The 72089-nt window shown below is 43.5% G+C and overlaps 1 protein-coding gene and 1 long non-coding RNA gene across 2 annotated transcripts; one reads left to right on the top strand and one right to left on the bottom strand.

Moving 5' to 3' along the window:
• The first annotated feature begins 13689 nt into the window (after positions 1-13689).
• LOC137374508 (uncharacterized) lies at positions 13690-42101 on the top strand. The gene is made up of 4 exons (XR_010975836.1): positions 13690-13756; positions 21390-21468; positions 27605-27697; positions 37693-42101. It is a non-coding gene; the product is annotated as an uncharacterized lncRNA (long non-coding RNA).
• Positions 26573-67112, bottom strand: dpt (dermatopontin). The gene is made up of 4 exons (XM_068040696.1): positions 66782-67112; positions 47842-47967; positions 37721-37828; positions 26573-28576 (listed from the first exon to the last, which is right to left on the bottom strand). The coding sequence occupies exons 1-4, from the start codon at positions 67069-67071 to the stop codon at positions 28510-28512; spliced, it is 591 nt and encodes a 196-aa protein (XP_067896797.1). The 5' UTR covers positions 67072-67112; the 3' UTR covers positions 26573-28509.
• Positions 67113-72089: the final 4977 nt, after the last annotated feature.

The raw sequence follows: 72089 nt of genomic DNA, 5'->3' as shown, positions 1-72089 counted from the left end.
CCATTCCTGCCTTTCTTTCAGTCATATCTCAGTAATAGCTATAATATCATATTCCCACCTGTCAATCTGTGCTGTCAGCTCATCTGCCTTATTCCCTAGACTTCTTGCATTGAAGTATATATCATGTAGCACTGCTAAACTCCCTTGTGGTCTATTTTCTAGCCTTTATTTCCTCTGCCTTCCATTTCCAACTTTTCTTCTCTCCCTTCTTCTACTCTCAGGCTTCCATCCCTCTGCCAACTCAGTTTAAATCGTTCACCAACATCACAAGCAAAACCCATTATGAGGATATTGGTCCCAGCCCTATTGAGGTGCAACCCGTCCTGCTTGTACAGGTCCAACTTCCCCCAGAGGTGGTCCCAATGCCTCAGGATTCTAAAACCGTCCCTCCTGCACCATCTCTCCAGCACATTTTCATCAGTTCTATCTTCCTATTTCTGTGCCCACCAGCATGTGGCACCCGGAGTAATATGGAGATTACAACCTTTGAAGCCCTGCTTTTCAATCTCTCTCCTAACTCCTTAAACCCTGCCTGCAGGACTTCATCCCTCTTTCTACCAATGGCATAGATGCCAGTATGGACCATGACCTCTGGCTGTTCACTGTTTCCCCTCAGAATGTGCTGCAGCCGCTCAGTGACATCCTGACACAAGAAGAGATCATGCAAACTAGGCTTGGAGAACAGAAGCCTCTCCGTGTGCTGAGGCTTCCCAATGCAACTCAGTCTTTGGCATGCTGTCAGATGGGGTGGAGTGCAATGCACCCCCTTAATGAATGCATTGCATTTTTAATCACCATCTGCACCATGGATGCCCATCTCGCCTTGCATGACTTCCTCGTGGTCCACAACCCAGGCAATGTCCATAGCTCCCTCCTCCATGATGTGATAACGTGTAGATATGGAACTATTCCTGGCCTGCTCATGGGCATTATGAGCTTGTTTCTCCAGCAAGGACAAGAGAGAGCAGGAAAAGGCACTTCTGGTCTCTATGGCCAGTGCCAGCTGCTTCTATTCTTTGGAAGCTGCATGTTTCAGTGCTGGCAGATCCTCAGCAGCACTATGGCTCTGAACCATTTTGAGGTGTCATTAGTGTTCTGGTCACACACTCTCCCATGTTCAATAACGGCATGCACACTGAGGCACCTCAGCTGGTGTGTTTGCTGGAAGGTGAATGCTCAGAGGCCTGTCCCAAGGGTTCAGCGTTGCACTCACCTTGCCAGAACGAATCAGGTCATTGAACCTTTTCCCACATAGGACCCAGTTTCTGCACACCACACTCCGTCTGCTGACTGTGTCAGCTATCTCCAGCCATGCCTGTTTAGTCTGAGTGGGTGGCCTCTTCCTGCCACCCTCTAGGAAAAGGATTTCCCTCCTCTCCCTCATGGCCTTGAGGAGGACCTCCAGACCCACAACCATGAATTGAGGAGCTGCCCTGTCCCAAGTTACAGAACTCTGCCTCTCCTGCGACATCTTCCAAACAGAAGATAAAGCAATGAAACTGCAGCGACAGTAATGGCTGCAATGGACTGCTTAAAAAAGCCCTGCACGTGCACAGGCACCCCTCCATTCCTGCCCCTGCAGCCACTAAAGCTGCCAAACCTATCTCTAAGCCAATTAAAGGGGCACCCCTGTGAAAATCGGGACTGGTGACTGACTCCCCCCAGGGACAGGTTCTGGTCCCAGAAACAATCCCAACCTCTGTTTCCCGCCCCCAGAAATAAAATCCTGACCCTGGACTCCAAAGGTTAAATTACGAAGAGAGATTACCAAACTACTACAACAACATATATTTATATAGCAACTTTACCATAATAAAATGGCAAAAGGCACTTCACAGGAGCATTATTAAGCAAAGTAAGACAATGAGCCACATAAGGTGATATTATGGCAGATGGCCAAAAGCTTGGTCAAAGATGTGGGTTTTAAGATGTGTCTTGAAGGGAGAAAGAGAGATAGAGAGCAGGAGAGGTTTAGTGGGGGAATTCCAGAGCTTAGGGCCTAGGCAGCTGAAGGCACAGCAGCAGAGTTTCGGATGACCTCAAGTTTACAGAGGGTAGAATGTGAGAGACAACACACAGTTGTGTGTTGGAATAGTCAAGTCATACAATTATATATATTACAACTAGGTTTGCATTCCCTGCAATCTGGAAGATTAAGAGTGATTTGATCAAAATTTTCAAGATATTAAGGGGAACTGACAGGGTAAATAGAGAGAAACTATTTCTACTAGTTAGAGAGTCTCAGACCAGGGGACATAGCCTAAAGATTAGAGCCAGGCCTGTCAGGAGTGAGGATAAGAAAAAACTTCGACATGCAAAGGGCAGTAGAAATTTGGAACTCTCTTCCACAAATGGCAATTAATACTAGGGAAACTATTAATTTTAAATCAGAGGTTGATAGATTTCTGTTAACCAAAAGTATTAAGGGATATGGGATAAAGGTGGGTGTATAGTGTTAGGTCACAAATCAGCCGTGATCTCATTGAATGGTGCAACAGGCTTGATGGGCTAAATGGCCTACTCCTGTTCCTTTGTTCCTGTGAAAATCCATCAGAAAAATATATTATAATGTAGATATGTAAATTCAAAATATAACAAAAGGCATGATTTTTGTTAGCTAGGTGAGTAAGGGAACCGATTTAAAATGGAAAGGACTAGACCAGCCAGAGGAAAGACATAAAGTGGAACCAAGGCAGCACCATAATTTTACAAGCTGGCATTAGTTCTCTCAATTGATGAATGAAGTCTAATTTTTGTGATAGGTGTTAAAGTAACTGGGCCCTCCTAGTAGCAGGAACAAAATTCTCAATTTGTGCCATTTTGTCTGGGTCCCTTAAAAAATAAGTGGGCTAGATTCTGTGAGGGTTCGCCCACTCATCCTCCAGTCCAGCAGATTAAATAGAGGCATTGAGCGCAAAAGCAAGGAAGTTATGATGAACCTTTATAAAACATTGATTCAGCCTCAGTTGGAGTATTGTTTCCAATTCTGGACACCACATTTTTTAGGAAGGATGTAAAGGCTTTAGAGAGGGTGCAGAAAAGATTTAGAATTAGAATTAGAATTAGAATTAGAACATTACAGCTCAGTACAGGCCCTTTGGCCCTCGATGTTGCGCCGACCTGTGAAACCATCTGACCTACACTATTCCATTTTCATCCATATGTCTATCCAATGACCACTTAAATGCCCTTAAAGTTGGCGAGTCTACTACTGTTGCAGGCAGGGCGTTCCACGCCCCTACTACTCTCTGAGTAAAGAAACTACCTCTGACATCTGTCCTAAATCTATCACCCCTCAACTTAAAGCTATGTCCCCTCGTGTTTGCCATCACCATCCGAGGAAAAAGACTCTCACTATCCACCCTATCTAACCCTCTGATTATCTTATATGTCTCTATTAAGTCACCTCTCCTCCTCCTTCTCTCCAACGAAAACAACCTCAAGTCCCTCAGCCTTTCCTCGTAAGACCTTCCCTCCATACCAGGCAACATCCTAGTAAATCTCCTCTGCACCCTTTCCAAAGCTTCCATATCCTTCCTATAATGCGGTGACCAGAACTGCACGCAATACTCCAGGTGCGGTCTCACCAGAGTTTTCTACAGCTGCAGCATGGCCTCGTGGCTCCGAAACTCGATCCCCCTACTAATAAAAGCTAACACACCATATGCCTTCTTAACAGCCCTATTAACCTGGGTAGCAACTTTCAGGGATTTATGCACCTGGACACCAAGATCTCTCTGTTCATCTACACTACCAAGAATCTTCCCATTAGCCCAGTACTCTGCATTCCTGTTACTCCTTCCAAAGTGAATCACCTCGCACTTTTCCGCATTAAACTCCATTTGCCATCTCTCAGCCCAGCTCTGCAGCCTATCTATGTCCCTCTGTACCCTACAACATCCTTCGGCACTATCCACAACTCCACCGACCTTAGTGTCATCCGCAAATTTACTAACCCACCCTTCTACACCCTCTTCCAGGTCATTTATAAAACTGACAAACAGCAGTGGCCCCAAAACAGATCCTTGCGGTACACCACTAGTAACTAAACTCCAGGATGAACATTTGCCATCAACCACCACCCTCTGTCTTCTTTCAGCTAGCCAATTTCTGATCCAAAGCTCTAAATCACCTTCAACCCCATACTTCCGTATTTTCTGCAATAGCCTACCATGGGGAACCTTATCAAACGCCTTACTGAAATCCATAAACACCACATCCACTGCTTTACCCTCATCCACCTGTTTGGTCACCTTCTCGAAAAACTCAATAAGGTTTGTGAGGCACGACCTACCGGTCACAAAACCGTGCTGACTATCGCTAATGAACTTATTCTTTTCAAGATGATTATAAATCCTGTCTCTTATAACCTTTTCCAACATTTTACCCACAACCGAAGTAAGGCTCACAGGTCTATAATTACCAGGGCTGTCTCTACTCCCCTTCTTGAACAAGGGGACAACATTTGCTATCCTCCAGTATTACGGCACTATTCCTGTCGACAATGACGACATAAAGATCAAGGACAAAGGCTCTGCAATCTCCTCCCTAGCTTCCCAGAGAATCCTAGGATAAATCCCATCTGGCCCAGGGGACTTATCTATTTTCACACTTTCCAAAATTGATAACACCTCCTCCTTGTGAACCTCAATCCCATCTAGCCTAGTAGTCTGAATCTCAGTATTCTCCTCGACAACATTTTCTTTCTCTACTGTAAATACTGACGCAAAATATTCATTTAACGCTTCCCCTATCTCCTCTGATTCCACACACAACTTCCCACTACTATCCTTGATTGGCCCTAATCTAACTCTAGTCATTCTTTTATTCCTGATATACCTATAGAAAGCCTTAGGGTTTTCCCTGATCCTATCCGCCAATGACTTCTCGTGTCCTCTCCTTGCTCTTCTTAGCTCTCCCTTTAGATCCTTCCTGGCTAGCTTGTAACTCTCAAGCGCCCTAACTGAGCCTTCACGTCTCATCCTAACATAAGCCTTCTTCTTCCTCTTGACAAGCGCTTCAACTTCTTTAGTAGACCACGGCTCCCTCGCTCGACAACTTCCTCCCTGCCTCACAGGTACATACTTATCAAGGACAGGCAGTAGCTGCTCCTTGAATAAGCTCCACATTTCGATTGTTCCCATCCCCTGCAGTTTCCTTCCCCATCCTACGCATCCTAAATCTTGCCTAATCGCATCATAATTTCCTTTCCCCCAGCTATAATTTTTGCCCTGCGGTATATACCTGTCCCTGCCCATCGCTAAGGTAAACCTAACCGAATTGTGATCACTATCACCAAAGTGCTCACCTACATCTAAATCTAACACCTGGCCAGGTTCATTACCCAGTACCAAATCCAATGTGGCATCGCCCCTGGTTGGCCTGTCTACATACTGTGTCAGAAAACCCTCCTGCACACACTGGACAAAAACTGACCCATCTAAAGTACTCGAACTATAGTATTTCCAGTCGATATTTGGAAAGTTAAAGTCCCCCATAACAACTACCCTGTTACTCTCGCCCCTGTTGAGACTCATCTTCACTATACTTTCCTCTACATCTCTGGAACTATTTGGAGGTCTATAAAAGACTCCCAACAGGGTGACCTCACCTCTCCTGTTTCTAACCTCGGCCCATACTACCTCCGTAGACGAGTCCTCAAACGTCCTTTCTGTCGCTGTTATACTCTCCTTGATTAACAATGCCACCCCCCCCCCGCCCCCTCTTTTACCATCTTCTCTGTTCTTACTGAAACATCTAAATCCCGGAACCTGCAACATCCATTCCTGCCCCTGCTCTACCCATGTCTCCGAAATGGCCACTACATCGAGATCCCAGGTACCAACCCATGCTGCAAGCTCACCCACCTTATTCCGGATGCTCCTGGCGTTGAAGTAGACACACTTTAAACCAGGTTCTTGCTTGCCAGTGCCCTCTTGCGTCCTTGTAACCTTATCCCTGACCTCACTACTCTCAACATCCTGTACACTGGCACTACAGTTTAGGTTCCCATTCCCCTGCTGAATTAGTTTAAACCCCCCCGAAGAGCACTAGCAAATCTCCCCCCCAGGATATAGGTACCCCTCTGGTTCAGGTGAAGACCATCCTGTTTGTAGAGGTCCCACCTACCCCAGAAAGAGCCCCAATTATCCAGGAAACCAAAACCCTCCCTCTTGCACCATCCCTGCAGCCACGTGTTCAACTCCTCTCTCTCCCTATTCCTCGCTTCGCTATCACGTGGCACGGGCAACAACCCAGAGATAACAACTCTGTTTGTTCTCGCTCTAAGCTTCCACCCTAGCTCCCTGAATTTCTGTCTTAAATCCCCATCTCTCTTCCTACCTATGTCGTTGGTGCCTATGTGGACCACGACTTGGGGCTGCTCCCCCTCCCCCTTAAGGATCCCAAAAACACGATCCGAGACATCATTTACAAGAATGGTTCCAGGAATGAGGGACTTCAGTTAGGTGGATAGATTGGAGAAGCTGGGGTTATTGTCCTTAGAGAAGAGAAGATTGAGAGGAGATTTGATTGAGGTGTTTAAATCATGAGGGATCTGGACAGAACAGACACTGTTCCCATTGGTGGAAGGGTTGAGAACCAGAGGGCACTAATTTAAGGTGATTGGCAAAAGAGCTAATGGCGACATGAGGAAAACTTTTTTATGCAACAAGTGGTTCGGATCTAGAATACGTTGCCTGAGAGTGTGGTGGAGGCAGATTCCATTGAGGCCTCCAACAGGGAAAAGCACCTGAAGAAAAAATAATTGCAGCGTTACAGGGAAAGGTCAGGGGAGTGGGACTAGCTGAGTTGCTCTTGGAGAGAGCTGGCATGGACACGATGGACCGAATGGCCTCCTTCTATGCTGGAACCATTCTATATTTCTAAGATCCATGGAAATGCTGAAAAATAGCTGTGAACCCCCCCTCAGAAATTCAGCCCAACATCATCGAAATCTTGAGACAAGAAAAACATAATTCCTCTAAAACAATAAGATGCAATGTCCGGAATGATTTGAAAAGACCACCAGGAAACATGTTGCCATGCATTTTCATGATTAAAGACCAGGGAAACAAAAACAAAATACCGTGGATGCTGGAAACCTGATGTTCTGTTGAAAGATCATCAACCTGAAAATTTAACTCTGTTTCTCTCTCCCAACATGCTGCCAGACCTGCTGAATATTGCCAGTATTTTCTGCTTTTACTTTATGTAAAACTAGGGGACTTTCTGCATCAATACATTTGTAATAACCAAGCTCTCCACTTTTTAATGGGGGTTTGTTACCATTTGAAGAGGTCATAAGGTCATAAGAACTAGGAGCAGGAGTAGGCAATTCAGCCCCTCGAGCCTGCTCCGCCATTCAATACGATCATGGCTGATCTCATCTCAGCCTCAACGCCACTTTCCTGCCCGTTCTCCATAACCCTTCAACCCATTTCTAATTTAAAAATCTGTCTATCTCCTTAAATTTTCTCAATGTCCCAGCATTCACCACACTCTGGGGTAGTGAATTCCACAGACTCACGACCCTTTGAGAGAAGTAATTTCTCCTCATCTCTGTTTTAAATCTACTACCCCTTATCCTAAAACTTTGATTGCCCCACCAGAGTAAACATCCTCGCTATGTCTACTTTGTCAGTCCCCTTAATCATCTTATATACCTCAATTAGATCTCCTCTCATTCTTCTAAACTCCAGAGAGTAAAGGCCTAAACTGCTCAATCTCTCTTCATAAGACAAACCCCTCATCTCTGGAATCAATCTAGTGAAAATCTGCCCTTTCATAATGTCTCTAAACTCTTTCTGATAATCCTTGATCTCACAATCTTTTTTCTATTCATTCATGGGATGTGGGCATCGCTGGCAGGACGGGTTGAGAGAGTGGATCTAAAGCATGCCACATCCAAGGCTTTATTAATCGAGTACAAAAGCAAGGAAGTTATGTTAAACATGCATAGAACACTTGTTCGGCCTCAACCGGAGTATTGCATCTACACCACACTGTAGGAAAGATGTGAAGGCATTAGAGAGAGTACAAAAAAGATTCACGAGAATGGTTCTTGGATGAGGAACTTCAGTTATGAAGATAGATTGGAGAAGTTGGGACCGTTTTCCATGAAGAAGAGAAGGTTGATAGGAGATTATTTGTGGTATTCAAAATCATGAGGAGTCTGGACAGAGTACATAGGGAAAAACTGTTCCCATTGGTGGAAGGATTGAGAACAAGAGGGCACAGATTTAAAGTAATTGGCAAAAGAAGCAATGGTGACATGAAGAAAAAAGTTTTCACGCAGCTAGTGGTTCGAATCTGGAATGCAATGTCTGAGAGTGTGGTGGAGGCAGGTTCAACTGAAGCATTGAAGAGGGAATTAGATTATTATCTGTAAAGGAAGAATGTGCAGGGCCATGGGGAGAAGGCAAGAATGGCACTAGGTAAATTGCTCCTTCAGAGAACCAGTGCAGATAGGACGGGCTGAATGGCCTCCTTCTGTGCTGTAACAAATCTGTGATTCTGAAAATTTATTGCCCATCCCTAATTGCCCTTGGGAAGGTGGTGGTGAGCTGCATTGAACTGGTGCAGTTCATCTGGTGTAGATATACCCACAGTGCTGTAAAGGAAATAGTTCCAGGGTTTTGATCCAGCAACGGTGAAGGAACGGCTATATAGCTCCAAGTCAGGATAGTGTGTAAACTGGAGGGGAACTTGCAGGTGGTGGTGTTCCCATGTGCCTGCTGCCCTTGTTCTTCTAGATGGTAGAGGTTGCGGGTTTGGAAGGTGTTGTCAAAGGAGCCTTGGTGAGTTGTGTCTTGTAGACACACTGGTGCCATTGTGCCCAGTGGTGGAGGGAGTGAATGTTTAAAGTGGTGGATGGGGTGCCAATCAAATAGGCTGCTTTGTCCTGGATGCTGTTGAACTTCTTGAGTGCTGTTGTGGCTGCACTCATCCAGGTAAGTGAGGAGTATTCCATCACACTCCTGACTTGTGCCTTGTAGATTGTAGAGAGGCTTTGGGTGGTCAGGAGGTAAGTTAGTTGCTGCAGAATACCCAGCCGCTAACTTGCTTTCATAGCCATGTGAGATGGCAAGGTTGAGAGGGTAGCCTTGAATATGGTTAGGAAAGTTTATTTGATTTAGTCCAGAATAATGGTGGAGACTCTACAATAGCTCTCAACACCTTCAAACTGTTGCAGAGGAATGCTTTTTGCAGCAATGTCACTGCAAAAATAACTCCTCCAATTAAAAACTAAAACCAAACAGGGATAATGGGGTAGTCTGGTATGCAGAAGCTGAAATTTTACCCCAGGATATTTTAGATTTTTGCCAAGAATTTGGTAGTTTCAATAATTTGTTTAGGCTCTCAGGTGATAAGAGTCTTAGTGAAAATAAATATTTTCCCTTGAATTAAAAAACAGGTATTAAACTGTAGTATAAGTAGTGATGCATTAGCAAATGAAATGAACAGCAATTTGCTTGTGTTTGATGCAGCACATGATGTTAATACTTGTTGTGTTTTTGGGGGGGAGGGATCTTCAGCTTCTGCCTGAAATGAATGTGAAGTCAGTGAAGCAACAGCATTGTCCACTTGCAGTGGCCATTGGGAATCCAGACCCATTTCCAGGGAGGGCGGGAAGTTAGTTGGCTCCTATGCTGAGCTGGGACTGAGAGCCAATCCCAGAGGGGCCTAAAACAGACCTAGGGTGGGCCATAATATTTTCGTGGAACCAGGAGCAGCACACACACTCCACCCGCTTATACGTTATAGGAACATATGAACAGGAGTAGACCACTTAGCCTTTTGAGTCTGTTCTACCATTCAATAAGATCATGCCTAATCTGAAACTGAACTCCATGTACCCACTTTTGCCCCAAATGCCTTAATACCTTTGGTTAACTAAAATCTATCAAACTCAGGTTTAAAATTAACGTTTGATCTGACATCAATTGTCATTTGCAGAAGGGAGTTCCTAAATTCTACCACTCTTTATATGTGGAAGTGTTTCCTAATTTCATTCCTGAAAGGCTTGGCTCTAATTTTTAGACTATGCCTCCTAGTCCGAGACTCCCCAGACAGTGGTGTATTGTTTGATTGATCTGGGTTTGATTCTATTATAGTCTGTCTACTTATCTGTGTTCACTGTTTTCGATTGCTTAAGCCTATGGGTGGAGCTTGAGAGGTAAAACTGAAACTAAAAGACAGAAGTAGAATCTTCTACAGAAAACACACAGGCTGCTCTGAGAAGACATTGTACTGAGATCTTGTAAGAACTGATATATTTTAAAGTGTTGTAAATAAACCAGTTGGTGATTTAATACAAGTGTGATATCTGCATTGGTCTGAGATAAATCAGATATACATAATATATCCAGCAACCTGGCGTAAACATAACAAAACCATGGCAACAATGATGATTCAACAAAATTTAATGTTACCAGCTCCAGAACCTTTTCTGCCAATGCCAGGAAATCCTCCCTTGTGCGGGGAGCGATGGATTTTGGGGTTCAAGACCTACTTTCTCGCTACGGGGATGGACAGCCCAGATATAGCAGTAAACCATAAGAAAGAGATACTTGTACATTGTCTAGGATCAGAAGGCCAGCGCATATTCAAGCAGCTCACAGAAGATACGTTTATGTTTGATATGGCAGTAAGTGCTCTTGAAAAATACTTCGGGCCAAAGAAAAGTGTGCAGATAGAACGATACACATTCTGCCACAGACTCCAGGGACATGGTGAGTTCATTAAACAATACGGTACAGCATTGCAGTAATTGGCATCTACATGTAAATTTGGTATACTAAGCAATGAACTAATTTGTGACCAATTAATTGAAAAGACTTCATTCCACGAATTAGGGAACGTCTCCTCATGGAGGATGATGATTTAACTTGGAAAAAACCATAACTTTGGCAGTCCAGATCGAATCTGCCATGTTAGATTCAAAGAGATTACACACACATGCACTCCCTAGACTCAGGGTTGCTGACACAGCTTGCCCAACCAGCTTCAGTGCAAGGGTTAAGGACAAGAAGACCTCATCAAAATATGCCCTATCATGGTCAGTTACTTTCAAAACTGCGTCCAAATTGCGGAAAAGCTCGTCAAGTCACAATGCCATGTCCAGCTCAAGGAAAAAAGTGTATCTCATATTTAAAGTGGAACCATTTTGCAAAGATGTGCAGGTTGTCAAAGAAAAAAACTTCATCGGCTCAACATGTGGGGGAGTCTGTTCCTGACAGTGAGGTACAACATGTATTTACCATCACACAAAGTAAAGCACCAGGTCACTTTAAGGTATGCTCAATCGAGATCGTAGGCACCACAGTGTCACTTCTTATCGATGTTGGCGCGAAAGTATCTATTTTGAGTGAAAAACTCTACCATCGGTATTTTTCGCAATTCTCTCACTCCTGCAATAGACACTCTTCAAGTTTATGAAGACACTATCATTCCAGTTTCAGGGATGATCACAATTCCAGTACGCTACAAAAAGATCACCCTAGACAGTTTCATGTTCTATGTAGCTAAAGGCCAAAGCCTTATGGGGGGTAAACCTTTTCGATAGGCTTGGATTCAAACTTGAAGACCCCACCAGAGTACACATTAATGGGATTGATAATGCAGATTACACACACTAGTATCCTTCCTTATTTACTGGATTTGGGGAGATCAAAGGGTATTGTCATGCTCCTCGCGTTGACACATCAATTCCACCAGTTTTACAAAATTTGAGACGGTTGCCGTTTGCTATCCGTGCTGAAGTATCACAGGAGCTGAAACAACTAGAAGCAGACGGTATCACTGAACAAATAGACTCATCGCCGTGGATATCAAATCTAGTCAGTGCATGATGACAAAATGATGAACCTAGACTATGCATTGACCATAAGGCAGTTAACAAAGCTATCATACCAGACAAGTATCAACTTCCTACAATTCAAGAACTTTCAGCATAATTTCATGACTCAACCGTCTTCATAAAGCTTGATATGTGACGGAGTTATCTTCAGATACCTCTGGAAGAACAAAGCCTATATCTTACAGCTTTTGTTACCCATGATGGTGTGTTTCAGTTCTACAGAATGCCATAGGGACTAAGTTCAGCACTTAGCGCATTCCAGAAAATCGTTTCTTCAGTTTTGTCGGATGTTGAGGGGATGCTCAACCAACTTGATGATATCGTTGTCCACAGAAGGGACAAAGCTGAACATGATCAACGATTACCAGTAGTGCTCGGGCGACTTGCAAAACACAATTTGATACTCAACAAGGACAAATGCACATTTGCAGCATCCAAGATTGACTTTCTAGGTTACAGAGTGACAGCAGCTGGAGTAAAGCCTACACACTCTCTGACCGGAAAGACACCAGCTGGACTTATGAGAGGTCATAACTTTCACCTGCCACTGACCATTCTTAAATCATCACTACCAGTTATGAGGATGTCAGAGTGTAAGCAGATGAAATCACAAAGCGACAAGGTAAAGCAAAAGCAAACTTTGACAAAGGGAACCACAATTTACAGTTGGAGATTGGGTTCGAATCAAACGGCCAAATCGCGACCACAAACGTGTTTCATCAGTATCAGGTCCAAAGCAGATTAAACGTTTGCGCAGTATAAATGCTCACTGGTTGGATGACAACAGCAAGTGGAATGCGGGACGTTATATCCATCCTAACATGTGGAGGCAGAACTGCTCACAGTACTCCAGGTGTGATCTAACCAGGGCTTTGTGTGGCTGTAGCATGACTTCTATGTCCCTGTATTCTGCTCCTCTAGGTATAAAGGCTAGCATGGCATTAGCCTTTATGATTACTTTCTGCAGCTGTTCATGACATTTTAATGATGTAAACCTGGACCCCATAGTCGCTTTGAACTGCCACTCTTTCTGGCTTTTCACCATTTAAAAAGTACTCTGTTCTGTCCTTTTTAGGTCCAAAATGGATGACCTCATATTTGCCTACATTGAAATCCATTTGCCACAGTTTTGCCCATTCGCTTAATCTATTAATATCTCTTTGTAATTTTATGCTTCTATTTACATTGCTTACAATGTTTATCTTTGTGTCATCGGCAAACTGGATATGTGGTTTTCTATCCCATCATCTAAGTCATTAATAAATATGGTGAATAGTTGAGATCACAACACAGATAGATCCTTGTAGGATACCACTAGTCACATCAGCCAATTAGGGTACCTATATCTCTGCCTCCTGTCACTCAGCCCATATCCTAACCAGGTCAATAATTTGTCTTCAATTCCATGGAAGAGCCCAATTTGCTTATTTAAACAGTATCACATCCAAAACAGGGGGACTGCCTGAAGATTGTACCAGATGGGACTTGGGTTTCCAAGAGGCGGCTGAGGTATAATTCTGGTTTTCAACACCCGCTTTTCAGCTGAGAGCCAGCTGACCGACAGTTGAAAACCACCCCTGATGTATCCACAAGGGGTCTGCATGACCTCGGCCCTGTATTGGCAGGCTTTCTGTTTTGTGTAAATAAAACTGCAGCTTTTGCTAAAATGATTGCTTCTGTGAGAGTTCCTTGCTGTGTATTTGATACGGTTATCACCAGTTCGAAGAGACATAATCTGCTGACTCCTGAAACAGTTGAGTAATTACTGTAAACTGTGAGGAGGCCCAACAGGAGGCATGTGATGCAAGTGAATGATTTTGCACTGTTATACAGAAAACATACAATTAAGTTGTGTTTCTGAGATCAGGGATATCTTAAAAGCTCCGGTGCATATGGGTAAGCTTTTTATTTGCTTGTACTGTAAGTAATAAAGTGACTTAAGTCTGGCATGTTCTATAGAAGGAATAATCTCAATGTGAGTTCCCTTTTTTCTGATATCTTGTACAGGGTGATCTATGGTCATGATATAATAGAGCATCAGAGAGAATAGTAATATGTTTTTCTGCTTACAATCCAACTATGGAAATTGCAGATCATTATTCTGCATTGTTTTTTACAGATCTGTACTTCAGTATCAGTGCCTAACTACCTTTTACCTTTTGGGCCTCCTTATCTCGAGAGACAATGGATCAGCGCCTGGAGGTGGTCAGTGGTTTGTGAAGCAGCGCCTGGAGTGGCTATAAAGGCCAATTCTGGAGTGACAGGCTCTTCCACAGGTGCTGCAGAGAAATTTGTTTGTCGGGGCTGTTGCACAGTTGGCTCTCCCCTTGCGCCTCTGTCTTTTTTCCTGCCAACTACTAAGTCTCTTCGACTCGCCACAATTTAGCCCTGTCTTTATGGCTGCCCGCCAGCTCTGGCGAATGCTGGCAACTGACTCCCACGACTTGTGATCAACGTCACACGATTTCATGTCGCGTTTGCAGACGTCTTTATAGCGGAGACATGGACGGCCGGTGGGTCTGATACCAGTGGCGAGCTCGCTGTACAATGTGTCTTTGGGGATCCTGCCATCTTCCATGCGGCTCACATGGCCAAGCCATCTCAAGCGCCGCTGACTCAGTAGTGTGTATAAGCTGGGGGTGTTGGCCACTTCAAGGACTTCTGTGTTGGAGATATAGTCCTGCCACCTGATGCCAAGTATTCTCCGGAGGCAGCGAAGATGGAATGAATTGAGACGTCGCTCTTGGCTGGCATACGTTGTCCAGGCCTCACTGCCATAGAGCAAGGTACTGAGGACACAGGCCTGATACACTCGGACTTTTGTGTTCCGTGTCAGTGCGCCATTTTCCCACACTGTCTTGGCCAGTCTGGACATAGCAGTGGAAGCCTTACCCACGCGCTTGTTGATTTCTGCATCTAGAGACAGGTTACTGGTGATAGTTGAGCCTAGGTAGGTGAACTCTTGAACCACTTCCAGAGCGTGGTCGCCAATATTGATGGATGGAGCATTTCTGACGTCCTGCCCCATGATGTTCGTTTTCTTGAGGCTGATGGTTAGGCCAAATTCATTGCAGGCAGCCGCAAACCTGTCGATGAGACTCTGCAGGCACTCTTCAGTGTGAGATGTTAAAGCAGCATCGTCAGCAAAGAGGAGTTCTCTGATGAGGACTTTCCGTACTTTGGACTTCGCTCTTAGACGGGCATGGAAAATAGCATGAAGGAAAGGATATTCTTATTTGAGAACTTTAACTTCAGCTTTCTGTGTGAATAAGAATATCATTTACTTTCAAGAGAGATGAAATCACATTGTGTGATATTAGTGAATGGATTTCATACAAAACCAATATATGCTGGAACAGTCAGGGTAAAGTTCACCTTGTCCGTTAATATCATTAAAATTCATTTCTTGATTGTGGCAACAACATCAGACGTTCTAAATTTGAAAATAATATTACTACAAAATCATAAGCAGTGCTGATGGAGTGGATGTGAGAATATGATATGTTTTCCATTACTTTTAACTGTTAATGCACACAGATGGAAATCTTATTTAACTATGGTAATTGCATCATCGTGGTTTTACTTCCTGGAAGGAGGATTGGTAAGAAGCAAGAGGGAGTAGAGGGATATGGTTGGTGAGCAATGCAAGGAAGTGTTCAATGTTGGTTTTGTCTATGATGAAAACCATGAGAGTAGAGGTCAGGAATAGGAATAGGTGAGTTTATAAAGAGGGAGAGGATAAAGGAGAACAAGGAGCAATGAGATCACAGGAGAGAGGGAAAGGTAAGATGAGATGGCAAATGAAATCACTGAAGATGATGAGTCTTTAGAGACTGAGGTAGGAATGGATGGAGGATACCTTGGAGAGAAACTCAGTGGAATTTGGGGGCTGTGGCTACTGTAGTCGAAAAGTCTTTAAAGGAGATGGCATGCGGGTAGAAGACAGTGAGCTTCTCCAAGTCGGAAAAGGTTCCAAAGAAATAGGAGAGAAATCAAGTTGTGATTTGGGAATAAGGGCTACACTGCTAGCATGGCAATTTATTAGAACCAGGCAGTAAGATTTCAGCAAGGGGCAGGGTGACAAATTTCTGTCAAATCATTCACAATAAGGGCCTTGTTCATGGGTGAATGGACATTAGGGGGGAAATACAGAAAGGCACAATGATTATGCATCCACAGGCAGAGTCCAAAGGGGTAGTGATAAATTGAATGGGAAGGAGGTTGGTGGAATTAGCCCCAGCAAGGTTGAGAAGGTTGTCAGTAGAGGAAGATAGGCCAGCAGAAGTGCTGCTCCTAAGGAAGGATTCGATAGATACTTTGATGGGCCCTTTGGAGAAGGCTAAGAGAGGCACAGAGGGTAGCTGTGGAGTTACTAAAAGAAGTTAATGCTTGATATGATGGCAAAAGGAGTAGCAACCGCAGAGTATTAAGACCGAGGAGTGGTGATGTGTTGGGGTAGGGATTGGGAGACAAAGTACCTGAGAGGGGAGAAATAAAGGTGGCATGACTGGTGACAAGATTTTTATAAACACATAAAGAGCTTTTTTTTAAAAAATAGTTAAAGAAAGGGTAGGGAGATCTAGAATCATAGAGAATCTTAGAATCTTACAGAACAGAAGGAGCCCATTTTAAAAAATTATTTCATAAGATGTGGGCATCGTTGGCAAGGTATTTATTGCCCATCCCTAATTGCCCTTGAGAAGATGGTGGTGGTGTGCTGCCTTCTTGAACCACTGAAGTCCATCTGGTTAGGTACACCCACAGTGCTGTTAGGAAGGAAGTTCCAGGTTTTAGCCCAAGACAGTGAAAGAGCAGTGATATAGTTCCAATTCAGGATGGTGTGTATCTTGGAGGATAACTTGTAGGTGGTGGTGTTCCCATGCTTCTGCTGCCCTTGGCCTACTAGTTGGTAGAGGTTGCAGGTTTGAAAGGTGTTGTCGAAGGAGACTTGGCGAGTTACCGCAGTGCATCTTATAGATGGTACACACTGCCGCCACTGCGCATCGGTGGTGAAAGGAGTGCATGTTTAAGGTGGTGGATGGGGTGCCAATCAAGTGGGTTGCTTTGTCCTGAATGGTGTCAAACTTCTTGAGTGTTGTTGGAGTTGCACACAGGCAAGTGGAGACTATTCCTTCACACTCCTGACTTGTGCCTTGTGGGCTTCGGGGAGTCAGGAGATGAGTTACTCACTGCAGAATTCCCAACCTCTGACCTGCTCTTGTATTCACAGTATTCATATGGCTGATCCAGTTCAGTTTCTAGTCAATGGTAACCCCCAGGATGTTGATGGTGGGGGATTTAGCAATGATAATGCGATTGAATGTCAAGGGGGGGATAGTTAAAATCTATCTTATTGGAAATGGTCATTGCCTGGCACTTGTGTGACACAAATGTTACTTATCAGCCCAAGCCTGGATGATGTACAGGTCTTGCTGCATGTTGACACGGACTGCTTCAGTATCTGAGGAGTCACAAATGGTACTCAACACTGTACAATCATCAGTGAACATACCAACTTCTCAACTTATGATGGAGGAAAGATCATTGATGAAGCAGCTGAAGATGGTTGGACCTAGGACACTACCCTGAGGAAATTCTGCAGCGATGTCATGGGGCTTAGATGTTTGGCCTCCAACAACCACAACCTTTGTATTGTATTGGGTATGACTTCAACCAGTGGAGAGTTTTCCTCCTGATTCCCATTGACTTCAATTTTACTAGGGCTCCTTGATGCCATACTCAGTCAAATGTTGCCTTGATGTCAAGGGCAGTCACTCTCAGCTCACCTCTTGAGTTCAGCTCTTTTGTCCATGTTTGGACCAAGACTGTAATGAGGTCAGGAGCTGAGTGGCCCTGGCAGAACCCAAACTGAGTATCAGTGAGCAGGTTATTGCTGTGTAAGTGCCAATAGATAGCACTGTCGACGATACCTTCCATCACTTTGCTGATGATCGAGAGTAGACTGATGGGGCGGTAATTGGCCGAGTTGGATTTGTCCAGCTTTTTGTGGACAGGACAATCCTGGGCAATTTTTCACATTGTCAGGTAGATGTCAGTGTTGTAGCTGTACTGGACCAGCTTGGCTAGGGTCATGGCTAGTTCTGGAGGACAAGTCTTCAGTACTCCTGTTGGGATCTTGTCAGGGCCCATAACCTTTGCAGTATCCAATGCCTTCACCCATTTCTTGATATCACATGGAGTGAATAAAAGTGGCTGATGACTGGCATCTGTGATGCTGGGGACCTCAGGAGGAGGCTGAGATGGATCATTCACTCGGCACTTCTGGCTGAAGTTTGTTGCAAATGCTTCAGCCTTATCATTTGCACTGATGTGCTGGGCTCCCACATTGTTGAGGATGGGGATGTTTGTGGAACTTCCTTCTCTGGTTAGTTGTTTAATTGTCCACCACCATTCACAACCGGATGTGGCAGGACTGCAGAGCTTTGAATGATCCATTGGTAGTAGGATCACTTAGCTCTGTCTATCACATGCTGCTTCTGCTGTTTAGCATGCAGTTCTGTGCTACAACTTCACCAGGTTGGCATCTCATTTTTAGATATGCCTGATGCTGCTCCTGGCATGCTGTCCTGCACTCCTCATTGGACCAGGGTTGATCCCTTGGCTTGACAGTAATGATAGAGTTGGGGATATGCCTGGTCATGAGGTTACAGATGGTGGTTGAAAACAATTCTGCTGTTGCTGATGGTTGACAGTGCCTCATGAATGCCCAGTTTTGAGCTGCCAGATCTGATCTGAATCTATCCCATTTAGCACAGTGATAGTTCCACACAACATGATGGAGAGTATCCTCAGTGTGAAAATGGGACTTCGTTTTCACAAGGACTGTGTGGTGGTCACTCCTACTAATACTGTCATAGACAGATGCATCTGTGACAGGTAGATTGGTGGTGAGGTCAAGTAGGTTTTTCCCTCTTGTTGGCTTCCTCACCTCCTGCCGCAGGCCCAGTCTCCCAGTCTGGCAGCTATGTCCTTCAGGACTCAGCCAACTCAGTCAGTGGTGGTGTTACCAAGTTACACTTGGTGGTGGGCTTTGAAGTCCTGTGCCCTTGCTACCCTCAGTGCTTCTTCCAAGTAGCGTTCAACATGGAGGAGTGCTGATTCATCAACTGATAGACGGTGGTAGGTGGTAGTCAGCAGGAGGTTTTCTTGCCCATGTTTGATCTGATGCCATGAGACTTCATGGGGTCTGAAGTCAATGTTGAGGACTCCCAGGGCAACTCCCTCCTGACTGAATATCACTGTGCTGCCAGCTCTGGTGGGTCTGTCCTGCTGGTGGGATAGGACATATCGAGGGATGGTGCTGGATGAGTCTGGGACATTGGTTGTAAGGTATGTTTCTGTGAGTATGACTATTTCAGGCTGTTGCTTGACCAGACCGTTGCTTGACTAGTCTGTGGGACAGCTCTCACAATTTTGGCACAGATATTGGTGAGGAGGACTTTACAGGGTCAATTGGGCAGAGTGTGCCATTGTTGTTTCGGTGTCTATGTCAATGCCGGGTGGTTTGTCTGGTTTTATTCTTATTTAACTTTTCTGTAGCAGTTTGGTACAACTGAGTGGCTTGCTAGGCCATTTCAGAGGGCAGCGAAGAGTCAACCACATTGCACGGTACTGGAGTCACATGTAGGCAAGACTGGGTAAGGATGACAGATTACCTTCCCTAAAGGGGAACCAGATGGATTTTTACGATAATCCAGTAGCTTCATGGTCAGCATTACTGAAACTAACTTTTAATTCCAGATTTATTAACTAATTTGGTTCATCATGCCTGCATTGGCAAGTTAAAGATGAAAAAGTAATTTTTTTGGAGGTTGGAGGAACTCACACTATGGCAGGGATCAATGGCACACTCTGCCCATTGGTACATGTGAATCATACTAGTGTCCAACAAGGGGCAATCAACCTCAAATTAAATATACAAACAAGGTTCCTGTGCGTTTTGGCCAGGAATTCACATGAAAATTGAACCAGGCAGGCCTGGGGGAGCCAGTGATTGGGATTTTTTTTTTTCATTTACCCTTACTCACCTCATTTTCCAACATAAACACAGAAGTAGGCAGATGAAAATTAGACTGTGTGACACAAGCATTTCTCGGATACTTTATAGGCAAGTGGTGCTGGACAGGTCTAAAAGTTCAGTATCTCATAATATGAGGAGCAGTTAGCCAATGCACATGCTACGAGCACTGCAAATCACACTATCAATCACGAACCTGATGTGGAGATTTTTCTCCTTTTGCATAATAATGCTGGAAATATTTTATTCATTTTGGATGGCAGCTTTGCAGGTATATTTATACAGCAAATCTGCAACGAATAAAGAAGCTGGGATACAATATTATTTTATTTACATTAAATCACCCTGACGATGCTATTAGAGAGGCAGGCATTTGAACACCTCACAGAGCCTCTCATGATCATTAACTGGTTGTCACTTATTGCAAACACTCTGACCCATTAAACCCAGGAAGTCCAGTCGTTCCACCACTTTCTGGAGCAGATTATATTGATATAACTTCTAAATTTGCTGTAGGTCAACAGCTATACTACAATATCATTGTTTATGGTTCTGAGTATGAGTGAGCAGTTATATCAATGTAACCTGTTACAGACTGAGCTTGAGACCTTCCAATGTTAAATTGTTATTGATTTCTTCCGTGCATCCTGCTTCCATAATTTTTGTCTTCTCTTGCCTATTAATGGCTTAAATAAGAGCCGAAGTGCAGAGCTCAGATATCTCATAAGGCCCACCTTTCAGTGCTGTATTTCTCTATGACTCTATGACTCATTGACATCAACTGATAACACCAATCCTGGTTTTCAATTTCACCCTTGTGATCTGAGTACCTTAAAACTTCTTTCACAGGCAGTTTCCTAAGGCAGACAATTCTCCTGGGTTCTGCTTCACAGACCAATGAATGAAAGAAGATTGGTCTAAATAATTTTGCTGCAGTCATCAGCCACACTGTTAAGGTCATTCTCAATGGCTCTGAATAGGAATAAGGAATGATATTATAATCTGCGGCAAAAAGCCACATTAACAGCACCTGAACTTGACATTAATAAAGCAGCAATGTCAAAAGTCTAGCTTGATTATGAACAACATTTTTTTGTCATTTCTATGTTAATTTGACATTCAAAATCAAAAATGCAAAAGCATAACATCAAAATTTAAATTAAATTACATCTATTACATGGCTGCTGAACTTTTAAGCCCTGATTTTAATCTACCTGTGTGGTGAACAGGATTGGACACCAAAATTAAGTGAGCAAATTGGACATCTGACCCAATCATGCCCTGTTCTCACTGCATGGGTTAGGTTAAAAGCAGGTTTTTACTTTTTGTATTTATTGAAACTTTAGCCAGTGTTTTTATATCAGTTGTATTTTTTGTAACATTCTCTGTAGAATGTTGTATAGGTTCGTGGGTGAAACTAGTACGGCAATTTAGCTATTTTATAATGAATTCTCCTCTAACTGCAAAGTTGCCTTTCTTGCTTAATCCTAGATACCTGAGAAGGCAGGGTGGGCCCTGTTTCTGGACCACTGAAGCCCTTGTGGAGATGGTGCTTCAATTATATTGTTAGGTAAGGAGTTTCAGTGGCAGTGAACGAATGGCAATGCATGTCCTAGTCGAAATGGTGTGCTACTTGCAGGTGATGGTGTTCCCATGATATTTGCTGCTTTTGTCCTTTCTTCAGGTAGAAGTTTCAGGGCTGAGCAGTGCTGTTGAAGTAAACTTGACAATTTGCTACAGTACCTCCTGCAAATAGTACATACTGCAGCTACAGAATACCAGTGGTGAGGGGAGAATAGTGGGTCCAGTGCCAGGGAGGCTGATTAAGCCAACTACTTTGTCCTGGATGTTGTTGAGCTGCTTGAGTGCCGCTGAATCAGCACCCATCCAGGTGAGTGTTGAGTGTGCCACCACACTCCTGACCTGAGACTTGTAGATGGTTGAGAGGCTTAGAGGGAGTCAGGTGGTGAGTCACTCATTGCAGAATACCTCGCCTGTGCAACCTCTTGTAACCATAGCCATATTGATATGGCTAGTCCAGTTACTTTTTTGATTAATCTGATTCCACAAAGTATTAATGTGGGAGACTCGGTAATGATGGTACTGTTGAAGGTCAGGGTGAGATGGTGGTCTTTTTCTTGCTGGAGATGGTTATTGCCTGGCATTATGTGATCCAGATGTTGTCTGCCACTTGGCAGTCCAAACCTGCATAGAGTCATAGAGTTATACAGCACAGAAACAAGCCCTTCGGCCCATCGTGTCCGTGCTGGCCATCAAGCACCTATCTATTCTCATCCCATTGTTGTTCAAGTACTGCTGTAGACTAATATGGACTGTTTCATTATTGGAGGAGCTGTAAATGAGCACTGTAAAATCATTAGCAAACAACTCCACTCATCACTTTATGATGTCTTCAGACTATGGTGATTGCTCTCTGACAACCATGATCATCTTCCTGAAACTGGAGAGTTTTCTTCTTCACTCTGTGGGCTGGATTTTGTGCTGGAGGCGGGGCTTTTGGAACCAGGTCGAAAAGGTGGGGGGAGCCCCGTCTCTGACTTTTCGTGTCCTCCTGGAGCAATCCTCCGGTCTTTTTGATTCTAGGTTTTAGGAGGCGGGATCCCCTTCCCTGACGTTAAAGGGACGGGGATCCCGCCTCCATGAACTGCAGGCAGAGGGCCAGTGGCTGCTGCCAGTACTGAAGAGGCCTTGTACCCAGGCCAGTGCTGGAACCGCTGAGGTAGGTGAGGCAGGTTCGCCAGGGCCAGTCCGGAAGGCCCCAGCGAAGGAGGGTGGGGGGGGGGTAGTCATTGAGTCCAGGGGGAGAGGGGTCCCAGGGGGTAAATTGTTCCTGGTGGGGGTCGTCCTTAGGCCACAAATTGCCCATGGAAGAGGGAACCCCTCCCAAACCCACAGGGAGCGTATCTCGTTTAACAAGGTGTCCTCCCTGTGCAGTGGAGGCGGGAAGAGACTCTTAATTGGCCGTTAATAAACCTCTTAAGATCCTCAATTGGCTCTGAGCAGGAAGACCGTTGTTGGCCATCCTGGCCCTGGGAAGATTGCAGGGCGGTGGGGAAGTGATGGGCTCTCCGTCCCACCCTCCCCCCATCCCCGCCACTCATCGCAATACTCTGTGCCACCTCAATCCTGCCTCGGGGAGGCCCGTAAAATCCCGGCCCATGTGTGATGAGGTCTAGAGCATGACTGGATCTGTGGGAGTCTAACCTGATCTTCAGTGAGCAGGTTATTGGTGAATAGATGGCACTTAATTGCACAATTGATGACCCCTTGCATCACTTTATTAATGATTGAGAGAAGGCTGATACATGGATAATTGGTCTCTTATGTGATTTGACATACCTGGGAAATTTACCATATTGTTAGTAAATTTACCATCGATGCCAATAACATAGCTGCTTGGCTGGAGACAAGTAGGGGTGGCTAGTTCTGGTGCACAGGTCATTCCTCATTGCTTACTTTCCAATCTTCACATGCTCTTACAGACCAAAACAAAAAGATAGTCTGGAATGGTGGTAATGGTGCTTTCAGTGGTTGTTACAAGCTTCACTAAGCACAATAGGATGCCAGTCACCTGACATTTTCTTGCCTCGTCAAGATAGAGAGCTCCATAATGTTGTAGTTGAGTGCCAAATCAATGTCATGTGCCTGCTCAGATGCTCATGTCTGTACTTCTAAAGACATTTGGTCATTATATTTTGTTGGCATAAACATATTACTGTAAATTAACAAACACACTGAATTACTGCAGTGCTGATTAGAACTTAATGAAATATGACTAGTTGTGTTGCTTTTCTTCACATATATCATTCAATAATTGGAGTTGTGATGGATTGCAACAAAGCTCCATGATACAGCACTGTGGTTAGTTTCAACTCACTTAAAGTCCAAGGTGTCTTCAGCAATGTAATTATCCTCAAAAATTAAAAACTGCCTTGCTATCGGCAGAGTGTTTAGATTTCAGTATGAGGCAGAATCTATAGTCCCTTAAAAGTTCCTCTGAAAATACAGTGAGAAAAAATTAGGCCCAAATTCTGTTTTGATACAAATTATGCAGGTGCTGTGCATACACCTAAGAGCTCACCTGACAGCTAACCAAGTAAATATTCTAACCCGTGTCAGGTATTACACTGTATAGGTCTGGTTTAGCCCAGTTTCGGTCGCTGCTCTGTGCTGAGTTACTCTCAGCCGGCACGGTAATAGAGATCCTAAAACTGGTTTCAGTGCTTTTGGCTGGGAAAGAGAAAATCAACTAAAATTTCCACTCCTGCCCATTATCAGTTAACCTGTTGGAAAGTGCAAGGACAAGATCGAGTTTGGCTGTGATACTCCAATGATTAATAAGGCTCACACATTAAAATGGAATGAGGTAGAGAAAAGCTGCCAGTGCTCATGATATCAGTCACAGTCACTGTTTTAATCATCTGATCACAAAATAATTGGCATATGTTAATGTTTTACTCTACCAAATGCAAATTATGTACTAAAATGGGAAATGCTGGGAACACTCGGCCATTCAGGCAGCATCTATGGAACAGAACAGACAAGTTGATTTTTTTTTCTTTCAGGCTTCTAAGCCTCTGGAGAATGCTCTGCTTTGCCTGTTTTCATTCTTCATTTCTCCCAGCCAGCCCACCCCCACCCTTTTAGCTATTTACACATTGAATTGTGTATTTTCTTTAGTTTCTGTCATTATGTCTCCCATTGTCTCATGCATACATCATTTCTGCCAATTAACCATCTCCTGTTTTCCTCTTAAGCAGTTTGCAAGTCATTTCAAGTCACCTTGGTCCACTTTTCCATCAACACCAACCAGGCACATGTGGGTTTAAATTGGGCCGTGTAGCACCCATTTTTAGGTGCCATGTGGCCAACTAAGACTCAAAAATGGAGCCAAGAAATAAACTCCAAGGAGAAGTGCACTGGACATCATTTTGGTAAAGGGGTTTGAATGCATATGTCTAATGACTGCTGGTAACATGCAGAACAGGGATATGATGATTTGAATGAGTGTGTAATGCTGATTTGAAGCCACCACTGCCATTTTCAAGACCAAACTCCAGCCCATGCCCTGATTTAACCTTGCATAGCTGAACATGAAATTAAACGGCATGAAAGATCCCTCACCAGCTCTATTTAAAGGGATCATATTGCAGATGCTTCTTTATCATTTCATATGTAACGAACAATGGTATTTTCTCCTACATGTGTGTTTAATTTTTTCAACCATTGGTACACAAAGGAAATTTATATAATGAGTGGATTCTAATCAACAAATGAAGAAGATTTGCTAGGTATGTTAAGTGCTATCAGGCATGCATGCATATAAATATCATGGATATTCAGTTCATAGCACATATTTTAAACTTAATTTGTCTTTTGCCATACCATACCTGAACTGTGGCCAGTTGGGTTAGGAATGGAATAGCCTACTCTTAGGTCTTGATGATTGTGCTTCTTAGGTAGTGATGAGAGTGACCTGGAGATGACTTACCTCATTTCCTCACTCCTAACATTTCAGCAATACTGACAATTCAGGATTAGTTTTAACCTAAACCGCATGGCGGTCAAACAAGTGTTTTACACCCCACCCGATTTTGCTCTCCATCGGTTTAGGTTAAAGTTACTCCCTGAGACTCCCGCTTCTTTCTTTCACATTCGTGGCATCTGTAATTCATAATAAAAGATCAGTCACTATAGAATCTTGCAGAAGATCTGCATCAGTTGGGAGTATGTGATTGTGTTAAGGACTTGTATGAGAATAATGAGGCCTTGGATTTTTATGGAGATTAGACTTCAGTTTCAGATTGTCTATTATGATGCTGCAGGGTACTGCCATTAAGCTAATGTGCAGTTTGGCTTGCAACTTCCTTAAATTTTTTCCTGGCATTTCTGTTTTTAATATGCTTTCTTTTAAGGCATTATTGCTGTTTCAGCACTTTCAATAAACGTTTATTATGTTTTCTTTCCAGGGTGAAAGTTTAATGAGAGGAATTTGTACCTGTGCTTTTTAAAAAATTCTTCCATGGGATGTGGATGTTGCTGGCTAGGCTAGCATTTATTGCCCATCCCTAATTGCCCTTGAGAAGGTGCCCTCTTGAACCACTGGAGTTCCTGTGGTGTAGGTACACCCACAGTGCTGTTAGGAAGGGAGTGCCAGGATTTTGACCCAGTGACAATGAAGGAACGGTGATATAGTTCCAAGTCAGGATGATGTGTGGCTTGGAGGGGAACTTGCAGGTAGTGATGTTCCTGTGCTGTCTGCAGGAGATAAGAGGCAGTTAAGCAATTTTGGCTGCTGTTGTTTTTGTGTTGTTTTCCATTGCTGTATCCTGTGGATCATGTTGAATGTATACTGTTATTATGGTTCAGCCGACTCTGGAACATAGTGATTTTGGGTAATTACTTAATGACTTCAGACTTAAGTTGAAATGAGGACAATATCATTTGGTGGCAACCCATTGCATAATTCTAATGCTCATCATATTAACTAAAAGCAACAAAATATTTAATTTGTAAGTTGAACAAATAACTCTTTCATAAACAGTTGGCGACTGGTTGTCTATTCAAGCAGATGGATGTAATTACATGGCAAAAATTTTATTTCAGAACCCGCCCCAGTAATGAAAGCATAGCCGGACAATTATTGTAATAATGAATGGGTCATCGTGATGAGACCTCACATAACCTAATAACATAATTAGTGTTCCTTTTCTGAGAAAAGAATAAATGTACATTGAGAAACAAATACCATTTAATTTTATTTAATTAAGCAGAACCAAGCAAACTTTAGAGAACTATAGGATATATATGATCTACAGCCAAAAATAGGTTTTATCAACGTTGTAATCTTCTCTCTTCTTGTTCATTTCAACATTCACTTAAATGAGAATACTAGATGAGCAACTACTATATTTATATATTTGCTATTGCTGGCGGTTGCATATAATTCAGGGAATGCATGTGGAATAAACCTTTAACTTCATGTGGTGAATTCTAAAAGGTCAAAATTAGAAATCTGTTGGGGTTGAAATTCCATCAACCCGCTGCCAGCTGAAGTGCATCAAGACCGGCCAGTAATATACCCGCACCCAAGGCCCGAGATCTCATCCCAAAAAGCCTGTTCTAAGGACATACTGGGCAGAATTCTCACAGCCATGTTCCCTTGACTTAAGGGGGGCAAGCTCCATTCACGACCCCCTCCACTGGAAAATTGCTCTCGATGAAAGATGCTGTGAAAACCCAGCAAAACTAGGTTCTGCACCATTATCTGCCTCTGCTCTGAAGATCCATTGGGAATCTGTCTTGACCCCAATTGGACTTTAAGGTCCACGAATTTAGTAAGCAGGGTTTAAGCCAACTATGCAAATCCTTCGATTAAAAATGTGTTTGTGTTAAGCAAGTTAGTAACTAAGTATCCAGCAAATCATAGGCAATACTAATGATGACATAATTCCTCCCATATTGAAAACTGGGTAATATTGTGCTGCATGACATTAGTATAACAAGTTTGTGGAAATTTATTTGCCCATTATATTAGTACAGGTGTTAAATCAATTTTTAAGTTAACTGTCATTAAAATCAGTGGTGAAAAATTCCATACAAATGGATTAATGTGTTAATTACTAATATCACAGTTCACATTTTTACCTCATTTACCGATTTGGATTTTGTGCCATCATATGCAGCCTGCTCACTAATCATGGCGTGTGGATCTGGCTCCCTGCTCCAAAAGGTTGGACACTCCAATTTAAAGGGAAGATTTTTATTTCACTGAGGAGGTAAGCAGTCATAGTCTATTTTAAACTGTGGCGACAGCAGGTTTCAGTGAGGTTATTTTTATACAATGTAAGCTATGTAGTCTTCATACATGTGGGGAGAAATGATAAAGCTTCTATATCCTTTTCTCAGGAGGTTTCAAAACTTTGAAATGCATACAACATTGCTTAAAATCTGGAACAAAGACGTTATTGAACAGGTTACACTGGGTTTTCAGTTCACCAACATTAATTGAATGGTTTCATACAGGCAATTTGTTTACATCATAAATTTCTGGTTTCAATTAGAAACTCATAACTGCAATGTCCTTTTAAACAAAACAAACTTTGACCCTTCAAATCTGAAAAATGGTAGATGTCTACATATGAGGAGAGATTTTCCTTAGCTTGCACCCAGGTGCACTGTATTGCCTGGGCTCAATGAATATCAGAAAATTGGGTGGGTTGGAGTGCATGTCTGTAAAACAACCTGCCCAATATCCTTCCATTTAAACTAATAGAGGAGAATTGGGTGGATTCCTTTACAGGTTTGCATGCTGACCTGCCTGATTCTCCAATATTTATTGCATTCTTCAATCCAGTATGCTAGAAAAATCTCCCCTGTGTTTGCTAGTTAAAGGGTGATCATGTTCTATCAGAACATTCGTATCAGAAATTACTTTAGTTTATGATGGCTCTTCTTGTACATTCTGCACTTTATATTTTAAATAAACTATGTATAGTTTACAGAGCAGAAAAGATTATTTTTAACAGGAGACATCTCAGCTAAACAGATCTTTGTTCCAGAATCATTTTTAAGGTTCAACTCATGACTCCTACAGGTTGATGAACTCACAGTCATAATCTGTCATCCTGCAGATTAAGTATTTCCACTGACGGTCCCTGGAAATAATAAGTAAATAGTAAGTAAGTAGAGTTGTGATGCTGCTTTATCAAAGGAAAAGAAAATTTCCATAAAACAGAAAAGAAAGTAAATGCACAAAACATTGGTTCAACATCAATATGTAGGCAATTAACAGTTTAGGATTAATTAATTTAGTTTTCTCTCCCAACTCTGAATTCCAGATTTATTATAAGTTTGCCTTCAAGCAAAAAGTATAGAATGAACTGAAAAAGAAACTTGCCCAATGCAGAACTGAAAACCACAGAAGCCTCAGCAATGTATGGAATGATGCTAGACTGCTTTAGTACAAGTACTGGGCATGAACCAGTGCTGGTACCGCACATACGAGTATCAAATCTATCACCTATATTGATACTGTACAGAGACATCACATACATAAGCAAATGCAAGACTATTTCAGTCCTAGCCTGGAGGTTTTAACTTTAGCCTCTCAGTTTTCCAACAGACTACGATGGGTCCAGTATCCTACTTGAATAGTGTTAAGCTCCTCAATGGTCCAGAGGGTAAACACCAATGCAATACAAGTGTTATACAGAAGGTCTTATGTTCAGTTCTTGGTCAATGCTGGGTTAACTAGAGAAGGTGGTGAGGAGCTATAGTTGGTCCATGTAACCCTTGGTTAGTGAGGAGAAAGTGAGTCAGAGTTCCTGCTCCTAGTTCATATTCAGTGTGTGAATATCAAGCACAAATGAGCTCAACTTTGATTTCCTGCAAGTGAATAACCTGCCAGCAGTTGCTGTTTAGATTCTTTCATGCAGAATTCCCAGTTGGGCAAGGATGCTGAAGTGTGTGGAACCATTTCCCAACAAGTCAATGCATTCAGGAGAATAGTGCAAAACACTGGGCCGAAAAACAAAAATATCAGATTCAAATAAACTAAGAGCTAAGTGTCCATTTCCACCCATATTCAGGCGCAGGGTTGCAATTCATGATCTGGCCACGCCTGGTCTCATTAACATAAGAACTTTATTTAGAGATACAGCACTGAAACAGGCCCTTCGGCCCACCGAGTCTGTGCCGACCAACAACCACCCATTTATGCTAACCCTACAGTAATCCCATATTCCCTACCTACACTAGGGGCAATTTACAATGGCCAATTTACCTATCACCTGCAAGTCTTTGGATGTGGGAGGAAACTGGAGCACCCGGAGAAAACCCACACAGACACAGGGAGAACTTGCAAACTCCGCACAGGCAGTACCCAGAATCGAACCCGGGTCCTTGGAGCTGTGAGGCTGCGGTGCTAACCACTGCGCCACTGTGCCGCCCTAACTTAAGAAATGGGAGCAGGAGTAGCCCATACAACCTGTCAAGCCTGCTCTGTCATTGGTCGGAATTTTTCCCGGGACGGGAGCCGTCCACTGACTGAAAAGTCGGTGGCAAACCTGCCTCCGCCTAGCCTGGGGATCTGATCCGTATTTTGCGGTTCCCAGGCCTTTAATTGGTCTGAGGCGGGACTTCCACCTCATTGAGGCAGAAAGTCCCACCTAATGGAGCTGCGGGCCAATCAGCGGACTGGCAACTCTTATTCCCAGCAGTTCCATCTGGAGGAGTGGCCACTGCTAGATCTTCAAGAAGGAAGATGTCAGAGAGCCCCGGAATGAAAGTAAGATTTTGGGGCCTTGCCAGGAGTGATCAGTCAGGTCCCGGCGAGGCAAGAGTGGTGGACTGGGGGCTCAGGGGACGGGGGTGGGTGGTGGTGTGTTGGGTGTTGGGGGTGGTTGGAGCAGCGGGGGCGGCCCTCCATCGGGCACAGGGTGCCTGATCATGAGGCTCCCCCCACCCTCCAGGCTGTCAGAAAGATGCCTGCTTTTGTCAGGCAACTTCTCTTAGGCCTGGGCCGCCTGACCAGCCATGGACAAAATCCCTGTGGTGGTGGTCCAGTCTGTGTGAAGATTAAAGTTCCCCACAATTATTACATTGTCTTTGTTACAAGCTCCCATAATTTCTTGCTTAATGCTCTGTCAAACAGTGTAACTACTGTAAGGGGGTCTATTAACTACTCCCACCACCATTTTCTGACTCTTGCTATTCTTAATCTTCAACTATCCTGATTCTAGTTCTGATCTTCTGATGCCATCCTTTACTATCAGGGCCATTCCTCCTCCTTTTCCATTCTGTTTGTCTTTTTGAAATGTTGTATACCCTGTTTTTTAAAAAATTCATTCGGGGATGTGGGTGTCACTGGCAAGGCCAGCATTTATTGCCCATCCCTAATTGCCCTTGAGAAGGTGGCAGTGAGCTGCCTTCTAAACCGCTGCAGTCTTTGGGGTATAGGTACACCAACAGTGCTACTAGGAAGGGAATTCCAGGATTTTGACCCAGTGACAGTGAAGGAACGGCGATATAGTTCCAATTCAAGAGGGTATGTGTCTTGGAGGGGAACTTGCAGGTGGTGGTGTTCCATGCATCTGCTGCCCTTGTCCTTCTAGGTGGTAGAGGTCGCAGGTTTGGAAGGTGCTGTCGAAGGAGCCTTGGTGTGTTGCTACAGTGCATCTTGTAGATGGTACACACTGCTGCCATTGTGTGTCGATGGTGGAGGGAGTGAATGTTGAAGGTGGTTGATGGGGTGCCAATGAAGTGGGCTGCTTTGTCTTGGATGGTGTTGAGCTTCTTGAGTGTTGTTGGAGCTGCACCCATCCAGGCAAGTGGAGAGTATTCCATCACACTCCTGACTTGTGTCTTGAAGATGGTGGACAGTCATTAGGGAGACAGGAGGTGAGTTATTCACTGCAGAATTCCTAGTCTCTGACTGCTCTTGTTGCCAAAGTATTGATGTGCCTGGCCCAGTTCAGTTTCTGGTCAATGGAACCCCAGGATGTTGATAGTGGGGATTCAGCGATGGGAATGCCATTGAACATCAAGGGGGAATGGTTAGATTCTCTCTTGTTTGAGATGGTCATTGTCTGGCACTTGTGTGGCACGAATATTACTTGCCACATATCAGCCCAAGACTAGATATTGTCCAGGTCTTACTGCATCTGGACATGGGCTGCTTCGGTATCTGAGGAGTCACGAATGATGTTGGACATTGTGCAATCATCAGTGAACATCCCAACTTCTTACCTGATGATGGAGGGAAGGTCAATGATGAAGCAGCTGAAGATGGTTGGGCCTAGGACACTACCCTAAGGAATTCCTGCAGTGATGTCCTGGGACTGAGATGATTGACATCCAACAACCACAACCACCTTCCTTTCTGCTAGATATTACTCCGAACAGCAGAGAATTTTCTCCCTGATTCCCATTGACTGCAGTTTTGCTAGGGCTCCTTGATGCCACACTGCCTTGGTGTCAAGGCAGTTACTCTCACCTCACCGCTGGAGTTCAGCTCTTTTGTCCATGTTTGGACCAAGGCTGCAATGAGGTCAGGAGCTGAGTGGCCTTGGCAGAACCCAAACTGAACTTCACTGAGCAGGTTATTGCTGTGCAAGTACTGTTTGATAGCACTGTTGATGACCCCTTTCATCACTTTACTGATGATCGGGAGTAGACTGATAGGGTGGTAATTGGCTGGGTTGGACTTGTCCTGCTTGTTGTGTACAGGACATACCTGGGCAATTTTCCACATTGCTGGTTAGATGCCAGTGTACTGGAACAGCTTGGCATAGGGTGCAGCCAGTTCTGGAGCACAAGTCTTCGTTACTATTGCTGGAATGTTGTCAGGGCCCATAGCCTTTGCAGTATCCAGTGCCTTCAGCCATTTCTTGATATCACATGGAGTGAATCAGATTTGCTGAATACTGGCATCTGTGGTGCTGGAGACCTCAGGAAGAGGCCGGGATGGATCATCCACTTGGCACCTCTGGCTGAAGGTAGATGCAAATGTTTCAGCTTTGTCTTTTGCACTGATGTGCTGGGCTCCCCCATCGTTGAGGATGGGGATATTTGTGGAGTCTCCTCCTCCTGTCAGTTGTTTAATTGTCCACCACCATTCATGATCGGATGTGGCAGGGCTGCTGAGCTTAGATCTGGTCCGTTGGTTGTGTGATCACTTATCCCTGTCTATCGCATGCTGTTTCCACAGTGCTGCAAGAAGTTCAGTGACCTTATGTGGGTCAAGATCAGTGAATGCAATTTCACGTAACATCTTGTACCCACCACACCACCAATCTCTCATGCTGCTCAATACACCACAACCCCATCAACAAGCCATCAGCAGTCACTAGCAGTCAAACCTCAGGCCTAACATTCAGGCACTCCACCTCACCCTCACACACCACCCAATGATGTAAACCTCATATCCTCCTCTTGCAACTTCCTTATACCACCAGCTATTCAACAATAACAGGTATATCACCCAAGCACACTGCAACAAAATCATTAACGTTCTTCCCTCTCTCTTGCAGGACAAGGTTGCACACAATCGCAGGGAGCAGAATAGAACCAAGAGGGGACAGGCACACCTTCATACCCTGAACCTGACGGAGAACATGGTGCTCAGCATCATGGGGCTGGCTGTGACACAGCCCGTTGCATCCAATATTGCTGAGAACATTGAACATGATGCATGTTCCTGCCTTATGCCCCTTCTCAACTCCCACCTCACCCTCCTCCTGTGATCTTGCACAATGAGCAAGCTGTTGATGATGTGACTATGGACCTCTTGCTTCCTTCCCCACCCCCACACCCTTCCCCCAAACCATGCTCCCTGGACCATTGGGAATTCCGTTATCCTGGCAAAGCCATGTGCCTACTCATCCTGCTTTTCTCTGGTTGGAGCGAAAACGATGAACTCACCTCTCCTCACACACAGGGCCTCCATCACCTCTTGGATGCAGCGATGGGTGGTGTACTGGGATATATTCACTATGTCGCTTGCTCCTGTCTGGAAGGTTCTGGTCGTGTAGAAGTTTAGAGTGATATTCACCTTGCCCTGATCTGACGGTGCATGTCCTGATGAAGGAGGTGGCACAGTTCTGTGACCATTCCTTCTAAATCTCAGGCTCCTCAGGCATTGCTCCTGGCTGAGCTGGAGGTGGGAGAAGTGCTCCGGGAAAACCCTTGATGGGTCGGACCTTCTGTGGAGAGCCCTCTTCCTTCTCCCTCTGTGCAGAGCTTCCCATTTTTGTCACCTCTGCTTCATTTGTCTCATGTTGTGGCCCAGAGGCACTACAACTATAGTCCCCATATCTTTTGCAGTCTTTGTGTGGACAAGACACCAAATCTTCCTCTGCACTCCCTCTATGGATGCAACAAACAACACTGCCAAATCCAGCAACTCACCACACCACCTCCAAAAATACTTCTCAGTACTTCCACAAACTTTGCAATAGCACAAGCAAGTCAAAAGCACCTCACATGCAAGTTGGATGTTTGGCTCTTTAAGTAGCATTAGTGGGGGTGGTGTGAGTGGGGGGGAGGGGGGTAGGTGTGTGCTCTCATACAGCTGAACACAGAATAAGCCATGAGTGATTAGCGCAGGTATTCACTGGACCTGCATGATCCACATTTCAAAAATGTGCTTCTAATTAGCTGGAATGACTGACGTCACAATCTGCCCACTGAGAAAGATTCCAGCGCACACACAGCACACCCACGCTAGTGCCCTTACCAGCATGGGATGCCATATGGGACGCACCGAAAGTGGACAGAGGTACGGCACAGCCAATTTCTGGCATCAGAGCTCCTATCGCGCCAGCACCAGCGGTGCTACAGAGCCCAATTACATGGCTTAATTGTTTTTCTTACAATTTCTCTATCCTTCTTTGGAAGGTAGGGGAGTAGAAATTCGTCTTGTTCAATGGTGCAGAATGGATGGTCTCTGATTGACTGCTGTTGTACACAGCTCCTGATATTCAGTTCTATTGCAGTCAATGGGATTGAATATTAGGCACTGCGTATAATGGGCAGCTGATTGATATTGCCCACTTTGCACCACCGCCTGAGACCAATTTCTACTCTAAGGACTCATCCTGGGGTATGGTTCCACAGTATACAGCACCAGCCACCTTGTCGAACTGATCAATCCTGTATCATGTATGAACCTAGACATGAATGTCAGTTGCCTATTTTATCATGGGTATATCACAGGTGAGGCCAATCCAGCCCTCTCCTAATCTTCACCCGTGCTTACTTTTTGATCCCTAGATAGTGACCAAAATGATGGATCTTGACTATTTTCCTCCTTTTATAGCTCACAAAATACTAACCATTTGTTACAACCCTGCTGCCCCAAATGAAATCAGCTGATTCAGCATTGACTAGAGAATGAACATGTGAGGGTAGAATTTCCACAGAGTTCTCCCAATCTCCCGCCAGAACTTTGGTAGTAGATCGGCAGAAAACCAACGGAAACAAGGCAATTTATACTGTTTCTCCAGAGTTTCTGTCAAGTTACATTGGGAGATCGGGAGGACCCCTATGGAAACTCCAGGTGGGGACCTTTACAACCTTTATGGCTTCGTACCACAGAAAGCTGGGTCATTGAATTTATTCAAGACTGAGTTAGATAGATTTTTGATAGACAAGAGAGTCAAGGGTTATAGGTGGCAGACAGGAAAGTGGAGTTGAGACAACAAACAGATCAGCCATGATCTTATCGAATGGCGGAGCAGGTTCGAAGGGCCAAATGGCCTACTCCTGCTTCTCTAAGTCCTATGTTCCTATGTAACACTGGTCGAGTTCTTGTCAGTTTTTGGAATGCTTTTCGGTTCAATCAGTCGCAGAAATACTGCAGAACTATGGATATATTTATTTTATATAATGTAATGGTTCCATATTCAGGATCACTATAAAGTTTCCAGAAATATAGAGCCAGGAATTTCCTCAGAACTGCTCCCGTTTGATGTGATGGAAACACTGCACTTCGAGCTAAGTTATCGTGGTAGAGCAGAAATAGCTCAAAGAAACTTCCTAGCCTAAGTTTCAGAAGACTGATTAAAATTTGATCAGATAGCATAAGTAGCTTAAAAATTCATTTTGTTCATCAGTGATCTTCCACCATTCAATGTATCAAAATGTAACCGTCTGGTGGTAACTGGTTATCCAGTCATAAATCTGTCTTACATTATTAACCTCACACAACAGAACAATTTTAACATGGGGTACAATAACGAATCAGTATTTAACAAAATATTAGGACTGAGAGCATTATTAGAAATCTATACTAATAATACTTGGCTTTTGTCTGTCTGGACTGTTTTGATTGGTTAGTTAAAGGGGCGTGTCTGTTGGTGGGTTTATTTGGCGGGTGGTGCCTCGTGCACACAGAGACAAGAGGGGTGTGCAGAAGACTGGAGCGTCTGAAGCATGTCCGGCTGCTAATGATTGGTGGTGGCGGCGTGGTAGCGGTGGTGGTGTGGGAGGGGCTAGTGGAAGACAAAAACAGTGGCAGGTAAGGGGAACCCGACAGCAAAGTTACCCTGGCTATAGTTTGTTTCCATGAGGGTTGGAATGGGATTGATGGGAGGGATGGGGATGGCAAGAATCGGAAAGGGATGGCATGGGAGGGATGGAAGGAATGGGATGGGGATGGCATGAGAGGGATGGCATGGCAAGGATGGAATGGCATGGGATGGGGATAGCATGGGAGAGATGGATAAGATGATGGAATTGATTAAGTGTGGCAAAAGGGCGGGGACAATTATTTGATACAACTTATAATTCAAAAGCTATTCTTTGTGCGAAAAATAAAAATTCATTGCATTTGAATGAAAAAGTTTCACAAAAGCTGTCAGATGAATTAAAAGAATACATCATTTTATAGATGAAGAAGATGATAACAGTCTATACCCTCTAAAGTTTCTACATAGTTTAATAGGCATGCGACCACATAAACTTAGACTCAAGGATGGAGCAGTTATATTGTTGTTACAAAACTTGAATCCTAAACAAGGACTGAGTCATGGAACAGGATTGATAGTTAGGAAGATGGTTTCTTCGATGATAGATGCTGAAATTATTTCCTTGAAATTTGCCTGTTAAAGAGTGTTTATTCTTTAAATAATATTGAGCCCATCAGATGTAAATTCACCTTTACAACTCAGGAGAAAACAGTTCCCAATTAGACTTTCATATTCTATGGGCTGGTTTTTAAGTGCCTGCCACCAGGAGTGTCAGTAGGTGAAAACCATGCCAGCTTTCACACAAGGGCCATGTGCCGCATGCTGCCATGATCTGCCGCACCACGGATCATTGAAATACCCCAGTCGCTCGCCCGCCCCCAATCACGTGGAGGGGACAGGCTCTCCGACGCCGGCAATGGCGTTAACTGCCTGTGCGCAGATGCTGGGGTCATGTTTAAAGATCAGCCTGCTGGCTAATTTAAATTTGTAAACGGAAGCCCCCCACCCATTGTTCAAATCAAAATTCTGTCACCCCTTTCCCACCCTCCAATGACAATAAAATTAAGTTTCTGCCCTTCCCCGCCCTCCCCCCCACCCCCCCATTACCCCAAAAGACTTACCTTTCAAATATGATCTTCCCCTCCCCAAACTGAACAAAGTTTACAGGTCATCCCTTCCCACCATCCCGTACACTAATGACAAAAGTTTGACCCCGTCCCCCACTCCTACCGCACTAAAAATCTCACATTCTCCCCTTCCCCTCCACTGTGGCGCCTGCTTTCCCCAGACAGGAAAGTGAAGGCACGAGAGTGATGGCTGCCGCTCTGAAGATCGCGGCCCGACTGTTAGATCGCAGGTAAGTGTATTTAAATGTATGTGTTTAATTCATTACCAAATGGTAATCCAGGTCCCGTTGTCCAGCAGCGGGGGTGGGGGGGCCCCCATGGAGCCTCACCACCACTGGCAAGATCACGCCCAGCCCTCCCAGCGTGGGCTCCATGGCGGGCTGCTGCCAGAACAATCTTCCGGCCCCCCCCACCCCCCTCCCACCACTGAGTCTGACATCAGGAGCCCTGTAAAATCCAGCTCAATGACTATAAACAAGTAACAAGACCAGACTTTTGACCGAATTTGTATTTATATTCCTAGGCCTGTTTATACACATTGACAGCTTTCTGCTGCTTTTTCCAGAGTGAGTAGTTTTGATTCTGTTAAAGCCTTTGGTGAAAGAATAACTAGAAATCCTGCATTTAAAGAACTACTGTTGCAATAAAGATACTAATTTGACTCCAAATGTTTTGCAGGTCTCTGCTAATATCTAATAATACCAACCTATGGTAACTACTAAAGGTGGTTCCAGCTCCTCTGATGAAGAAGCCATAATTCGGAATCACAAAATGTCCCTCTTCTTCATACTGCTCAGGAACATCAGTTGCCAACCTTCAAAGCACACAAAGAAATAGGTTAGCCCATTATAAAAAATGTGGATGCTGTCATGGAGAATCAAACAAAGCAAAAGAAAAGCCTCAGATTAGTGGCAAGACTGAGCCAAACTGTCAAGATCATCAAATACAAACTTGTTCTCAGTGAAGAAATTGGCTCTCTCCCATATCCTAACAAGAAAGTGAATTTTAATTCAGTTCCTAATTTTCATCTCACCACTAGGAAATAAAAAATAATCTGGCCAATATGGTACTAATCAAATAGGACAATTTCAGATAGGTTCAGGTATGTATGTTTATTCAGCCTTCAGTTTACTTGAGATAATGGCCAAGATATTACCAGCCCTCTGAAGATGGGCTGGGAGGCAGGAGGGTTGGTAAAATGGCGGGAGGGATCAGGAGGGAAGCCCAACGTCTTCTCGCTGCCACAGGATATTTTGAAAGGTGGGAATAGCAGCAGCTCAGCCTCCCTCCAACCCGAGGCAGGCAGCCATTAACCCAATTTGCTGGCCTATTAATGGCCACTTTATATTCCTGCCGGCATTTTACTGGCATTAGAATGGCCCCTGCCTCTCAGGGAGGCTGCCAAGTACATCAAGGCAACCTCCCAGTGGCTTCTTGGGGGAGGCCTTCCTTTCTGGATGCTCAGTGGTCCATGGACTGGCCCCCAACTGCAATGGATTTTCCTGCTGTTTTGGCAATGCTGCTGGAGGGTTCACCCGTCCAATTGCCGGCGCCTCCCTGCCTGGCTCTGGCACATTAAGAAATTTTCTTCCAAGCCCCTTGAGGGCAGCTGAATATGGAGGCACCCTCTCTTTCCTCTTGCAGCCTCAGCAAGGGCGACCTCTGTTGGTGATGCTGCTGAGGCTGCTGAGCTGCTGCCCTTCTGATTGGGCCGGCAGCTTGAAACATAGAATCATAGAAAGGTCATAGCACCAAAAGAGGCCATTCAGTTCATCATGTCTGTGCTGGCTGAAAAACTAGCTACCCATTCTAAACCCACCTTTCAGCACCTTGTCTGTAGCCTCGCAGGTTACAGCACTTCAGGTGTAGGTCCAGGTACCTTTTAAATGTGTTGAGGGTATATGCCTTCACCACTGATCCGGGCAGTGAATTCCAAACACCCAGGACCCTCTGGGTGAAAATGTTTTTCCTCATGTCCCCTCTAATCCTTCTACCAATCACGTTAAATCTGTGCTTTTGGTAATTGACCTCTCCACTAGGGGAAGCAGGTCCTTCCTGTCTATCTAGGCCCTTCATAATTTTGTACACCTCAATTAAGTCACTCATCAGCCTTCTCTGTTCTAAGGGAAACAACCCTAGCTGATCCAATCTTTGCTCATATTTGCAATTTTCAAGCCCTGGCAACATTCTTGTAAATCACCTCTGTACTCTCTCCAAAGCAATTATGACCTTCCTGTAATGTGGTGACCAGAACTGTACGTAATACTCCAGCTATAGCCTAACCAGCATTTTATGCAGTTCCAGCATTACATCCCTGCTTTAGTATTCTATACATTTGCCAATAAAGGAAAGTATTCCATATGCCTTCTTCACCACTTCATCTACTTGTCCTGCCACCTTTAGGGACCTGTGGACATGCATTCCAAAGTCTCTTACTTCCTCTACCCCTCTCAATATCTTCCTATTTATTGTGTATGCCCTTGCCCACTCAACCAAACCATTGATATCATTCTGGAGTCTCCAGCTATCCTCTTCACTATCAACTACACGGCCAATTTTTGTGTCATCTGCAAATTTCCCAATCATGCCTCCCACATTTAAGTCCAAATCATTAATATATACCACAAGCAGCAAGGGACCCAACCCACTGAGCCCTGTGGAACGCCCCTGGAAACCGCTTTCCATTCGCAAAAACATACGTCAAACATTACCTTTTGTTTCTTGTCACTGAGCCAATTTTGGATTGAACTTGCCACATTCCCCTGAATCCCATGGGCTTTTACTTTTCTGGCCAGTCTGCCATGTGGAACCTTGTCAAATGCCTTACTAAAATCCATGTAGACAACATCCACTGCACTACCCTCATCAATCCTCCTTGTTACTTCCTCAAAAAAATTCAATTAAGTTAGTAAGACATGACCTTCCCTTAACAAATCCAAGCTGACTGTACCTGATTAATCCCGTGCCTTTCTAAGTGACAGTTTATCCTCTCTCTCAGAATTGAATCTAATAATTTGCCCACCACTGAGGTCAGGCTGACCGGCCTATAATTATTTGGCCTATCCCTCGCACCTTTTTTAAACAATATTCGCAGACCTCCAATCCTCTGGTACCTCACCTGTATCTAGTGAGGATTTGAAAATAATCCTCAGATTACCGCTATTTCCTCCCTAGCTTCCTTTAACAGCCTAGGATACAATCCATTCGGCCCTGGCGATTTATCCACTTTCAAGGATGTCAGACCCTCTAGTACTTCCTCTCTCATTATGCTTATCGTATCTAATATTTCACACTCCTCTTTAACTGCAATGTCTGAATCATCCCTCTCCTTTGTGAAGACAGAGACAAAGTACATTAAGAATCCTGCCCACATCTTCTGCATTCACGCATAAGTTACCTTGTACACTTCTGATAGGCCCTACCCTTTCCTTAGTTATCCTCTTGCTTTTAATGTACTGATCAAACATTTTTGGGTTTTCCTCGATTTTATCTGCCAATATTTTTTCATGTCCTCTCTTTGCTTTCCTAGCTTCCTTTTTTTACATCACTTTCTATACTCCTCAAGGCTTTCTAAAGTATTGAGCTTTTTGTGACTGTCATAAGCTTTTTTTTTCTACTTTATCTTACCCTGTATGCTTCTAGATAACTAGGGGGCTCTAGATTTGGCAGTACCACCCTTTTTCTTTGTGCAGACATGTCTACACTATGCCTGTAGAATCTTGCTTTTGAATGCCTCCCATTGGTTTGCGACAGATTTTCCTTCAAGTAGGTGTATCCAGTCCACTTTCGTCAGATCACCTCTCAGCTTCATAAAATTTGCCTTCCCCCCAATTTAGAACTTTTACTCCTGTTCTATCTTTGTCCTTTTCCAAAATAATTCTAAAACTAACTGTATTATGGTCACTATCTCCAAAATCACCCACTGTTACTTCATCCACTTGCCCAGCTTCATTTCCTAAATCTAAATCTAGAATTGCACACCCTCTTGTTGGGCTTCTTACGTGCTGGCTAAAAAAGTTCTCTTGAACGCACTTCAAGAAGTTTGTGCACTCTGTGCCCTTCAGACTGTTTGTATCCCAGTTGATATTAGGGTATTTGAAATCCCAAATATTATTGCCCTATTGTTTTTGCAATCAGAAATTTGATTACATATTTGTTCTTCTATCTCCTTCTGACTATTTGGGAGTCTATAGTACACTCCTAGTTGTGTGCTGCCCCTTTTTTATTTCTGAGCTCAACCCATATGGCCTCATTTGATGATTCATTTAGCATATCATCCCTCCTCAAAGCTCTAATTGATTCCTTAACCAATAATGCTCCTTTTTTATCCCTCTCTCTATCCTGCATTGAAACTTTATATCCAGGGATGATGAGCTGCCATTTTTGCCCCTCTTTAAGCCAAGTTTCTGTTATAGCAATGATATCACGCTGCCATATATCTATCTGTGCCTTCAGCTCATCGGCTTTATTTGCTATACTCCTTTTTAACACTGCCAAATTCCTTTTAACTTTTTAACCTTTGCTTCTTCCGTTTGTCAGAGTCACTCGCTAATTTTCTGCCTCCCATTCCCTCTTCTGAATTTGTCCTAACTGAAACTGCGCTCAGGTTTCCATCCCCCAGCCAATCTAGTTTAAACCATCCCCAACAACACGAGCAAACCTCCTTGCAAGGATATTCATCCCGGTCCTGTTCAGGTGTAGAAAGGTGCCACCTTCCCCAGAATCAGTCCCAATGTCCCAGAAATCTAAAGCCCTCCCTCCTGTACCATCTCTCCAGCCATGCACTCATCTGGTGTATTCTCCTATTTCTATACTCACTAACACATGGCCTTGGGAGTAGTCCGGAGATTACTACCTTCAAAGAGGAAGGCAGCCATCCTTAATGAGACAGCAGTCCTGGCAGCGGCCTCTTAATTGGCCACCACCAGTAAGATCTCCTCCATGGCCCCACCTTTTGCCTGCGTGGGCTTGGGACTCACAGCATACCAGTAAAATTCCGGCTGATATGTGTACACAAATGATGATCTTCAGTTTGCTCATACCTTCTGAAGACATTTGCCAATTTTTGTTACTGAAAGGATCTTTCAGCGGGCGGCACAGTGGCGCAGTGGTTAGCACCGCAGCCTCACAGCTCCAGGGACCCGGGTTCGATTCCGGGTACTGCCTGTGTGGAGTTTGCAAGTTCTCCCTGTGTCTGCGTGGGTTTTCTCCGGGTGCTCCGGTTTCCTCCCACAAGCCAAAAGACTTGCAGGTTGATAGGTAAATTGGCCATTATAAATTGTCACTAGTATAGGTAGGTGGTAGGGAAATATAGGGACAGGTGGGGATGTTTGGTAGGAATATGGGATTAGTGTAGGATTAGTATAAATGGGTGGTTGATGTTCGGCACAGACTCGGTGGGCCGAAGGGCCTGTTTCAGTGCTGTATCTCTAATCTAATCTAATCTAATCTTTGTGATTTCAGTGCAGGGAAATTCTACACAACCATAATCAATTTTGCTTATTTAAATATTTTCTTTTTAAAAAATAATTATTTTGTCTCACTATATGGAGAATGACGAATACTTTGTGTCATAGAGTTGTACAACACAGAAACAGGCCCTTTGGCCCATCGTGTTTGGGAATCATTGGAATGATTAGAAGGCAATAATCTAATTGAAAATTTAATTCACGTTACAATTTAAGAATAAAATCAAAGTGATTTATAAACATTTGTTACGACCAGGTGAGAAAGGGGTCTCTCAGCCTTTGCCTGGTTTAACCATAACAGAATTAATTTTAAAAACACTGTTGTTTAGCTCCCCCTCAGTGAATCCTTGTTCACTGCTTTCCAATTGTAAGGCAAAGAAATCAATCAGACAGGTTTTCTTAGATTTAAACAAGAAAGGTGGAAGTTTATTAACCTTAAACTCTAATCCGGTTAACGACTATGAATGCATAATGTGATCACGCTAGCATGCATATGTGATAAACATACATGCAGATAGAGACATAAAATGCAGAAAGAATAAAGCGGAAAAGTTTGAGGCAATAGCTGGATTGTAATTTAGTTTAGAGATACAGCACTGAAACAGGCCCTTCGGCCCACCGAGTCTGTGCCGACCATCAACCACCCATTTATACTAATCCTACACTAATCCCATATTCCTTTCACATCCCCACCTATCCCTATATATTTCCCTACCACCTACCTATACTAGGGGCAATTTATAATGGCCAATTAACCTATCAACCTGCAAGTCTTTGGCATGTGGGAGGAAACCGGAGCACCCAGAGGAAACCCACGCAGACACAGGGAGAACTTGCAAACTCCGCACAGGCAGTACCCAGAATCGAACCCAGGTCCCTGGAGCTGTGAGGCTGCGGTGCTAACCACTGCGCCACTGTGCCGCCCAAATTTGAGTTCGATGTGGAGTCTTTGGTTGCTGGTAAGTCTTGCCATTTGTTGGGGCCCGGTGCACACTTTAACTTGTTTCAATGTAGGAGTCTTTTCTGTCTTAAGGTTTAAGTGACTTCAGTGGGTCCAGAGGTTTGTGAGAAAGCAAGAGAGAGCCAGCCAAGAGAGAGGCTCCCTTGTTCCAGGTTCAATTGCAATCTGCAGTCTATCTTCAAACTGTCCTGTGTGTAGTTCAAAAAGCCTGGGCTAGCAGGTTAGTCATGTGACCAATTGGTTTAACCACTCCTGTGTTTGTGGATTCTCGATCTGAGCAGACACTGAAATGCGAGCTTTCTTACACCTTCAATGTCTGGTGATCAAAATTCATTTGGGTTAATTGGACCAGGGAGTAGTTCCTTTGTCTCTCCAAGCACTGTCTCTTAGTATGTAAATGTCCTCCAGCCAAATGTCTGTTGATCTTTTTAAACAAGCCATTCCTTCACTCCAGCAACAGTTTAAAATTAATGTTCAGATGGCAAAATTAATATGCCTCGTTCTTGGTAGGTGGGGGTCTTCATGACATATTATTGTGGCCATAAAATCACTCTGTAATGTCTTTCTTTTTTACAATGCATTTACGCACTCTGAAATTTTGGTTATTGTTCTTGTATGTATTGGTTCTCTATTTTACAAGCAACCGCTGCCTATGCAGATGTTGACAACCACTGCACTGTGTGTTGTTTACATTTAAGGGCATCCATACATCAATGGGGATGTGGTCTTTCGACTGGAGGCTGGTATGCTGACTGAGATGAAGTCAGCTCCACTGAGGGGGGAGTCCAGATTGGAGAACTGGCATGGAACCCTGAAAACTTTAGAGATTGAATAAAAAGAGATCTGCCCCTTACATAGAGAGCTGTAGTAACACTGTATGTGGTTGAGTAGCGGACTGGGTAACACCCCCTCCCAAAGACAGTTAGGCACTGAATTGTCCAGGTGCATGGGGCAGTCAGGTAACAGAGATGTGCCCATTGTGGCACTGGTGCCTGCCAGCCTCATGCAAACAAAATACCCTTCCACTGAATCTGAAAAATTCCGGTAGAGTCCATGCTGACGGACTCACATGGGTGTGCTCTTAGACTAATTGTTGAGAACATAGCCCAAAGATTTCCTTGAAGGCAGCAACTTGTGTTGGGATATGACATGGCAGCTCATCAGAATTCACCCTAATCAGTGATCATTCATTCCTCAGAAATGAGTCCAGGCATCAAAAGTGAGTGCATTGTTTGAAACTTAGAAGCCCGATCCAGTCTTCACAGAGCAAGAATTGAACCTGGAATTTGTGTGCCTCACTACACAATGGGGGCTAATTTCCCTGGATACTTTAGTCACTAAAGAGTTTCCGCAATGGCCAAGATGGGATCCTGAGCTGCAAAGTCAGGTTATCCCAACTTTAATGAAAGATGTATCTTGGTAAAGAATTTTAAGTGTGCACTAGGAATGGCCACCCCAAGGATAAATTGGCTCCTTATGCTTATCAAAGAGGCTGTGATGCTCATTTGCTTCCTCGCGTTGCAATTAAGAACCTTTCCGAACAGTGAACAGCTGAACAGGCATAAAGACGTTATTGGTGAGGATTGTGAGCGCTACTTAAAGCCTTATGCAGCTTTCATTGTTCACTTGCTGCTGTCTAAAGAAAGAAAGACTGTTATTTGTATCGCACCTTTCACGACCACCAGATGTCCCAAAGCACTTTACAGCCAATTAAGTACTTTTGTAGCGTAGTCACTGTTGTAATACAGGAAACAGCCGCCAATTTGCACACAGCAAACACCCACAAACAACAATGTGATAATTACCAGATAATCTGTTTTTGTAATGTTGATTACGATATAAATATTGGCCAGGACACTGGGATAACTTCTCTGCTCTTGTTCAAGATAATGTCATGGGATATTTTATGTCCACCAGAGAGGGCAGATGGGGCCTCTGTTTAGCTTAGCATTTCATACAAAAGACTGCACCTTCAACAGTGCAACACTCCCTTAGTACCGCACTAGAGTCTCAGTCTTAAGTTTTGTGCTCAAGGCCTAGACTGGGGCACGACCCCACAAAATTCTGAGTCAGAGATGAGTGATATTAACTGAGCCACAGCTGACACTGGTGGAGAGAAAGGGGATGTTAATTGCCTACATTACATTTGAAGAGAACTTGTGATGCACATCGGAAGACTTTCTGGGCACTTTGTCAAGATTTCACCAACACTCGATCAACATTTATTTAGGAAATTCTCTGAGAATTTCACTTAGAGAGAGTGAGTGCTGTGCTACCGTACTTTATTGGAAACCTTACAGCAGTCACCTGGAGAAAGGGGTTATTGGGATCATGTCAGGGATTAACCATGGTAATCAGCAATTAGGCCCGAAACTGCAGGCTTTTTAAACGGGTGTGTCTTTGTAGTACAGCACCCATAGAGTGCCTGTTGTCACTATTTCCCCAAAACAGCCCCCAATGTGTTTACAAAGCCAGTGAGGGAGTAAATTTTTGTTCCTACAGACAGATTTTAAAATGAGAATGTTAAAGCAAAGGTCAGCCGGTCTGACCTTGCGAAGTAGAACACAGACTGTACAGCTAACTGATAAAGATGATTTACTGCCACAAATGTTTAGATTTCTGAGACTGAAAGACAGACCAAAAATCCACAGTGTTCTACTCAGTTTAATCTTTCTAATGGTAACAATGTTTTCTAGTTTGTACAGCTTGGTTTAAATAATGAGGCTAGGACATGTACTAAATGGCATTGTTTGGAGGATGATGCTACGGTGCCAGAGAGTGGTGTCCTTCTCAACATTCACATTTTCAAACAGGCTACTGGAACAAAATTAATCACCCTTTTATTAAAATCAAAAAACCGGAGATAGCCCGTTTTACTCCCTCAGCGGGCTGATGAAATTACAAAAATGCAGGCTTTAAAACAGCAAACGGTGAGAATGCAGTTTAGTTGCAGCTTATTAATTGGGGGAAGAAAACAAATGTTCTTGATTTGTTTTTCATTAACAGGAATTTCACTCCAGGTGATATCTTTAGCCATTCTGAGCTGGGATAGCAGCATGATTGCTCTTGGTGTCCCTGGCCTAAGAAGGAGAAAAATTAGTCAAGGCTACATTTTTCACTTCTGATCTGATAGCCACCAGTAGCAGGAGTCCTGGCTGATTTTTTCCCCCGCCTCGTCTTGAGGTATTGAATCCAATTGTAGCAGCCCAATTACTGGTTCAGCTACGTGAAGATCAAACCTGGGCGTTTTCGGAATGGTTCATTCACACTATGCATTTACCCACTCATCAGGGGAACTAAATCAACCAGGGGAATTGGGGCAATCACGCTCCAGGTTGCTAAACCATAATGTTTACCGGAAGTGAATGGATAACACATGAGGAAAGCATTGTGTTCAGTTATGGCATCCCTGCTCCATTCAGTCAAATAGCCTGCTAACATCCAACCTCCAGATTCACACATAAAGAATGGCCACTTGGAGGAGTGTCACCACTATCCTAGCAATCGTGGAGTAGAAATTAGGTCTCATTTCACCCATTTTACAAGCTAAAATGGAGTCCAATTTTGGGGACCAACATCCAAGGACATCTGAAAAACATTCAACCTAAAATTGAGAGCAAAATACTGCAGATGCTGAAACTCTGAAATGAGAACAGAAAGTGCCAGAAATACTCAGCAGGTCTGGCACTTTCTGTGTAGAGAGAAACGGAGTTAACATTTCAGGTCTCTGACCCTTCATCAGAACTAAAATTGAGTTTGGTCATTTTTCAGGTGTCCTTGGTGACCACCTTAAACAGGTGATTGATTCCTTATATATGTAAATGAGGGACCTAACTAACACCTATTTTAGGCCCCCTTGCTGAAAATGGCCTAAGTAGCATCCACCAATGAATGGTGAGGTTTTTAAAAATGATTTTTTTTAAGTTCCTATCGAACCAGAAGGAGCAGTTGTGCTCCTCCCAGCTCCAGGGTGCTCAGCAGCCCCCATTCTGTCTCCATCTCTACCCCCTTTAAAAAATACCTGCATTTATGTAGCAAATTATCAACTTCCCTTGAATGTTCAAGAGCACTTCATAATTAGTTTCAAGTGCAGCCACTTATTATGCAGGTCAATGCAACAGATATTTTGAAACAACAATGTGATAATTTGTTTTTGGTTGTGTTGGTTGAGAGAGAAATGCTGGCCAGAACACCAGGAGAATTCCCTACTGCTCTTCAAAGAGTACCATGGGATCTTTAACATTCATCTAAACACAATGATGATAAGAAGAGGATTAACATCTCTTCTGAAGGACATGTAGAGGCACAGCATCGTATACTAAGGTAGAGAGAATTAAAATAAACACAAAAATTCCATACATTTGGAAACTTTATTTAAAATAAAGACTGTCAACTAACCAGCATGAATAGGGACATCTTTTGCTGTATCTGCAGCAGTAGAACTGCCATTCTCGATCCAGAACAGCCTCAAAGTACTGGCTTCGTATTCCTGCTACAATACCATTGTTTGAACAAGTTTGATACCTGAAAGTAAACATAATGATGTAATGTTATCATTTTCAAAGCATGCTTTAAATAAGTGAGTGCAAGCTATTTGAACATCAACTTAGGAGCACTTTTGATACCAACATATGCAGTTCCAGCAATATTAATGAGTTTAGGCTAGCAAGCACTACTAACATGTCCACCTTGATTGTGATGTCTAATTTTCCAGAGTACACGTAGAACAATAGCAACACATCCAAATATAAGGTGAATTAAATTTCACCCACCGTCTGAATAGTCTGCATTTTAGTATCCAGCGAAAATGAACCAACAGGCCAGCATTCTGAAGAGATCATTCAGATCTAAACTGCAATTTTCTCAGTCTGCTTAATAGGTTAAAAGTAGCCTTTGAGATTTTGAAAGATCTTATGTACAATAAACTGTCAGTTTGATTATTTATAACCAAAATCTCTCAGCTAGTAGGGGAGAGTTTCCTGGGTCTGTGTCAAGGTGCACAGGATTGCCCAACCCAGTGATTGTCAGAAAATCCATTTGGACAATGTGCATGCCTGTAAACACCTGATTTACTACTCATTTAAATTAATGGAGGAAAATTGGGATTTTCCTTGACAAGTGTGTGATCCACTGCAGTAAACCTTTGTCTTCACTGTAATCTGGCAGGGCAGATTGCCTTTGATGTGGACACAGGGAAACCTCCACTTTAAGGCTTTAACCGTCCCCAACCTACAGAAACCTTTAAAACAAAATCTAGTACTACTTTTTAAGTGTTGTTAAGTAGTTCTTTTAAGTTTCTGTAGCTGTGTGTACTTACAATCATTAATGCAATGAATCAATAAAATGAGTGACAAGTAGTCTGCAGCCACTGAAATTAGGTAGCTATGTTTTGCAATAAGGTAACATGTAACAGCAGTTGGGAGATTTTGGTTATAAATAATCAAACTGATAGTTTATTGTACATAAGATCTTTCAAAATTTCAAAGGCTCTTTTTTAGATACAAAACTGATCACATACTGTGTCAGTGAAACTAAATCTATGGGCGGGACTTTTAGCCCCTAGCGGGGCAAGGACCGGAAGCTGGTGGGTGCTAAAAATAGCACCACTGGCCTGCGTACTGATTCCAAGACTCCATCCCACCCCCCGGGCCATTTTCCAAGAGGCGGAATGTGGTGGTGGCATGGCTACCCACCCACATGTAGCGGATAGCTGATCAAACTAATTAAAAGCCACTTAAGGTCAATTGAAAGAGGCCAAAGGATTTTCCAGTCAGCTTCCAGGTTCCCAGAGGTGGTGGGGGACAGTTTAGCTGCCTGGAGACAGCCTCCCAGCGGTATACTAAGGGTCAAGCACTTCAGGCAGCCTCAGAGGTCTTCCCTGCCCATCTGGGCACAGCAGCACTCGCAGACCACCCTGCTGACAGGACCACCCCCACAGTGCTGGCCTGGCTCTAAAAGTCATTTTTTATTCAAACTTTGAAAAAGCTAGAAAGAGAGTGCCTCCATTTTGAAGTGTCTTCTCCCTTGCTTACCTGCCATGGCATCCTGCTGCTGCGTTCAAGCTAGAAGGCCTCTGATTGGCCCTCCAGCTTCAAGTGCCCCCCCCCCCTTGCCCAATAATTGTCTGCTCCAGCAAAATCACAATGACTGACTGATTCCCACACAGTGCAGGCTTCTGACCCCCATTTGAGCCTGACAGCAGCGGTCAGAGGTCCGCAGGGAAAATCCAGCGCTATACATCTTAATGTCTTAGCTCTATGAAACTGCCGGCGGAGATGGAATAGGGACATGGGGAAAATAATATCGTTACTATATATTTGATATAGTACAATATATATTTGAGAATAAATAAATTTTGCATAAATCAATAAATGTTTATTCATGAAAATTCACTTTTGTTTTAATTTGAAAAGCTCACGTGCAGGTGCAGGACACCAGCTTTGGAAAAAGAGCCTTTGTGTGTTGAAAAGACAATCGATAAGACAAGGTATACCAACAACTAGTGTTTAGGTAATGCCAAAATTAGGGTTTAAAAGTCTGAAGGTCAAGACTGAGATTAAATTATGCAATTCAATTAGTTGCATATAATTACATATAACCACGTAGTCTAACCATGGATTTTTAAAAGGCCTCGCTAATGGAATTAAAATTTGTAAGTGTCATGCTAGGCCCTGACCTGCCAAGAATGAGGCACATAAATTTTGTCATGAACTTTGATATTCAATGGTTACTGGAGTTAAGAAAGGACTTGTTAAACAGATCAGCCATGGCCGGAAATGACATTTGCATATTAACAGACAGTGTTTGGAAGGACAAAGCAGCCATTCCCTGACATTCAACCCACAATGGACTTTTGATCACCAGATGTTGAAGGTGGGGAAGCTCACATTCCAGGTTGACTGCTAAGATGGCCGAATACACAAACAGGCAAGGTCAAACCACCTAGTCACATGACTAACCTGCTAGGCAACCTGAGTTTTTTGAATTTGTATAAACAGTTTGGGCAGAAAGCTGTTTACTCCTGGACTGAGAAGATCTCTCTCCTGTCTGCTCCCATCTCTTTCTCACAAGCCTCTGAATCCACTGAAGACACATGAACCCAAGAGTGAAAAGTCTCCTTAAGCGAACCAGGTTTAAGAAGAATACTGGGCCCCAACGAAAAGCAAGAACTACCTACAATCAAAGACTCTACAGTGAGCTCGAAGAACCGTGACAACAACTCTTCAGATATTGCCTCAAACCTTTCCGCTTTATTTTTCTTCTGCTCTTTTCTGTCTCTGTTTGCATGTGTGTAAAGCGTATGCATGTTAGTGTGGAGAGCGTAGGTGTTAACCAAATTATACTTCGTTTAAATTTAATAAATTTCAACTTTTCTTCATTAAACCTAAGAAAACCTGTTTGTGCTGGTTTCTTTGCCTTATAATTGGAAAGCGGTGAACAAGGATTCACCAAGGGGAGCTAAAAACGCGAGGTGTTTAAAATTAAACCCTATTACAGTAAGACCAGGTGAAGGCTGAAAGGGAACCCTAGACCTCTTTCTCACCAGGTCGTAACAGTAAGGAAACCATATAGTGTATAAATAAAGGAAATGCAATGGTTATTACATATATGAATTTTCAGAAGCAGCTGGTAAGATGCAATGTAAGGGACTTGTTGAAATATAAGGACACGCGATACTAATAGTATTTCCGGAAGGCTGTTAAAGGCATGGAAATTTTGCAGTGACAATTCGCTAGAGTTATACCAAGATCATAAACAAGGTTATAATGAAAAGTTCGAAAAATTGACAGGAACACGGAAAGTTAAGGGGGATCTCATTAAGGTTATGAAAGATTTTGAGAGGGTAAACAGTGAAAGGTTGGAGCAGACTTTCCTGTTATTGCCCCTGGAAATGTCTGAATCTCCTGGGCACTGTGAATGGAGGTGAATTAGACAGGATGGATCACACATCCATAACAAAGCCTGTCTGATTTTCCATCCACTGGATTTAAATGGGTAGGAAAATCAAAAATGGCTCCATTGTTGTCATGCAGTCCTCCCCAACCAATTTTCATCCACAAGCAATCCAATGTGCCCTGAAAAACCTGTCTGATTGTTTCCACTAGCTGATGAATTGGTAATAAAGCACATAAACTCAGGATTATTACTAGAATGAAGGGGGAAGTTAGAAGAAAGGTTTTCACACAGTGTTATTAGAACATGGACTCTTTTGCTACTAGTAAGTATTGAGACAGAAACTGTAACATACTTCAAAATGGAATTGGATAAACATTTGAAAAGTAAAAATGCAAAAGAATTTAGGGAAAAGGCAGAGAAAAGAGATTAGAGTAACAAAAGCTCTAGTTGAGGAGCTAACACGGTCACAGACATTATAGGCTGAAAGGCCTTCTGCTGCTCTGTATTTTCATTGATTCTTTGATGACGAGACAGAGGGAGTAAACAGGAGAATAAGAAAATAAAAAGGGATTGTGGACCACCTTAGAACATCAGAATATCATTGCTGACTTTCGCAATATCTGGGTGATTTTGTATTAAATGTACAGCCATGGGAGAATAACTTTCAAACAGAAGCCATGAGCTCCAATCATCATACGCTTTTTTTATATTAGCTGACACCAATGTCTGAAAAAAAACCTGCCTTTAAAAGATAGCAGTTTGCAAGATCCACAGACATTTTAGTCCTTGATGCCAACTTTATATTTGCCCATGCCACTGATAAACGAGAGATGTGTATCTGCTAGCGACTGCACCCCTTCAATGTAAAACTCCTCTATGAGAGGTAGTGATGATACTGTAATGCTCGACCCCCACCCGCCAGGAATGAGGCATATTAATTTTACCATATGGACATTAAATTTCAAATTGTTGCTCGGGAAGAAGAGAAGGCCTGTTACAAGGGCTGCCAGTCACTTGGCTGGAAGACATTTACATACCAATAGGGACAAGAGAGGTTACTTCTCTTGCAGCATCTGTGGAAAGAGAAGCAGAGTTAACGTTTCGGGTCAGTGACCCTTCATCGGAACTGACAAATATTAGAAAAGTCACAGGTTATAAGCAAGTGAGGTGGGGGTGGGGCAAAAGATAACAAAGGAGGTCTAGATTGGACCAGGCCACATAGCTGACCAAAAGGTCACGGAGCAAAGGCAAACAATATGTTAATGGTGTGTTGAAGGACAAAGCATTAGTACAAATTAGCTGTTAATACACTGAATATTGAACAGCAGCAAGTGCAAACCTGAAAAAAAACAGTGGGTGAGCAAACTGAACAAACTAAGATGAAATGAAGTAAATGCAAAAAAAAAAATTGTAAAAAATGTAAAAAAGGATGTAAAAAAAAGGAAGAAAAAATAACTAAAAATGAAAGTAAAATGGGGGGCTGTCATGCTCTGAAATTATTGAACTCAATGTTCAGTCCGGCAGGCTGTAGTGTGCCTAATCGGTAGATGATATGCTGTTCCTCGAGCTTGCGTTGATGTTCACTGGAACACTGCAGCAATCCCAGGACAGAGATGTGAGCGTGAGAGCAGATGGGAAATTGAAATGGCAAGCAACCGGAAGCTCAGGGTCCTGCTTGCGGACTGAGCGGAGATGTTCCGCAAAGCGGTCACCCAGTCTGCGCTTGGTCTCCCCAATGTAGAGGTCTCCTTTCCTGTTTTTATTTCAGATTTCCAGCATCCGCAGTATTTTGCTTTTATTTTAGAGATTATTTCTCTTGTCCATTTAACCCACAATGGACTTTGAGCACCAGACATTGAAAGCAGGGAAGCGCATTCCAGGCCTACTAAGACTATATGATCCGCAGAGCCAAGACGTGGTCAGACCAGCTAGTCACATGAATAACCTACTTTTTCAACCTGGGTTTTTTTCTGAATTGTACAAACAATTTGAACTGAGAGTGTCTGTTTGCTCTTGGACTGAAAAGACCTCTCCTCGCTGGCTCGCCACAGCCTTTCCTGTCTGCTCCCATCTTTTTCTCACGGAACTCCAAATCCACCGAAGACACAAGAACCTCAAGAGAGAAAAGTCTCCTACAGCGAACAAGGTTTAAGAAGAACACTGGGCCTCAACGAAAAGCAAGATCTAGCTACAATCAAGGACTCTACAGTGAGCTTGAAGATTCATAACAAAACCCTCTTCAGAGATTGCCTCAAACTTTTCCGCTTTATTTCTTCTGCTCTGTTCTGCCTCTATCTGCATGTGTGTATCGCGTTGCATGCTAGCGTGGGTGTGTCATGTATTTTTAGGCGTTATCCGAATTAGAGTTTAAGTTTAATAAATTTCAATCTTTCTTCATTAAACCTAAGAAAACCTGTTTGTGCTGGTTTCTTTGCCTTATCATTGGAAACCAGTGAACAAGGATTCGCCAAGGGGGAGCTAAAAACACGGTGTGTTTAAAATTAAGCCCTGTTACAGTAAGACCAGGTGAAGGCTGAGAGGGACCCCTAGACCCCTTTTTCACCTGGTCGTAACAATACTAGTACAGATAATCCCAAGTTACAGCTATATAAGCAATTCTTTATTCTCTCATACAGTTATAACATGTTAAAATAGCTTGCCTCAGACTTGTTGAATTGGATTTTCCCATACCAGACAGTCAGCCCACTAATAGACTGATGCCACTGAAGCTGGGAGGGTATCTACAGCAGATTAAATAGGAGGGAGGCAGAACTTTTCAGAAAAGTTCAGAACGCATCTCACTACATTTTCTGTATTAGTCAAGGATAAAAGGGGACACGAGTATGAAAGGCCAGAAAAAAAATAAAGGGAAGAAACACAATGGGCTGAATTTTACAGACCCCCTGACATCGGGGTCATGGCAGAGGGGCCAGAAAATGCCTCTGGGAGAGGGTCACCATGCACCCTGACACAGGGATGGCTCGGCCCGATATTGCCAGCGGCGAAGAGGCCTCGTGGCAGCCCATACACCCTCCCCCCTCCGCTTGGCGATGGGAACCGCCATTTAAATAAATTAAAATCAATGAATTAATTATATTTACGTTCCCACTGTCTGTCCCGGTGTGATCTTCCTGGCGTTGGCTGGCACTCCAGCGCCTTTGGAGCCCCATCCGGGGAAACAAGGCAGAACACTTGTGGGGAGTGGAGAGGAAGTAAGTTTCTCAGTGCGGAGTGGGGGAGTAGAAGGGAATGGGGATAAAGAAACATCATTGATGTAGGGATGGTGGGAAGGTTTTCAGGTTAAATTGTATGTACTTTGGGGGTGGGGGGACGGTCAGGTGGTCAAGGTAAGTGTTTTGGGGGACAGAGGGCAAGTAATTAATTTTATGGTTATTGGGGGGGTGGGAGAGGGGCAAAATAAACGTATTTAATTTTTTTTATTAACTGTTTCTTTAAATATTTAAATTGAACGGTAGGGCTTGAAGCCCTTTAAAAATGACATCAGCACCTGCGCACAAGCATCTGACGCCATTGACGTGGACGGACAGCCCGCCCCCTCCATGTCATCGGGGGGTGGGGGGTGGGGGGCGACGGTCTGCCCCACCTATTTAAATGAGCCACCACGTTTAGGATTGTGGCGGCACCATGATGTGTGGCCCTGTTGGCCGAGCCGCCATTGTTTTTGACTGCTGCTGATTTTGGCAGCGGGAATATAAATTTCATCCCAATATGTAGATTTGAGCCTGCAGTCAAGTGGCAGAGCACCGGTGGGACAGAATATACCCAGGGATGGTGATGGTGGTGTGTGAGGCGTTGTCTGTAAGGTCTGATTCCGTGAGTATGACTATACCAGGCTGTTACTTGACCAGTCTGTGGGACAGCTCTCCCAATTTTGCCACAAGCACCCAGCTGTTCGTAAGGAGGACTTTGCAGGGTCGACAGAGTGAGGTTTGCCTAGGTCAGTACCTAGGTCAATACCGGGGTTTCCGCTCGGTTTTATTCCTTTTCAACTTTTGTGCAGCGGTTGTTGTAGAACTGAATGGTTTACTAGGCCATTTCAGAGGGCAGTTAAGAGCCAACCACATTGCTGTGGGTCAGGAGTCAAATGTAGGCCAGAGTGGGTAAGGAAAGCAGATTTCTTTCTCTCAAGGACATTAGTGAACCAGATGTGTTTTTATGATAATCGATGGTAATTTTATGATAGCCATTACTGAGACTCACTTTCAATTCCATATTTCTATTAATTAATTAAATGTTTTAATTAATTGAATTTAAAGCTGCCATGGTGGGATTTGAACCTGTGACCCAACAGTATTAGCCTGGGTTTCTGATTAACAAGTGACATTACTACTATTCTACCATCACCCCATAATCAGCAATCGTGATGCCATCATTCATTAGGAGTCCACTGTGCATTCTGCATTTGAGCCACCATGACAAACCAGAGGGTGATTACTGGGTGACAGGGGCTATCCACTGATCACATGGCTCATGACTCCATTGTGCAATCAATGCATATGTGAGCAGCATGTATACAGCAAAAGCCATGCTGTTGCACAAAATGTGATGGAGAAGACCATTGGGGTATTAAACAATACTTCCGCTGCCTGGATCAGTCTGGAGGAGCCCTGCCGTACTTGTCAGGGCACATGTCATGATTTGTGGTGGTCTGCTGCATGCTGCACAACCTTGCCATGATGAAGCCCTTACCTGCAGCTGTACAGCGACAAGTTGGGGAGGAAGTAAAAGAGAAGGAGGCAAGGAGGAGGCAACTATCACAGCTTCTTTCTGGCCTGGCTGCCCATGATCAACTCAACCAACTGCGATACCAGTAAACACAACTGCAATTCCCTGTTCACCAACAGTCCCGCACCTTATCTTCCATCTGTTACTGACCATTACAGCATTCACTTAGCCACAATGCAAAAATAAAATCCACCACAAAATAAACATTCCAAACCAAATTTATAGATCAAACCATGCATACAAATGTCAACCAATCACCCTTGTACATTCCCTTAGTGCCTGTCTTCTGTGTGCCTTTGCCTGCTACCCCAGTGACTGCAGCATGGCTGGTGGAAGGCTGCTGACTTTCAGTTGGGGAGATATAGATGGCCTTGGAAGATGACCTCGAACAGCACTGGGCCTGGAAGGCCTAGTTTCTTACTGCGCCACCTGGGCATGGGTGATAGCGGTCTGGACTGACTGGTTGACAGGCAACAGCAAGGGCACTGGTGGAGTGACAGTGGTGGGAGACAAATGCTGTCATTCTGAGAGAACAGAGCAAGTTCGTGCTCCACGGAGCCAATGTTCCCTCTAAGCTGTGCAGCTACAATGGCCACTCAACAACCTGAAAGTTCCCGTGCAGGCTGTACACAAGCCAGGGTCTTTGAATGACCGCACATGCTCGGCCGCTTAAAAACATTTTTTAAGGGCCATGCCCTTAAAGAAAGCACCTGCACACTTGAAAGAAAAATTACAGGGAACGTTGCACAGAACTAATGCCACTGTCTCAGCAATCCTAGCGATGTTTTGGAGGACAGATTGCTGGACTGCTGTGACACCCTGTAAGCCCCTTCATACATTGGTATCCACAGCTATGGTAACAACAGCCTGAGCTTACGTAGCAGCAAGTTGACCTTGCATGAGAGCAGTCTGAGCTTCTACTGCAGCATTGGATGGCTTCCGTTTGTGCTGTAATGAAAGATGAGACATCGGCCGTCAAATGCTGCATGATTTATGGGTCTGTAAGTGTGTTAATGGAGTTGGCAACCACTTTCATACTGGAAAGGATAGGCTCCAAACTCTGTGCAAATGCCTTGTGCCAAGTTAGTGCTGGACTCCTCCATGCTCCTTGACAGTGAACACAGGCTTTCTGGCAGGCCTGCCAATGCACCACGCATTTAATTGTGTATACCCATCAGCCTTCTTCTATTCAGTTCCGAAGAAGGGTCACTGACCCGAAACGTTAACTCTGCTTCTCTTTCCACAGATGCTGCCAGACCTGCTGAGTGATTCCAGCGTTTCTTGTTTTTGTTTCAGATTTCCAGCATTTCTTGTTTTTGTTTCAGCCTTCTTCTATAGCCTCCCCCATAAAAGTCCTCATTTGAATCCTCTGCAGCAGAACTCATGTGGGATCTCGCCTTCTAGCGAGCTGGCACCTGTGCTACCCTTGATCCAATCGTAGCTGCAGCCCCGTTATGCTCAGTGTCTCATCACGTGAAAATCCCGTCTCTAAGCTAACATCATGTGCAGTGCAATAGCTGAGCTGATGGTTGCGAGTATGACAGTGAGTGACAATGTTTCTTCTTCTTCAGTGTCTTCCTGTTCTTCTACCACTACCTGGCCAAGTTACTGTTCTTGGGTATCTGAAAGGCGAAAGGTGAAAGGTCCAATGGTAGGATTGTGACTGTAGAGCGAGAGGGGAGCAAAGAAAGGAGTGCATTCTTACATCATCAACAACATTTAAATTAGAAGAGATTGTGGGATGAGCGGGAAGCAGAATGTGAGAAGGACGATTATCTGCGAGGATACTGTCAACTTCGATATTTTCAGCCCCCACTCCTGACCACAACATCGCAATGGCCACTCCAATGATGGTGACCACCATCTCCTGCATCAGGGTAAGGACATATAGCCATTCCTGTCCCCCGCTGGTTAGTAGCTGCTGGCTCCAGTTACATGCCACCTTGTCCTGTAAGAGAAAGGGAAGTGTGTCAGTGAGTGTGGTACAATCAGTTTGGGTGATGTGCCAATCATACTTGAATAGCTGACAGTGTGTGCAAGCTGTGAGATATGTGTATGTGAGGCTTGCAGCAGTGCTAAATGTGTCAGGGTGAAGTGAAGCTATGAATGTCAGGTATGAGTCTTATTAGAGATTGTTGATAGTGTCTTGCAGACCCCCACCTGCCAAGAATGAGGATATTAATTTTGTTATATGAACATTGACTTTGAACTGTTGCTGGAATGAAGAAATTACTTGTTTGAAGATCACCAGACAGTGGACTGGAAGGATATTTGCATACTAAGAGACACTGCTTGTGGAGACAAAGGGCTATTCCCTGCTTCAATTAACCCAAATGGATTTTGATCACCAGACATTGAAGGTGTAAGGAAGCGCATTCCAGGTCCTGCTAAGATGATACAATCCACAGAGCCAGGACTAGTTAAAACCAGCTGGTCACATGACTAACTGGCTGGTCCAGGTTTTTTGAACTAGCCACAGGACAGTTTGAATTCAGAAGGCAGTGTGCAACTGAGGCTCAATCAAGGAAGCCTCTCTCTCACTTTCTCCCAAGCCACCGGACCCACGGAATACACGTGAACCTCAAGACAGAAAAGACTCCTATGTCAGAACAAGTTGAAGTGTGAACTGGGCCCCAACGAATTGCAAGACTTACCGCAACTAAAGACTCCACATTGAACTTAAAGGATTGTAACTACCAGATATTGCCTCAATCTTTTCCCCTTTATTCCTTCTACTTTTTCTGTCTCTGCGTGTGTGTTTGTTGCATATGCATGCTAGCACGGTGGCATTGCATATTCAAAGTCGTTAACTGGATTAGAGTTTAAGATTAATAAACTTCTACCTTTCTTATTTAAATCTAAGGAAACCTGTTTGATTTCTTTGCCTTACAATTGGAGCAGTGAACAAGGATTCACTAAAGGGAAGCTAAAAACGCGGTGTTTCTAAAATTAAACCCTGTTATGGTTAAACCAGGCAAAGGCTGAGAGGGAACCCCTAGACCCCTCCTATCTGATCGTAACAGTAGGTAAATGAGGGGTGTGGTGCATTGAGCAGTGTCTGAAGCTAGTGCTATGGTTGGTAGGACATGGCATTTGAAGATACATTCACTGAGCTTGACTGCTCATGTGACGTCATTGAACTTTTTGTGACACTGCATCCAGGTCCTTGGGCTAGGCTCCTGGCATTGACAGCCATAGATACCTGTTCCCACTGCATTCACAAATTTTGTCTGGGGGAGGGCCTCCGCTTCCCATGTGGTTAGAGGACCTCTCTCCTCCTGTCCACCTCCTGCACCAAGGCGCCAGTGCAGGTTGGAAAATCTCGGAGACTGCTCTCTGCCATGTTATGTCATTCTTCTTTCTTTCCCAGATTAAAATCAGTTGAACAATGACATTCAGCACCTGCTCATCCCAGAATGTGCCTCCCCTTTAAGTAGCGCAGGCTAGCTTTACCTCATGCTAGCATCCGATGATTTTGCTTCCCCTGCTCATGCTTGGAGCCTATCAACAGCGCAATTGGCAGGAACTGTACACTGCAAACATTTAAATTAGCAGTCAGCACAAAGTTTGCACGCTGCCTGCATTGGAAGCAACGGGCATAGTTAATTGCGTATCGAGATCCTGGTGCCCATTTTCAGCAGTTATTGAATTTTGCAATGTCTATGTGTTGCAATGTGGCTTGAGTTATGTCTTGTCCAAACACTGGTCCATTTTCTGCTGTCAGCTGTCTAATTTACACCACTATATTTGGCATCAGGTAGCAGTTACATCTGGAGAGACAGTAAGACAAACAGCATGTGAGGTTTCCTGTTGCAAGTGCATCCCAATTCTATTGTGCATCCATTAATGTTCTGTTTATATTGCAGAACTGTTTCCACTGATTGCACATTTGTGTCAGTGTTAGAGGTCACAGGTGTAGGTGTAGAGATTAGGGATGGGGATTGTGATATACTTGAACATATTAGTATTGAAAGGGAGGAAGTATTAGCTGTTTTAGCAGGCTTAAAAGTGGATAAACCCCCAGGCCCAGATGAGGTGTATCCCAGGCATTATGTGAGGCAAGGGAAGAGATAGCAGGGGCTCTGACACAAATTTTCAAATCCTCTCTGGCCACAGGAGAGGTATCAGAGGGCTGGAGGACAGCGAATGTGGTACCATTATTCAAGAAGAGTAGCAGGGATAAACCAGGTAATTACAGGCTGGTGAGTCTAACATCAGTGGTAGGGAAATTATTAGAAGAAATTCTGAGGGACAGGATTACTCTCCACTTGGAGAGGCAGGGATTAATCAGGGATAGTCAGCATGGCTTTGTCAGAGAGAGATCATGTCTAACTAACTTGATTGAATTTTTCAAGGCGGTGACTAGATGTGTAGATGAGGGTAAAGCAGTTGATGTAGTCTACATGGTCCAGTAAGGCTTTTGATAAGGTCCCACATGGGAGATTGGTTAAGAAGGTAAGAGTCCATGGGATCCAGGGCAATTTGACAAATTGGGTCCAAACTTGGCTTAGTGGCTGGAGGCAGAGGATGATGGTCGAGGGCTGTTTTTGCGATTGGAAGCCTGTGACCTGTGGTGTACCACAGAGATCGGTGTTGGGACCCTTGCTGTTTGTAGTGTACATTAATGATTTAGACGTGAATATAGGAGGTATGATCAGTAAGTTCGCAGATGACACAACAATTGGTGGTGTTGTAAATAGTGAGGAGGAAAGCCTTAGATTACAGGATGATATAGGTGGCTGGTAAAATGGACTGAGCAGTGGCAAATGGAATTTAATCCTGAGAAGTGTGAGGTGATGCATTTTGGGAGGACTAACAAGGCAAGGGAATATACAATGGATGGTAGGACCCTAGGAAGTACAGAGGGTCAGAGAGACCTTGGTGTACTTGTCCATAGATCACTGAAGGCAGCAGCACAGATAGATAAGGTGGTTAGGAAGGCATATGGGATACTTGACTTTATTAGCCGAGGCATAGAAATAAGAGCAGGGACATTATGATGGAGCTTTATAAAACGCTAGTTAGGCCACAGCTGGAGTATTGTGTATTGTTCTGGGAATCACATTATAGGAAGGATGTGATTGCACTGGAGAGGGTGCAGAGGAGATTCACCAGGATGATGCCTGGGCTGGAGCATTTCAGCAATGAAGAGAGACTGGATAGGCTAGGATTGTTTTCCTTGGAGCAGAGAAGGCTGAGGGGGGACCTGATTGAGGTATACAAAATTATGAGGGGCATTGATGGATTAGATAGGAAGAAATTTTTTCCCTTAGTGGAGGTGTCAATAACCAGGGGCATAGATATAAGGTAAGGGGCAAGAGGTTTAGAGGGGATTTGAGGAAAAAAATTTCACCCAGAGGGTGGTTGGAATCTGGAGCACACTGCCTGAAGAGGTGGCAGAGGTAGGAACACTCACAACATTTAAGAAGTATTTAGATGAGCACTTGAAATGCCATAGCATATAAGGCTACGGGCCAAGTGCTGGAAAATGGGATTAGAATAGTTAGGTGTTTGATGGCTGGCACAGACTCATCAGACCCCTTTCCTATCCTAAGTGGCGTGAAACAGGGCTGTGTTCTCGTACCTACACTGTTTGGGATCTTCTTCTCACTGATGCTCTCACATGCGTTCAAGTCTTCAGAAGAAGGAATTTTCCTCCACATAAGATCGGATGGCAGGTTGTTCAACCTTGCCCTTCTTAGAGCGAAGACCAAAGTGTGGAAAGTCCTCATCAGGGAACTCCTCTTTGCTGATGATGCTGCATTAACATCCCACACAGAAGAGTGTCTGCAGAGACTTATCGACAGGATTGCGGTTGCCTGCAATGAATTTGGCCTAACCATCAGTCTCAAGAAATCGAACATCATAGGACAGGACGTCAGAAATGCTCCATCCATCAATATCAGCGACCATGCTCTAGAAGTGGTTCAAGAGTTCACCTACCTAGGCTCAACTATCACCAGTAACTTGTCTCTCAATGCAGAAAGCAACAAACGCATCGGAAAGGCTTCCACTGCTATGTCCAGACTGGCCAAGAGGGTGTGGGAAAATGGTGCACTGACACAGAACACAAAAGTCCGAGTGTTTCAAGCCTGTGTTCTCAGTACCTTGCTCTACAGCAGCGCGGCCTGGACAACGTATGTCAGCCAAGAGTGACGTCTCATTCCATCTTCACTGCCTCCGGAGAATCCTTGGCATCAGGTGGCAGGACCGTATCTCCAATGCAGAAGTCCTCAAGGCGGCCAACATCCCCAGCATATACACCCTACCGAGCCAGTGGCACTTGAGATAGCTTGGCCATGTGAGCCGCATGGATGATGGCAGCACCCCCAAGGACGCATTGTTCAGCAAGCTCGTCACTGGTATCAGACCCACCAGCCGCCCATGTCTCCACTTTAAAGACGTCTGCAAACGCGACTTGAAGTCCTGTGACATTGACCACAAGTCGAGGGAGTCAGTTGCCAGTGATCACCAAAGCTGGCGGATAGCCATAAAGGCGGGGCTAAAGAGTGGCGAGTCGAAGAGACTTAGCAGTTGGCAGGAAAAAAGACATAACTGCAAGGAGAGAGCCAACTGTGTAACAGCCCCGACAACCAATTTTATCTGCAGCGCCTGTGGAAGAGTCTGTCACTCTACGATTGGCCTTTATAGCCACTCCACACACTGCTCCACAAGCCACTGACCACCTCTAGGCGCTTACCCATTGTCTCTCAAGACAAGGAGGCCAAAGAAGAAGAAGAAGAAGAAAAGTGACAAAAATCTGAAGATTGATGTGGTCATAAACATTACCAAGGCAATTGTTGCCATGTCAAACCAGGAAAGACTGCAATGGAATAATCTATCTCATCTGTGCCCCAGGAGCTTAATAGCTATAAGAGCAGAACATAACGCCAATCACAGATTCTTTTTCTTTTACCTTTGCTGTCAATTACTCATTTTCTATTTGTTTTGAATTACGGGGCTTAAGCATTCCAATGTGAAATCTTTTGTGAGAAATACATGAAATAAGAATCACAAAAATTTGTTTCTTTATAACTGATTTGTCAACTGGTTACCATACAAGGCACTGACATTTCCAAGAAAACTTTGCACTGAATTTAATTACAGGATCAATTGCAGTTATGTTCTTGACAGCAGTGACATTTGTCCAAGTTAAAATGACATATGCATGGTGTTCCATGTAGCCATCCTTAGCAATACCATTGATCTCTGTTGTTTTGGAGGTAAATAAGTGTTTGGCTGCGTCCTATGACCACTTTTCATATCTGCAGAAACTGGCAAGATCATTCACTTCTGCCATGGAAACAATTCCTCAAAATGGGAAGTAATTGTTCTGTCAAGCAAGAGAAATTACTGCACATTGAGCAAGCACTATACGGTATGGATTTTAACACTAAGTCACTGGATCAGTACTGCTCACAATACCATTTGTGAGGGCAAAGCTATGGGTTTATTTGTAAACAAGGATGAAAATTTTGAACTTGACACGCTAGAACATGGGAGTCAGTGGAGCTGAGAAAGGAGACACTGATGGGAGTGTGACATTTAGTGCAGATGAAATCACAGGTTGTCGTGTTTTGATTGAGTGAAAGCCTATGGGAGTTTGTGTGTGGAAATCAGTTATCACAGAATCTGAGTATTTAAACCTTGAAGTGATGAAGACATGAAATAGAGTTTCAGCAACAGAATAGGGCAGAAGTGGAAAATATGGCAGAGGTGGAAGGATGTAGATTTTGTAATAAAGTGAGTGTAGGAGAGGAAACTGATTTTGGATCAAGCAGGACACTGAGGTTACATTGCACTTCTTAATTCAGTTTAAGATAGCAGTCAGGGGGGCTGATAGAATTAAGGTTAAAAATGAAGGTGGATGGCCTCAGTCTTGCAGACTTTAACCTGAATATGTTTTGACTCATTCAGTTCTTGGTCTTGATATTAGAGAAAGAAGTTGAAACTGTGGCAACAATCTTTTGCTCAATGGAAGAGGCAGAGATGTACTCCTGGGTTATTGACACACAACTGAAAATTGACCAGGCTTCCAGATAATGTCACTGAGGAATAGGATGTAGATAATGTATGCTGATTTGGAATATGATTTGAGTTTCTGAAAGGGATTGCTCAAAAACAGGAAAAAAAATTTCAATGGTGATTTCCCCAAATGAATTGTAAGAGATTGAATGGTACTGGAACAATTATTATTATCAAAAGCAGAATTTCACCTCCGAACCTATTTACAGTTGCACAAATTTTAATTGAATTTGGCATCAAAAATCTCCCATTATTTTAAAATTTACAACATGCAATACTACATGTATATGGGAGTTAGGAGCAGAACCTTGGTGTACCAATGCACGGCTGACTGACATGGCATTATCCCTATGATCCTCTAAACAGTGAGTTCCCAAACTTGGCTAGGTGCTTAGATTAGCAATTGTGCTTCACGACAGGGACCAAGGGGAAATCAAAACATATACCATCCTAGGATGCTCTCATTTATTCCCCACCATCTAGTCATAGAGGTCTGGACACAGGTCACCTGCCCACAGTGATTGAATGCTCTCTGATGTGGGGGGTGGAAGCCTTGGGGATGGTGGTGGGGGGAGGGGGGGGGTACTTGGGGTCCCGGGGGTGATGAAAGAGAATTCAAAAAATGGTGGAGGAAGGGAAGATAGTTTAACATTGCAACATGAATAGTCTGGATTTTGACTATGTTAAAAATTATTATATCTTAATTAAGACTGAGAACTAATGAAAATGTAACCCTGCCTTTACAGGTCACTATTATTCCACAGGTTTAGTACATTGCCTCTTCAAATTCAATTAATTAGAAAATCTGGAATTGAAAGCCAGTCTCAGTATGGTGCCATGAAATTATCATCGATTTTTGTAAAAACCCAGTTGCTTCACGAATGTCCTTTAGGGAAGGAAATCTGCTGTCCTTACCTGGTCTGGCCTACATGTGACTCCAGACCCACAGTAATGTGGTTGACTCTTAACTGCCCTCTGAAATGGCCTAGCAAGCCACTCAGTTGTCAAGGGCAACTAGGGATGGGCAACAAATGCCGGCCTTGCCAGCGATGCCCAGATCCCATGAAAGAATAACAAAAATAATAATTATCATCTTAAAATGTAAGTAAGTGAATAAAACCAACAGTGCTTTGAAATATTAAAACATACAGAATTAATTTGGTTAATTGGATTTGTTCTTTAATTGACTAAGTTGGTGTTATTAGTTCAGTGACAGTAGCATTTATCAGTGTTTAACCAATATCATCATGCAGAGCGCTATTAACACTACTTAAAGCATCCTTATCACATAGATTTCACCAGGCAATAAAAGGATGTCATGTACATCCTTTCACATTATTGTATCTATTGTTGTATAGACATAAGGAAATCATCAACACATGCAATGAATTAACAAAAAGATATTACAACTAAATGCTTTGAAAATCACACCTCAACAAGCCCTTCAAGTGAAAGAAACAGCTGTGGGTTAGTAAAAGGTGACAATATACATACAGCAAAAAGTGGTGGAAATTTGCAGCAGAGTATCAGCCTCCATCCTCCCTCTGTGAACATTACATTTTTAAATAAAATAGTTATATATATGTGTGTCTTTAACTGTACCTATAGCACAGAATTGTGAAAAATATTGTGTAGGGTAATTTTACAGAATGATCTTTCTTTCTCTATGGATTGCTTTGTGCCTTTGTGCCTCGGTAATTCTGCTTTGTCTCTCTCTCTCTTTCTATATCTGTTCTATTAGCATGCTCCTTTCTGAGGATCTTTCTCATTCTTTCTGCTATGTGTCCTCCTTTGTTTCTGAGCGTCAAATCTATTCTCTATTCCGTCCCTTGCTGGCTTTCCACTTTACTCAGACAGACAATCTCACAGACAAAGAATGATGGCCCAATGTACAAGAAAAAAATCAAAGGATACTGAATCTCAATATCTATCTTTGCCCCTCCAGTGTACAATGGACTCCCCAAAAAGTAACCAAGGCTGAAAGTATCTATATAAATCTATTTGGCTTCACTTATGATCAACAGCAACTTGGGTATGATACCAGAGAGTTCCTAGTACTGTAGAACTCCAGTGCAGGATAAGACACTGCCTGAGATAGGAACAGCATAAAGAGAACATTGGAGGAGAAAGAAAAGGAAAAGTACATAAGAATTATTCATGTACACTGCATTTTACTCTAGTTAACCTATTAAAGCTATTAAAAGTGTCCATAGAAGGTGTAATTTCTCATTAAAAAATGAAAATTCCTTTAATGTCGAGTTCAGAAAGGACAAATGTACTTTAAACTTTCCAGTACTAGCAAAGTTCCATGTGTTATGTAAGTCACACTCATTTCACTTGTATAACCTCAGATGGCATAACAGGACGAAACCTGTCAATACCTGTGAGACTAGGACACAGGACTCTTGCATAAACATCTGAATCACATGGCTGTTTGATGTTTTCAAGAATATTTAATCCTGGGAAATTCAATGTTGACATGTCACCTGCTTCTAATTTGAAGTTCTTCAGTTTCATTCAGTCGAATAACTAACCTGGGTTCCTAATCATGCACAGCAGTCTGAAAACTATTCGATTATTTTAATAAAGAGCTTAATAAACATATCTGCAAAAACCAAACAGAGGTCAAGTAGGCGAAAGGAAAATATTAACGATGAGCCCTGTGACCTACCATTCAAATCCAGCTCGGTTAAAATCATCCCACCAGCATTCTGTCACCTCTCCCATATTCACGGGCGTTGGCATGCATTCGAAACTCCAAAGTCTGTCAGCACCTTCCGCTTTATTGTAGTAACTCTGTATCCCTACCAAAGCATCCCCATGAGGACACTGGAAGTTGAAGCCTTGCCTATAACGGTTGACCCAATACACATCAGATGGCGGATAATCCTGACCATCAACCACAATGATCAGGACTATAAGCAAGTAAGCACATTTGCGATGCATTTCTGCAGTCTGCATACACTGCCTGACACTTTGCTGTGTCCACTACTTTATATGGGATGTAACATTTGGCAAACAGATGTTTCCAAGCCTGAATCCAAAAACATTTATGATCTGACATGAAAGTATGCAATATGCTTTAAATCTATTACCCAGATTGCGAAACCGATGATATTCTTTTTAAGGTGGACGATGCATTTTTATTTTCTGTTGTAAAGACAAATTATATTGTTATATAAATTTGTATTAAAGGCAAATTCATAGCTTCAATAAAACATATTGACCATATTGACCATAAACAGTTTACCTCACCAGTACCAATGAGCGGTATAGCAAATATTACCAGCTACACAGGGATTACCGTGTTGTCCTTCAATCATGAATAACCATCTGAAAGTTTAGAATGACAGGATCACAGGTATATCTCCAATGGAGAAAAAAAGGAAAATCTGAAGCAGAGATCTAAATTGTGTAGTGTGATATTAGCACGTGAAGTATTGTGATGGAAAACCACACATGCCAAATGGAAACATATTCATTTCATCGTATGGAACACTATTTGAACGCTTACTGGACATTGAAAATAACTTGTTTAAAAACATCACAGAGCAGTGGCTGAAAACATGGCTGCATATTTGCATTCTGAGAGACAGTTGCACAGAGAGACAATGGAAGTGGCCCCTAATTCAATTAGCCGGATGGGTTTTGTCAATAGTGATGATCAAAAGACATTGAGAGTCATTGTCTATGTAAAAGCTAGCATTCCATCCCCACCCGCCCCCTACTGAGTGTGTCTGGTAAGCTTTGAAGAATCAACAAACCTCGCAGGTGATGCCGTTTCAAACAAAGAGCTAGTCACATGACTAACCTGCTGGCCAACCTGGGAATTGATTGAATTGTGCGCATAGAAAAGTTTTGAGACAGACTGCTTGAAGACCAAAGAGAAGCATGGTCTCTCTCTCTCTCTCTGTCTCTCACGCAAAGTTCCAGGGACCCATGGAAGTAACTTAAGCCTCAAGACAGAAGACCCTGCAGCGAAACAAGTTTAAAAGTCTGCACTGGGCCCCAATGAGAACTGCAAGACTTAACTTCAATCAAAGACTTTACATCCAACCCAAAACCAGTAACTGAATTCCATCACTACTTCAAACCCCTCTAATTCTTTCTCCTCCTCTGTATCTATTTGTGTATGTGTTTATCGCGTATGCATGCTAGCGTGGTTGCGTCGTGTACTTTTAGTAGTTTTAACTGAGTTAGAGTTTTAAAGTTAATAAACTTACACCTTTCTTGTTTAAACCTGAGAAAACCTGTCTAGTTGATTCCTTTACAATTACAATTAGAGAGCAGTGAGCAAGGATTCACTTCGGGGAAGCTAAAAACACTGTGTTTTAAAAGTTAAACCCTGTTACGGTCAAACCAGGAAAAGGCCGAGAGGGGACCCCTGGACCCCTTCCTCATCTGGTCATAACAGTATGAAATTTCTTTGTCCACTATTTTCATGGACGCTCCAACCCAAAAAGAGTAATTTCACTCCATTTGAGTTCTGTGGTACATTTCAGTGGCCCAACTATGCTCCTTCTTTCCAAATGCTGAAACATTGTACTTTGGAGTCATTTTGTTTTAAATCAAAAACAATCTGAGATGTAGTATTAACAGGCACAGAATGTACTGAGGGATTGAATACATTTTTGTCAGGTTTGTGCCATTGAATTGAATCTGATCTTCAGTGTTGTCATGACTAACCTTTACTAAATGCAGTTTTAAAAAGCTCCAACATTTCTGAGATCACAAAGCGGTCTTTTATAGAATCATAGAATTATGGAATGGTTACAGCACAGAAGGACGCCATTCTGCCTGTCATGTCTGTGCCTGCTCTCTGCAAGAGCATCTCAGTGAGTGTCAATCCTCTGCCCTTTCCCCATAGCCCTACAAATGTTTTCTCTCAGGTGCTTATCCAATTCCCTTTTGAAAGCCACAATTGAAATCACCTCCATCACATTCTCAGGCAGTGTATTCCAGATCCTTACTGTAAAAAAGATTTTTTCTTTTTCTTCTCTTCCACCTTCAACAATTTGTGCACATATACCCCCAGGTCCTTCTGTTCCTGCACCCCCTTTAGAGTTGTGCCCTTTAGTTTATATTGCCTCCTGGTTCTTCCTACCAAAATGTACCACTTCACACTTCTCTGCATTAAATTTCATCTACCATGTGTCCAGCCATTCCACCAGCCTGTCTATGTCTTCATGAAGTCTATGACTATCCTCCTCACTGTTCACAATACTTCCAAGTGTTGTGTCCTCTGCAAATTTTGAAATTGTGCCCTTTACGTCCAAGTCTAGATCATTAATCCCTGGGATGGCAGGTTTGTTTTATGAGGGGACATTGAGGAAACTGGGCCTGTATTCTCTAGAGTTTCACAGAATGAGAGGTGATCTCATTGAAACTTACAAAATTCTTACAGGACATGACAGGGTGGATGCTGATAGGATGTTTCCCCTGGCTGGTGAGTCTAGAATCAGGGGACATAGTCTCAGAATAAGGGGTAGGTCATTTAAGACTGAGATGAGGAGGAATCAGAGGGTGGTGAATCTTTGAAATTCTCTATTCCAGAGGGCTGTGGATGCTCAATCATTGAGCATGTTCAGGACAGAAGTTGATGGATATTTGAATACTAATGACATCAAGGAATATGGGGATAGTGTGGGAAAGCGGCGTTGAGGTAGATGATCAACCATGATCTAATTGAATGGCAGAGCAGGCTCAACGGGCTGAATGACCTAGTCCTGCTCCTATGTTCCTATGAAGAAAAGAAGTGGTCCTAGTACCAGCCCCTGCGGAACCCAACTCTATTACATTCCTGTGGTACAAAAACTAACTTTTTACCACTTCTCTCTGTTTCTTATCACTCAGCCACTTAGTATCCAAGCTGCCACTGTCCCTTTTCATGTGTGTAGCAGCGTGGGACTTATCCCTGTTAAATCCTTGGAGGGTATTCACCGTATGCACTATGTAGTGGGAGGACATGCGTTACGAACACATGATCATATGAATTAGGAACAGAAGTAGGCTATTCGGCTCCTCGAGCCTGCTCCGCCATTCAATAAGATCATGGCTGATCTATTTGTGTCTCATTCATTGACCTCCTGTTGCTGAATTCCTCAGTGTATCACAGTGGGAGGAAGACTACAACTGAGATGTTACCCCCAGCTGGGGAGTCTAAAACCTTTTTTTATTCTCTCATGGGATGCAAGTGTCACTGGCAAGGCCAGCATTTGTTGTCCATCCCTAATTGCCCGTAAGAAGGTGGTGGTGAGCTGCCTTCTTGAGGTTACAGTCTCAGTATGAGGTGTTGGCCATTTAGGACGGCGATGAGAAGAAATTTCTTCAATCAAAGGGTTGTGAATTTTTGGAATTCTCTACCCCAGAGGATGGTATATTCAAGACAGCAGTCGATAGATTTTTAGGTACTATGGGGGTTAAGGGATATGGGGATAGTGTGGGAAGGTGGAGTTGAGATAGATCAGTCATAATCTTTTATTGAATGGCAGAGCAAGCACGAAGGGCTGAATGGTTTGCTCCTGCTCCTAGTTCTTATGTTTTTAAGTTCTCACTGGGAGTGAAACAGTTCAGAGGGCTGATCAAATTACACTGCTGTTGAGTTGTCAAAAGCAGCACAGACAGAAGACATCTGCTTGAACTCTAAGTTGGAAACATAAAGTCAATAATAATACATTTGGTCATAAGGTAATTAAACAAAACTAATTGTATATTTCAGAGTTCGACCAAAATGCACATCCATCTTTGACCACAAAATTAGGCTCTGTAGTGCTGACACTATGGAAGTTCGGAGCTGGTAAACTGGCAGCCCCACTGATTCTGGCCACTTCTGCATAGTCTGCCATGATTGTAAGGCATTATCATGTATCTACTGTTCATATACAGGAAGCATACAGTATGCGTAGATCATGACATCAAACAGTGCCTAATGCTGATTTGGGGCCTGATGTGCCATTTTAGATTTTGCAGGTCCTGTTAACATCATCTCTTAAACACTCCCAGCTGAACATGTGTTCAGCTGATGAGGAACCACCCCCCCTCCTCCCCCCACCCCACCCAACCACCACTAGCGTTATTTAAAGGGATCTGCACAGGACTTCTGGGTGAGGTGCCTTTGCTATTGCACATTGAGTGGAAATACCGTATTCAGTGTTGTTGGAGGGATTCAGAAAAGTTTTTGGATTCAGAAGGGAGTGGTGCTGGAATTTGACAAGGAGGTCAAAGTAGTTTGGAGGCCTTCCATAGAAAGACTTCTTTCATTAGTAGGGGCTACAGCTGCAATCCCTCTTGGGCTGCAGCATGACAGCGACGTGAAGCAGAGAGGGGAAGCAGTACACAGACAGAGGGGGAGGAGGGTTCTCAATAGAAGGCCAAACCCAGCAAGGGTCTTTAGGATGCACTTTTCCTACCTCCATTTCAGCCAGGGCAGTGTCTGAGGTGGCTGTGTTTCACCATGGAGTGGTCACAGAATGTGGCATCTTTTCCAACAGAACCTACAGCCACACAGCAGGGTGAATATGGTGCTGCCATTGGCCATGAAGATTATGCTGACCCTCAATATCTTCACCATCGAATCCTTCCCGGCAAGAAGCAGAAGCAGGTGGCATTGCTCACATCTCACAGTTCACTATGCATCACTGCATCAGGGAGATGACAGAGATCTTGTACACCAAGAGAGGGAACTTCATAGTCTTCTCTCTTACCAGAGAGAAGCAGGAGGAGTGGGCACGTGGCTTGCCAGGCTAGTGAGATTCCCAATCACACAGGGAGCCATCAATTGCATGTAAGTGCACGCACGGGCCCCACATATTAATGGGGAATATACAGTAGCAAGGGCTACTCTCTGAACAAGCAGTTGTTGTATAACCATGCACAGAATATCATGTCGGCAAATGCCTGCTATCCTGGTGGCAGCCACACATTTCCATCTCGCTACAGTCAGCCATACCTGCCATCTTCGGGTCACCATGATGAACGAG

The sequence above is a fragment of the Heterodontus francisci genome, chromosome 10 (assembly GCF_036365525.1).
Source record: "Heterodontus francisci isolate sHetFra1 chromosome 10, sHetFra1.hap1, whole genome shotgun sequence".
NCBI lineage: Eukaryota > Metazoa > Chordata > Chondrichthyes > Heterodontiformes > Heterodontidae > Heterodontus > Heterodontus francisci.
This window is presented reverse-complemented; position numbering and strand designations above follow the sequence as displayed.

Coding starts and splice junctions, on each gene's coding strand:
- dpt (XM_068040696.1), bottom strand. CDS start 67,071: ATGCAGACTGCAGAAATGCATCGCAAATGTGCTTACTTGCTTATAGTC. Junction 47,968..66,781: donor AACCGAGCTGGATTTGAATG/GTAGGTCACAGG, acceptor GTTTACTTTCAG/GTATCAAACTTGTTCAAACA. Junction 28,577..37,720: donor ACCTTTAGTAGTTACCATAG/GTTGGTATTATT, acceptor TATTATTTCCAG/GGACCGTCAGTGGAAATACT.